This window comes from Pocillopora verrucosa, chromosome 4 (genome assembly GCF_036669915.1).
Source record: "Pocillopora verrucosa isolate sample1 chromosome 4, ASM3666991v2, whole genome shotgun sequence".
Classification (NCBI taxonomy): Eukaryota; Metazoa; Cnidaria; class Anthozoa; order Scleractinia; family Pocilloporidae; genus Pocillopora; species Pocillopora verrucosa.
In genome coordinates, this window is record NC_089315.1 from 13,580,490 (window position 1) to 13,645,210 (window position 64,721).

A 64,721-nucleotide genomic window follows, 5' to 3' on the forward strand; every position below is an offset into this window, starting at 1 on the left:
GCCGATCGATCGATCGAAGACTTCAGCCTCCACGATAAGATCGCGCCAAGTGATTTTAATGCCAGATTTCTTGTGTTTTCGTAATTGAAACTCGAGCATAGATGCAGTATTAATAATTAGGTGAAGCTTTAACTTATAATCAACAGGTTTAAGTAACCGCACAGACACCTAGCGACTGCAAACGTTGATGTAATTCTCTACACTGATGACAGAGATATAGCGCCCCCGTAGAATGCATGCTGCGAATTTTTTTGGGGGGGCCAAAGCTCCTTATGATGAAAGAAAAGAACATTGAATAATAAACAAATACCAACCGACTTGACGTTTTGACGACATTTTCAAAATTATATTGGGACTATTCTCTACCACATAGACAACACTTCCATCGACAGAGGATGCCACATCATGAGGATAGACTAAGGCCTGCATCAAAGAAAAAAAATAACCTCAATTGAATGCTTGTTGTCTCAAAAGGAAGGAAAGGTAATAAAGATGGGACTGGCCTCACCGCAGGCGGCCTAAGCTCACGTCTCGAGAAAAAGCCATAGATTAGTTCATGAAAGCGTCATGCGTTGTGTGACTCGGTGTTAAGTTATGAGAGGAGCCGTTGAAAATTTGAACACGTTATAAGGAATAGTATGAGGAACGAAATATGGTCGATTTACAACAATAAATATTTCGAAATATGAACATTTTACAGGTAAAATCAATAAAACTTAATTACACCCTGTGGTTAATGAACCTGGTCAGGAAGACCTCACCAACATAAAAACAAAAGCAATGCTTAGCCCACCAAAAAAGAACTAATGGATCAGAAAAATCGAAGGAAAAACAAAATGGCGAGACAAAAGACCGATATTACCTGGACCAGAGACGGATTTCCCCCCCTATGAACTCAACAGCTTTCCAGTTCCCTATTGCAATGAAAAAAAGAAAACAAACACTCAAATTATAAACCTAGTAAAAGAAGTAAAAATATTAAGAACTAAAAGTTTCATAAAATGTGCGTAAAAAGTGAGTTGGATGTTTTATTTTAAATTATTGTAACGCAATCTGTAGCTTGAAAGCGGGATTATATCAAGAAACCATTAGCAGACATGATTTTTCAAAAAGATTCTTAAGCTCATAGACCTTGTGTGTAGGTATGGTTTGCCGCGAGTATGAGGTTTTTCCCTTTTTTTTTCCGACCAGCATGCATCCATAAAGGTATTGTAACCAACAGCTTTAACTGCTGAAGTACCTTGCAATAGAAAAAATTTGCCTCCCTATTTACTGCAAATCTCTCTTTTTTAAGTTTGACGTTTAAGTTTAATTAAGTTTCGGATGAAACGTGGAAATTTGAACACAAATGTATCACTAAACCTAGCCTCAATAACAATAGTTAAACATTTTTCCGATAAGATGTTTTTTTCAGAATTATTTTAATATTGTTCAAACCCTACCCATATAATCCATATTCATCTTAAGCTTAATATATACTGAACCTATAGTAAAGTTGAGAAAGAGTAAAGTTTAGATCAGTTTACGTAGTAAAACAAGCGACGTTTTCTGTTGCCCCGCTACCTACCATTAGATCCAAAATAGGATGAAATCAGTAAAAAGTAAACATTATAAGCAGCATACAAATTCATTTCCTTTGACTTTCTCGTAACCAAGTTAATCTATTTCGTAAGTCACTCATGGAGCAAACTATGTCGTCTTCACTAAAACGATTCGCATTGAATGTGGAACTTGATGTGGGCATCATTTTGATCTACTGTAAGATTTACTTCCTCTGAGGCTGAACATTTGAAAATAGTCAGAGGCTGACCTTCAATGCATTTTTCTGAGAACTTGTTAAAATTTACTCATTTATGATTACGACCTCCCTTAATGTTTTTGCCCCACAGACGTGCAAAGCAGGATAAGACTGGTGCTGTCAACATGTCAACACGTTAGCAAATGATCAGAGTAAAAAAATACACAAAAACCTACACTCATCAAGGACAACTGGTTACTGTTTTTATGAGCTGAACTTTGTCAATTAAAATAGGGTTCTACAATGAGCTAATTACACCATGTGAAGTCGAAGTTCAGTCAAATCAAAACACGTACAGAAACACATCTGGCTATGTGTCTTGCTTTGAGCTCGATGGTAAAATTGTGAATCAATGCTTTTGAAGTCTGAGTTCGAGCCTTTTACAGAAATCCCTCCCATTCGTCTATAATATAACTCCCTAACAACACATTTTCACACTCAATTTATTAAGCATTTGAAAGATATATATATAGCATTCATAGAATAACATCTCTGATTGGCAAGTTTGACTTCACTAGATCGTGAGAAGGATCGATCGCGTTGAAGAGTAAAGGCTTCCATCTATGTAGGTAGCATTTCTTTTTGTAAGTTTACTCGTAACGCGCTCTAACAATCTAGCCATAGCTATGTGATCGTGAATTGTTTGGATCGATTTTGAATCTACTTATTTATCGTGCAAAAAGACGGCGGAAACAGAAGTGTACGCCTCTGAAAAGTAATAGACACATCCTCCAGTTCATAGTTATACCTAATGGTGTGTTTCCTTTGGAGAAGATTTTGGTTGTGTCACGATAAAAATTAACAAGTTAACAAATAAAAATTAACAAATAAACAATAAGCTTCATAACTTACCGTCGGTGTCGAATTCGTCTCCGCTGCACAGGAACGCGCTGTTCCAGCAAAAGCGGATGATAATATCATTACTAAGAAATGGCTATTTATTTTTTTAAGACTGGATACTTTCCAAAAGCGTCAGGTCTTTGTTTGAAAAAGTTTATTTTATTTAAAAATAATTTAAAAAATAAGACAGAAAATGGTAAAAAACAACGATAAAGAGAGATAGAGAGACGAGGGGGATTTCTAGAGCATTATTAAAACGCACCGAGAGGTCATAGACTATACTGACACTTGCAAAAAGGAGTCGGAGTCTTAATCCAAGCAATTATGGATAATTTGTAGGTAGTGACTTGATAAAATGGGCTATAAAAAGGTTCCAAACAGGTGTGCTGTTTTGGGGGATGGAATATTTTCAAACGATTGCCATACGGAACGGCTCCGAGTAAGTTTCTGCGAGATGCCTAACTGCTTTATTTTGACTTTGTGAGAATAGACTGAATGCCATTCGAGACAGTTTCAATTTTTGTTTCTTTACGCGGCAAAAAAAAAAAAAGAAAAGAAAAGAAAGCTACCGTACGACTTGGAAATAACTGCCTACAAATGATGGTTAGCCTGTGTGTAGTATCGTCCCGGTTGCGGCAATAAAAATCGATCCACTCGCTACGATATCTTACCAAATCATGTCTTACAATTATACAATGACTAGCGCAGTTTTAATCATTTTTACCAAACACATTTTAGAGGTCAATTGAGAAGCCTTTATTTTACAGTGGGTATAGTAATTTGTCACCTGTCCTCTGCCCCTTACAGTAATAAAAAGAGGAAAAAGCTTTGCTCCTTAACAATGATTTTAACTTCACTTTATCATTAAAAAAAGAAAAAAAAATGAAAAATTTAAGGGATCTTACTGTTGCATACTCAAGAACTTTCTTATTTCTTACAACAATGTGTTGGTTTCAGTGCGTAGGTGATCTCTCGATTCTTTTGGCAGATTGAAGTTCCATAAATCCTCTTTGAACGATAGTCCACCAACACTACCCCTAAAAGGTAGAAGATGGGGGATTTTTCAATGGAGTCTAACCCCACCCCCATAAGGACGTAAAAACTTTTGATGTATTTGTCAAACATGAACTATTTAAACAACACTCCTTTGAACACTCTTACGTTTTCTAATTTGCTTTGCCACTCTACAATAGGACACTGAGTGGAACTGAAAGATCTTTTTATGTTTCTCCTCTTCCTAGAGAAATTAATGGCACGTTCAAGAGTCATCTACTTTCTTCAAAATATATGTAGGGTTTGAGTGAGCACGAAGCTTCGATCTTGTTGGCGGATCGAGCTTCCACAGATCCTCTTTTAACGATAGCCCACCTTTGGTGCGTCCGTTAAAAGTGGAAGATAAATTTTACAAGATTGTTCCAACATCCAGTCCAACATCCGCTCAGACATTTTATATATCATGTGAAATTGAACTATTTACACAATTCTCCTTTGAATAATCGAACGTTTTCTAATTTGCTCTGCCACTCTTCACCGTTTGTTTCAATAGGACAGTGAGTGGAACTGCATGATCTTTTTATGTTTCCCCCCTTTATTTTTCCTCGCGAATCTGTTCCAACGACTGTAGTGCCTTCAGATAGCTGGTTGACGTTAGGTTTCTCATCAAGAATTAGTATGTCATCTTTGCTTAAATATTTGTATCGTTTTCCTTCAACGACTTCCCAGTAGACACGCGTGATAGACGCAAAACGCCCCTTACGATATGTTCCTCCCTCTTTGAAGAGGACTGCGGAGCCTGGCATGATACAACCTAAAAGACAAGGACGCAAAACGTGAGGGGAGACAACAATATGAATATTTACTGCATCAAAACTGAGGTGATTCTCAAGCTGAACTTCGAACAGTTTCTCATCTAAAGGATTTATTTAATACTTCATATAACCATCAATGCTGTTCACTGTGATTTTAGAAGAAAAGACGTTTAATTTTCTACATTTCAGTCATAACACCGTTCCATTTTAATTCCTAGATGCTTATCCAAAAAGGGCTTTGGAGAGAGAACTCAAAGATACAATTCATCGATGAACTAAGTGATCTAACCTCGATGTACTGCGTCACATCCATATAACGTCGGTGTTAAACAACTAGAGATTCTTCGTCTGGTGAAAAGCAGAACTTGCACAAACCGAGTAATAACCGGTTGAGGAAATTTCAATGCTTCCACTCCTTCATTGAAATGTGGCTGTAGGTATGAAAATCTGATGTTATAATCGTGTAAGCGAATATGACTATGCTATACTTGAATATCAAATTTTAATATTCTAATTTATCACTCTCCCACAGTCTAGAGCAGAAAAATACGGCGAAAAAGAGGAAAAGTTGTTTCTACCTTGAAAGGTTTGCCAAAGTTTACCCATTTGTTGGAAAGAAGTGCTTTTATTTGAATCTGTTGAACATTTCCTTTATCTTGTCCCAGCTGGATACTTGCCGCCGTAATAGTATTTTCCTTTGGGAGCATTATCTCTAAAGAAGTCATCCTTTTTCCGATTGAACAGTAGATATTTCTCCTGTTGATCCCGTGAAGTGGACTATCAGGGTAAGAGCAGGATGCTAAAAATGCAAAATACAAAAAAATGAAAATAATAGCGATCGTCTAAAATCATACTGTATGAGCGAGAGTGAAAACAGCTTACGAGCTAAATAGTTGCACTAAGAGAGTTTCTTCTCCCTGACCTGCTTGACCGAGCGCTTGAGTTTCATGGTCGTAGAGTGATCAGATATCATCAAGCTTATCGTTGTGAACTGACCTTTCGCGGTCGTAAAACATTACAAATTTGGCCGATGTTGATCCGCATTTCTTAGTACGTTCATGTGAGTAAGTACAAACACTAAGGTATTTTAAGTGAGGTCTTATATGCTTAAATTAAAAAGCGAGAGAACTTTTTTTTAAATTGTATCAAAATATAACAATCGATATCTCGATCGATAATAAATAGGGTGGGGGCTACAACACTCATTTTTTAGCCGAAGGCATCATGACCAAATGGACCGTGTTCCCGAAAAGTTGTACTTTTGCAATGGAAACTAATGAGAAATTATGGAAGTGTACGACCATCAAGTGCTAACTTGTTACGAAATGGGGAAATCTTTTCGAGCTTATTTATGTTTCTTTTCAACATTACGAAAGCGTGTGATATTGTTCTTAGGCCTTTGGATGCTCAAATATTTAATCACAAGAGAGAGATTTACCTAAACACTTTGGAACATCTCCATCCCACGTCTTGTTCCTTTGGCAAGAAAGGGATGATTTGCCATTCAAGGTGTAGCCTTTATCACACTGGAATTCTACTATTCCTCTGAAAGCAAAGTTTTTAACGACATTTGTTTGCCTTCCATGTGTTGGTGTTCCTGGATCTCCGCACGAAATTACTAGGAAAAATGGCCATATACATAACTTATCAAAGACCAAATAACAAAACCCGTAATCATATCTACAGGGTTATTCATTTACTAATCTAAGATATTGATGAGAAACGAAATGGTTTAATAAATAAAAATCTAAGATAAACTCTTGACCTCGTCGCTTGACGAAGATTAGCCGTGTAGAAGTCAAAACGACGCGGTAAATACGATTGATAGCCTGACTCCACTTTGCGAGGCGAACAATTACACGTTCATTTATCTATAGAACCGTAATGAACAACAGCATCTTCCATTCCTTCCACATCTAACCTTTGCACTGGGGTATCTTGTGACTCCACTTTCCATCCAAACATTGAATGGTTTTTTCCCCGACATGCTCAAAGTCACCATCACATTGAAATTTTATGAATTTCCCATGCGTAAAGTCATCTCCTATTCTTATTCCATTCCCTGGTTCACCAGGGTCTAAACATGGAGCTGAAAGATAAATTCCGTGTAAATGTAAGCATTTGGATCCATTTGTCGTGTAATTTATTTAATAAATGAGAAAATAAGCTCAGAGAGAATACTAGGGAAAATGGATCAAATGGCTGATGTCCATACAATCTGAAAACTATTCGACTGTACTGTCGAGTTAATCAATATATAAATATCACTTATTACGTATAAGTTTAGATGCCAAAGCTATTTTTACTTTTCAATTTCTATTTTTTCCCCTTGCGTTTGTTTTGATAATTACTTGTTGCTTGGTTTTTGTTGTTGTTGTTGTTGTTTTGTTTAATTTGATAGCATTTGATAATTTGTTCAGCTCCGAAGTTGGCACCAATAATAGCAACCCCCTCCCCTCCTTCCTTGCGCCATTATAACACAACGACGTTCAATAGGCCATCTTACAGTTGTTTACTTAGTTGACAAGCCTTTGATTTGGAGTGAGGCTGAAGGTGACCATGTTGCGATAGAGACCAATATCTAGTTAGCAAAACTAGATATAACAAAGCAATTTACATTTGAAAAACAGCAAGGTTTGTATCATAACAAGTTCAACCTTAGCCTCACTTCTATTCAAAGGCTTGGCAGGCAATCAGGCAACTGTAAAATGGACTATTACGATTCTTTAGTGACAATTTTACTCACCAAGGCAACTTGGGGCAGATGAACTCCACTCTTTTGTTTCCACACAGGTTATTATTTTGGATCCTTCCAAAGTGTAATTCGCCTCACAAGCGAATTCCACCGAGCTACCATAATTAAAACCATTTGTAATACTAACTTGTTTCACATTCGCTGGGGTATCTGGATTCCCACAGTTTATAACTGTAAAAAAAATTTCAAATGTGAAATTCCTTCAGGAATACAAGGGCGTATAAAATTTAGGATCACTTTATCACATATCTATTAAGACGATGTAATTTTCAATTTGTTTGCAACGCAAACGTTCACGTGATAATGAGATTAAATGGCCAATAACGAAATGGCACGGTCTGTGACATTTTGAATACCGCAGGCTTTCATAAAACACACTAAGTTTGAACAACAGCGAGACAAAAATGCGCGAAGGATGTAGGTTGGGCCTTTGCAAATTGAATCATTCTCTTTTGAAAATAGGTGTAATGTTAAAGTCAGTTTGTAAAAGAATAGTACTTACTTTGGCATGAAGGTTCCACTCCGCTCCACTGTTCATCGTTTTGACAAACTCGAGTCTCTGAGCCAATCAGCTCGTAGCTTTTCTCCTTACACCGATATTTCACGTAACCGCCAAATCGCGTGTGACCGGTTTCCGAAACTATTAAAACTTTATGTGGAGTTGACAACCTGCCGCAATCAATTGCTTTAAGGGACAAAAATAATATGGAGATAATTATAAAGCAACAGCAAATAAACTTAGCTCCAATTTGTTCGCTCCTCCATCGCTTTGAGGACTGACCATAATAAAACTTTTAAGTTGTTTAAGGGGAGGGGAGTGGGGACTTTGGATAACAGGTAACACGAATTTTCACGAGAGATTCGTCCCCAAAGAAATCTATGGCATGAATGTTACTTGTCGTTTGCAAGATACCTTTATTTCTGGGGAGCTCGCTGAGTCCCTAATTTGTATTTTCACGCTCTTTCCCCTTTCTCCGAGAGCTTTCCATTTGCTTAGTAAAACAGTATCTAATGAAACACTAAGTAGCATCATTTCTTACGTTTACAGGTTGGCGCACGTCCACTCCATGTTTGATTCGCCTGACATTGGCGATACTTGTCTCCAACCAACTTGAAGCCGGGGTTACATTCAAAATAAACCTTACTACGGAACGTAAAAACGTGTGATTTCATGTTGCCATGGAGAGGGATTTGTGGCCTGCCACAACTTTTAGCTGTGAATACAAAGGAAATAAAACTACCATTAATCGATCAAAAAAAACACAATATTTACCACTGAGAAAGATAAGATGAATAGCTCAGTTTTAGCCCTTTTCAGTAAAACTTATCCATCGACTTAATCTTTTGCCTGAAATATTGACGTAACAACGATGTCTTTACCATCACGACTAAAGTGAAGAGAGCCTTAGCAGCCTGTGTGTATGAGGCGTGGGCGAGGTTCATTGGCGTCGAAACATCCTCTGACGGATAATAGCCGGTTCCATTTTCTTTATCATTGCACAGGCCCTCTATCGGAGAGTCGAGCTAAAAACTAGGGCGCTTCGTATTCTGTTGCACATCGCGAGTGCGTGAATGCAAATTTTTCATAGGCAGGCTTTAAGGACTTGTTAAAACTACTAATCAAAATTTTTAACCATCAAGCTATTATGTTACGCAAGACATGTCTGGATAAAATTTCAGCAAGGTAAAATACTCTGGTCCGCCGCTAGTCCAGTTGGCACACGCGAAAGCAGAACTAAACAATTTTTTCCTGGTCCATCTGACCCGTTTTCTTTGGTGGGAGACGAAGAGCTCGAGCGCCGCTGTTATTCACATTGCTTCGACTCGTACCATGGTTGCCATCACTTGAGAAATGCTCCTTCCATCGAAGGTATCGAAGCTACCGCCAAAAGTTGAAAATTTTTTTTCGAATTTTGGATTCGCGAAAAATTGGAATGCATTTGAATTTGCTCCGCCAGCGCGTCCCCGCTCTTACTTAAATAAGAAGAGGATCACAATGGAAGACCACCAAAAGGATCTCGCTTTTTTCGGATCAGAACAATTTACAATTCATGGAAAACGTTGTCGTGAGTTTACATTCATTTTTATAAACCACTTTCTTGGAAAATGCAACAGAACCGCGCAAGAGTGTGGCTAGAAAACTTTTTCAGGACCAGCTCGCGTAAACCACACGTCAGTTTTATCATAGTTTCACACAGGATTGCGTGAGGGAGGTGAAACAGGTCACTTGATAATAGAAAAAAAACATACCGATGCACTTGAATTCTCTTTTCAGCCACGTCGTATAGTTACACTCCATAATCGGCGATCCCGTCAAAAGATGACCTTCATGACAGGCCAGATAAAGGGTTGTACCGTGTGTGTATCTCACTTGATCCGTTCTTGGATATATGATACGTGAATTACTTGGAATGGAGGGTTTTACACATGGCATAACTGGAAAAAAACAAAGAGCAATGTTCATAAACAACTATTAAGTTAAAACGTCGAACCTACCTTTGTGACTGAGTAATCTAGCCAGGTATTTTATTTGCCCCCTTTCATGTACGTTAGCCATGTGTTATATTGCTTCACTGATATAAAAGATATATTAGAGCCTATTTTGGGGTTATTTTTGTTTGATATTACAATCATTTAGAATGGTGTGATAAAATACGCATAGACAGAACCAATGTAATTGTGGCAACTAAAACTCATGCTTTGATCCTAATTATTTGTTTTGAAAGAAAATTGTTAAGATTCTTCCTGTAGCCATTTTCTCATGGTAAAAATTTATGGATGAAAGATTGACTTTAAGTTATGCAACTCTATATGTGTTCCGCACTTCTTGTTAAATGATAAAATTACAATTATAGTTAATCTACAATATCGTAAGGGTTTTCTGTATTGGTGTTAGAAAGAAAAGGAATGGAAATATTATATTAATTTAAGTCATTTAATGTAAATTATAAAAAGGGCAGGTTGATTACTTCGTACTCCTTCTTGGTGGTCTTATCTTAAAGGTCGAGTTTGATCACGTTCTTCTTGTGAGTTTGGCCACGTTCTCCTAGTGGGTTTAATCACGTTTTCTTCGTTGTGATCGTGAGGTTGACATGGAACTCGTGATAAGCCATGTTCTTGAATAAGTTAGAGTAAATCTCCCTGGTAATAGGTCGCATTCGACACCTTCGTGTTCCCAGAGGTAATTTAAAGGAAAACAGGTGATACCCCTCATGTTTCGCAACAAGAAGCAATTTGGGGGCGGTACTTGTGAGCGCCTTTCTCCTTTAACTCTTGTGACCAAGATGTTGTTATGTAACAATCTTTAAAGGTGATTTTCTCTTAAGATACACTTTCAGTATAAGTAATACTCTACACCAAGGTTATTTGTAATTTTTATATTGTCGATCTCGTTTCTGTTCTGGCCGATCTCAACCGTAAAGATATGAAAATTAGGGAAGAAATTGATTTTGTAACTGCGTAGACAACCCTAAGGTGCTTACTCAGTATGTGGGAACTATAATACGTAGTCAAGCGTGATTCGCTAGTTGAGATGGTACGATGACGACACAAGAAGATTGACGGCTTAGAAATGTCATCCACAGTGTCACCTTTATAAGCGGAGATTCTAGTTTTCCCTGATATATTGAAGCTAGTCCCCATTGTAACAACTTGAGAAGAAAAGTAAATAAAGAAGGATCAACCAAACCACAAAAGAGTGTTAGAAAAATTAATTCTAACATTCTTAAATAAGCACACAGGTGCTAATTTCAGATCTTGCCCTCGGTGAGGGGCGCTTATTGGAAAGAGGGCGCTTAATCGAGCGGAGCGTGTTAGTTAGCGTGACAATTGGGCAAAAGTTAAAAGACCAGATAACGTGAATAAAGGAACTCTGCGAACACATGGAGAAAGAAAAAACTCAAAGTGACCTAACTGAATGGAAAGTATTCTCCTGTACTGATTCCGACGTATTTCTCAGTCTTCGCAATACACATAGTGACAACAAATATAAAAGAGGAAATAGAACCAAAAAAAAGAAGGTGGAGTTCCTGCAATTTTTTGAAAAACCCACACATATTAAAAGAATATGCTACGCACAATCTATTAGCTAAGATATATTCGTAAAAATCTTCCCTGGGATGTCGAGGAATTACTAACCTTTACATTGCGGGACAGAAGAGTTCCACCTTCCATTAATACAACGAAGACTGCGATCTCCAACCAACTCATAGCCATATTTGCAGTTAAAAGAAACCACTTGTCCATGGGAGAAGCGTGTGCCAAACACGTGACCATTTGGGAGATTCATAATCTTCGTGCAGTTAGCTGAGAAATAAACATAGAACAATGCTTTAGGAAATGAAAATCTGCTCGGTCCTCAGATGCAAATGGCGCATCAGAAGGATAAAAGAAAGAAAGTTTAGTGCTGGAGATTTGGAATAGGCCCTTTATAAAGAGGTCAATTGGTCAGAGAAAATAAGACGGCTTACCTTTACAAGTTGGAACTTGTGAACTCCAAACGCCCTTGTTGCATGTTAATGCTGAAGCCCCAAATAGATCAAAGCCTGTAAAACAAGTGAAGTTTGCTTCTGCACCATGGCTGTTGTCATTGCCATGTAGTGTACCGTTAGCTGGACTTTGCAGACGAACACACGACGGCAACTCTGTAGGAGAAAAATATCATATTCAATTGATCTCTTAACATATTCGTGGTAAAAGATAAAAAAGGGCTAAAACGCTGCGTTGCAAGCAGTTTTAATCAGTTTTATGTCAAGTAGTTGTCAAAGTTTTGATACAAATTTTTAAAATTGCATCAAAACTTTGACAGCTCATTAACTTGCATTAAAATGCAAGTTTATTAGTTTTACGATCGTCTCGATAACTTAGTATAAGTTTTACGATCGTCTCGATAACTTGATATAAGTTTTACGATCGTTCAATGACTTACTTTGACAATAGGGTAACTTTCCATTCCATTGTCCATCTATGCACTCTAACCTTGTCTTACCGATCAGCTGGAAACTGTTATTAGCACAGCGAAATTCTATGGCAGCCTTGCCAACTTGTGGGGTCACATGAGATACTTTACCATTTAAAATGTTACCCACCTCCGGACAAAACCCTAGATGAAGCAATAACATTTTTAGGTGGAGAAAATTAAAAAATGATTAAACTGTCTTCAGTTTTTGTCATAAATTGACAACGAAAAGCTATCTTGTGTTGAGCATAAAGCATTATATCTTTTCACTATTACACAGGTGGTGAGAAGTGACAAAAAATGGGAACCGAACCTCTTTCATCTTCATTTTAGAACTCTCTTTGTCTCTGTAGTGATTATCTATGATATTTCTAGAGGCTTGGAATTGAAAAGTTTGACATGCAGCATTTTTGCACGAATCAGCGAATGTTGTTTTGAAATGCGGAACCACTAAACAATGCCGATCTAAAGTTATAGAAAATTTTTTTTTTATTCTAAAGATAATTTACATCATACCAAGACATCGGAATTGTGTCTGTGTCCATTTGTTCCCATTGCATGTTATAATTGGCATTCCATCCAGATAAAAACCCTGTTTACAGCCAAAGAGGATTACTTGGCCGTTTTGGTACTTTTCTCGCCGAGTGGGATGAGTGATGACTGAGCCATGAGGAGAGGTTGGTTGATCACACGTGGAGCCTTAAAAAAATAGACAGCTGACGTCAAGCTTCCGAGACGAACGGCGAGTCAATGTCACAATATCAATCCCTTTACAAGAAATGACCTGAGTTAAGAAACAAATAGTTTCCGCCTAATAATGGTAAATTATTTGCAAAGAAAGGCTAATTTAATGACCCTGAAGGGTATAACGTTAAGTCCTAACATTTCTTGAACAATCTTGGGGTTTCCTGATTTGTTGGGCATGCGCTTTTCCATATGTATTATAATTCGCTTTGAATTATCTTGTAAATATTGGATGCGTAGATATCAAATGGCTCAACCGGAACAGACAGAGCTGCCCTTGAGAATCTGGCTAATGATGCTTACCCTTATGCCTATCTCATGGTCACTTATCCCTAACTTGTCATGAATATGGATAGTCTTGTTTCACTTTTCGGAAAGTAGGCAGACTCTTAGAAATGGAGACAGCGATGCAGAAAAAAATAAGCATCTCTGTCTTTTGTATGACAAAATGCTGACGGATAACACATGACACCCTCTTCCGCTTAATTTGAGAGTAACGCGTTGCTTATTTTTCGGTCTCGGCGCCAAAGAAAGCTTATTGCCCTTTGCATAAGGCAAATATCTCTTTTCCTCAGTGAGATGCGAGACACGGATCCGAAACCATGTGTGCGACATCAAAATTTATAACCGATAGCTTTATCAACTTTTAAAGATATTTGAGTATTGTAGTTTTCGTCAGTCACCATATGTGAAGGTCACAAGCAAGGGAATATTCAAGAGTCTCAAGACAGAAACTAACAGTGTACAGTTCATTTCGTTAAGGAAAACCCTGAAAACCCCCTTTCCATTGGCCTACTCAAGAATAAGAATATGTAAAGGCACGTCAAACTTAAAACTAACGGCACTGCTATCAAACATCAGTTCACATTTGCCGAATGAGCGGCGTCTCCAGAAGAGTTCAGTGGCACGCGCCCTTGCTATTAAAAATTTTTACAACTTTTAGATGAAAACAAAGCTGAAAGCTGACGCATGACATCCCCTTTCGTTTTGAGAGAACAGGGTTGTTTATCTTCCAACTGGAGTGTTAAGGGAAGCTAATTGAGCATCACATGTATGAGAGGTTACTCACCATATGTGACGATCACAAACGAGAATATAAAGGATGCTGAAACCAACCCCGCACGTTTCATGAGGAAGCCCGTAAAATCTAACCTTCTTACTGAAATAGGTTGCTCAAATTGAGATAAGGATGTAGAAAGACAACCTTTTATATGCAATGTACTTCAACTTCCTTTAATACTGTAATCTAATGTAAGAATATTAATGTCAAAGGGGCAGCATCTCCAGCAGCGTTCAGTGTCACGAATCCCTACCATTTGGCTTGTATTGATTTTGACTGATTTACATTGAAAAGCAAATTAGTCTCCTACAGTGTGTAATTGGAAAACAAACAATCTATTCAGTTAAATAGCCACTTCCTGCATCTTCACCCGAAAATGATAAGATACAAAGACTTCTCATGACGGACAGCTAACAAGATACCAACAAGTTAATTTAGCTTCCCAGCTTGCTTTTTAATTTGTCGTCCGATTTCATTGTTTAATTTAAACGTGATGTAGTATCTTTTGAACTTTAAATAATTGAATTATTTAATGAGTTTACAGAACAATTAAATTTCCTGATTGTGACATACCCTAGGAAAATGTGTTCTTAAAATCATGCGAGGGCAATTGAGTGAGATTGGGTTAATCTTTTTCATTTCCTTATTTTGGTTGTCGCGTCATTGGAGAGCCTAAACATTGCGGAGGCTGATTTTTTTTGACAGTTTCTACATACTCGTATGCCAATTCCATGGTTGAAGCCCTGTCACTTTCTTTTCGTGATCAAATGTCGATATTCTTGTCTTTCTTTGCAGAAATCAGGCATATAATTCGAAGTGAGAGCGACGATGCGAAAAAAGACATTTTTTGTATCGTAATTTTAAGTTTTTCGTGAAATGCTTACGGATGAAACAGGCAAGATCTTTCGCTTTTAGAGTACAGTTTTGGTTATTTTCCGGACTCTGCGCAAAAGTTTGCTCCTATCAAGCGGAAAAGATTTCTTTTCCTCTCTGAGATTTTGAGAAAAGGATTCGAAGCTGTGGGTGTCTTTTTTTTCTTATGTATCACTGATAACTTTGTTAACGTTTAATGTGATATAGGTATGTTACTGTTCGTGCTCAACTGCATGTGTGACGACCACGAGCAAGATAACGTTCAACACAGACACTAACAATGCACGGTTCATTTCATTTAGGGATACCCTGAAACTACCTATTCCATTGGTTTGAACAAAAATAGGGATGTGTAAAGGAACATTACCTTTTTCTGTGTGACAAACTCATACTGATTACGCTGTAATTAACAGTACTTTCAATTTGTCGAAGGAGCAGTGTCTCCGGCAGAGTTCAGTGACACGTGCCTCTGCATGTTAAGGTAATAATTTAAGAAAAAAGAAAAGAAAGCTGAAAAATAAAGCTTGGCATATTGTTTCGTATGGGGTCTGAGTACTGCGCTGTATACCTTCCAGCTTCAGCGCTCAAGGAAGTTTATTGAGTATAACATGTACGAGAGGATACTTCTCTTTAGATATGAACTTTTAAAATCGATCATAACTTATTACTTGCACCTTTGTCAAAACTTATTATTTTTCGTGCTCATCGTACGTGATGATCACAAACGAGAATAGAAAGGAGGCTGAAACCAACCCTCACAGATAAGGATGATGAAAGACACGTTTTTCTTTCTGTTTAAATGCAATGCCGTTCAACTTCCTTCTGTGTTTTAATTAAATAAAAGAATATGAATGTCAAAGGGGTCAGCATCTCCATCAGCGTTATTTGTCACGAATCTCTACCGTTTGATTTGTCTTGCTTTGACTGATTTACATCGTAAGGCAACTTAGTCTTGTATAGTAGGTAGTCTCGTTTGGTATGTAATTCAGTGCAAACGCCATGTCGTTGACCTCAAGTGATCAAAAAAAAGGAAGCGAAACAGACAAGCGGTCCAGTCAGGCAACCGTTCCTTGCATTTTCCGCACGCAAATAACATGAAACCAACTGGTCGATATAGCGTCCCGGCTCGCACTGTAATTAGCTTCTGATTTCTTTGTTAAATGTGTGAGTTATGCCGGTAATCGCAATTTCAAAACGAAAATCTCAATGCCGGTCATCTTTTGTCTTACTCTCTTTGCTCTTTTTTTATCTACGGTGACAAGTGTCGCTAAACTTATTAAACTTGAAGCATAGATAATCAGTTTTACCACCCAATACACAATGACTTATTTTGCATATTGTCTTCGTCTCTTGCAAGCTGAAGTAGGACCGGAAGAGACCGAAAATAAAGTTTTGAAGGCAACTCATGGTTATCACCGTACGCTGTGTTTACGATAACGAAATGTAATTTGAAGGTATTACTTCTGCGTTTCAGACGCAAAGGAATTAAATAAGAATCACGCACGAACGTGTCAAAGGATTTTCCCTTTCAGCACACGCGTTCGGTCAAGCTGCAAACGGTAACGTTATCTTTGTTTTCTTACTTTTGAGCGTTGTTATTTCTCAGGGTATAGAGGGCAGGAAAGGAGACGTTATCTGTCAACGAAGGGTTATTTTTTAGTGCGGAATTTTTTTCTACTTGAGCCAAATCACTGAGGCTGAAACTGTGCTGTTATTTTCTTTCCATCGAAAGATCTGTGTCTTTGGAAGTCATTCAGCCCCGGCCGTTTAACTTTTTATCAGAATTGGGCAATATGGTGTTTCAATCAGACCTATTGAGCCGCAGCACCGTCATACTTAGTTTTACACTCAACTGTGTATATTTTCAACCTCTCCTTATTTCCTTTATCATAAATAGTTTACGGTCAAAACCAGCAGGAAATCATACCAGATGTAACAATTTTTATCAAAAACGACAGAGAAATGATGGCGCAACTAAGCGAAGAAAATGTCTTTTCTGCCACAGGAAGAAAATAACTTCCCTGACTTCTCATGCGACGTCCTAAAATCCGACCTCAACATCCGCTACAACTGGAGCAGCTCAAATTGATAGCACGTTCTGAGTGCGCGCATGTAGGCTACTTTCCTTAGCAACTAATTATTTATGTTTTTAAAGGCAGTGCTCAGACGTTAAAAATACACCAAAATATTAACTAGACAATCTTAACACGTTAGTACACTGAGCTCTGAAACTTAACTAGAATTAAACCTATAAACAAAGCAAGATGCAGTTTTTACGATATCAGGTAAGATTTCAATTTACTGTACACTGTAACGCAAGTGAAGCTGAAAGGACTAAATGGGAAAATTTACGCGCTAGATTGACCAATACAGCGATTGATCTTGACAGGGTGTTTCGATCATCGTATTAAGAGGATTTTTTTTTTCTTAAGAGGCCAGATACGTGAAAAGTATTTGAAAAGGCCTCGCAACTATCATCACATTTTAAAATTCAATGATAAGGAGCGACTAGTGCCACTGCACAGAATAACAAAGGGCGAAACGTTCTTATTTTAAAGATTCAAATCCGGCTAGTCCTTTTCAAGATGGGGAAGTTATGGGTCAACAAATAGCAAGCAATATCAAACAATGGAAATCGATGATAATTGATACTCTATGCCAACTTTTCGATCGAAACCAGCCAAATATCAAAGTTTTATTCTGTAGTTATAAGATCAGAAATGTTGCCTACAGATATCACGAAGAGTTTCTAACATTAGATAACCTTCAACCTTCTCTATACTAAAAGGGAAGATTCTTCTTTCGGCAGGGGGAGAAAAGCACGACAAAAATCACTCCTTGAAATACTCCTATTTCTGCGTGTTTACAGGCGTAGGCTTAAATTTATTACATTTCTGTACCCAGTAAGGACACTCAAAGGATGTTAGTTGTTATTAGTCATATAAAACTTCTTTAACATTGGCCAAGGACACTGCTCACAATGTAACAATTATAACCAAGTTCTGTCAATTAAGATTAGATCTCCCTTTCGTGTTGCGATACACTTCCTTTAAGTTAGGCGTGAAAATTTTGACTTTCATCAAAGAAAGACACTTTAGGGGCCGGGTAGGGCTAGACCTTTTTCAATTCTCATCACTTTTACACTGAATTATGCATTGATCTTGTAAGGAGAAGTCATCATTCAATAAAGGGTCGAAACCAAAACCCGCTAAAAGGATGACTTCCATACTCCATACAATTCACAATTTAGCTAGTTTGATAAAAGGAGCTTCGGCTCAGAAGACAATTCGAATCAATCAGAAATATGTTCGACGAATGTTGTTGACTCGATTAAAACAACTAATTTTGGTATTATCAACTGAGTTGGCTGCCGTAGAGAGTTTCTAAAGCTGATGTTTCGAGCGCCCGCACTTCTTCAAACTTGCCACAAAGTTGACCTAAAATTTGCTTTGATCGTCACTGGATATCTATTAATCTGCTAAGAGAAGAGAAAATTAACCAAATAGACCGTGCACTTGAGTTTCAAGCATATGATTAGCTAAGAAATATTCACTGGGAAAAGAACTGAACCTCTCTCTTTTTTCCTAGATTCTCTGGTATGTGTTTTTGACTGCACTGATGTTGGCCACTCAAAATGTAATGAGCCGAAAAAAAAGTAAGTTTTTGCAAAAATTCACGCGTTTACTCCTTGAATTCAGAATTAACTGACCATCAGTCAATGAAGTCGTTTTCTATTGTGCCATTCTATTTTGGGGATCTCCATAAAATAATACTGAGAAGGAGAAAGTTGAATAAAAGGAAGTTCCACCATCAGACTGATGGCGATCAGAAGGAGCAATAGAAGCTTACGAACAAAATTGCAATCAGTTCATTTAAAAAGGAAATGCTAGACAGACGCAAGGCGCGTGTCTTTTTTTACATCAGCTGACATCAAACGAGAGGCTTTAATTTGGTATTTCGCGAGAATTCACCCCTATAAAAAGAAGCGGGTTCTAATTTCGGTTCGTTCAAACTAATTGAAGAAGATGAATTGAATAAACTTGAAATCTCAACGAAGAGATTTAATATTAAGGGTAGTGACACCTATTATTAATTTACAAAAAATCGGTATGAAAAAATTTTCACCGGAGCGTTAAATTCCAGTCCAGTATATCTAACTGCATTCATAACAGATATTACCTTACTGGGCACACGTTACGTGTTTCTTCTTATCTTAGAATGTGACAAGAAATGCCTCGATATTCTCTGTGAAACTCAAAGAAATCCGCCACCCAATACTAGAGTGGAAATACACACCGGTTATTGTAAGGCAAGATATGTTTGCCGAAAAGGAACTGACATAAGAACTTGCAGGAAAGGGCAGTGGATTGAAGCAAAGCACTCAAGTGTCTAGGTAAAGTTTCGCGGGTTGACTCGCTTTGGTTTGGATAAACTGAAATTACAACCATTTGATCGAACAGAATGAATGATTACAAATCAAAATCCGTAAGCCACGTCGCCATTCGATGTTCATAAGTTGAATCATAAACTGGATTTTGTTTTACCGATACAAAAATATCCATTCCTAAGTTAGATCGAACGCATTCCATCATAATCCATGATTATTACTAGTTTATGATTGAAAACGTAAGAAACTGTTCTCATATTTTATTTCATAAATATTTTCTAACACTCTTTTTATCAGCATATTGCGGCAAACCCGCGAACATTCCACACGCCACATTCTCTGGTTCCCGTTTCAGCTTCAACAGTATATTAAAGTACAGATGTGATCAAGGCTATGTGCTCAAAGGACCAAAAAGAAGGAAATGCAGAAAAAACGGACAGTGGTCTCAGGCTCCTACATGTTCACCAAGTAAATTGAATATGATAATCTTTACACACCGGTAAAGACAACAACAATTGTCGGTTGAGTGTTGAAAGTAATCAGGGATTATATTGGTTTTGCGTTATATTTTTAGGTATAATGATAAGTCAGTCTTTCAGTCAGTCAGTATGTTAATCACTCAGCCTTTCTTCTTACATCCATCTTAAGTTAGTCAGTCAGTCTGTGAGTCAGTCTGTTAACATTTGAGTTAGTCAGTCATTCGGTAAGTTGGTCAGTCAGTTATGCGTATATGAGTCAGTCTGTCTATCAGTCAGCTTGTGAGTCAGTCAGTCAGTCGGTCAGTCGGTCAGTCGGTCAGTCGGTCAGTCGGTCAGTCGGTCAGTCGGTCAGTCGGTCAGTCGGTCAGTCGGTCAGTCGGTCAGTCGGTCGGTCGGTCGGTCGGTCGGTCGGTCGGTCGGTCGATTTCAGATACTCATTTTTCCGTTCGTTCAGCCACTAGAATAGTGGAGTGCTACTTGGCAGGTGGATCGACTGGCCTATTCCACAAAGTATCACCTTAAAATACAGAAAAGACACGAAAAGAACAGAACAAATGAAAGCGCATTGCAATAAAACGGTCTTCTTTGAAGTGATCATTACTTTTTTGTATGTTTCTTGTTCACAGATTATACACCCTGTGGTGTAAGTCCTGTTGACCTGAGGGCGAGAGTGGTCGGTGGTAAGAATTCGAAAAGAGGCTGGTGGCCCTGGCAGATTGGACTGCGCAGGGTCAACTCAAAAGGTAGTTTGAATGGAAAATTTTTCATTGTCTGGCTCATTCATTGAATGCTGTATATACGAGGAGAGCATGACTAACATTTTTGTTCCAAGATTCGGCAAATCCTTTTAAGTAGCATATGACTGTCTGTGGCCTTTCACAACAACAGAAAAAAATTTATCTTTCAAATCTCACTCTTAATTCTACACGCTATCAACGACTATTCTCATTCAACTGATTTGTTTGTTTGTTTGTTTATTTTTTCACGTTATTATGCTCCCAAAAATACAGAGTAGCTCCATTTTTCCGTATATGTTCGTTACACAACCCACAATTCCTCTGTTCGCTCTGACGAGGGGCCAAGCACGAAACGTTACTTAAAATGCACTGGTCAAAAGCTGTTTTTTTTTCCGCCATAATTTTTGAGTAGTTTTTTTTATTAAGAAATCATTGCTAGAGAATAATACTTACTGTTTTTCAATTTGTTTCCTATCTCTTCTTTAAGCGGAACTTGCGCTTATCTGTGGTGGTGCTTTGATTTCTCGTCGCTGGGTTCTGACGGCTGCACATTGTTTTTACCACCGAGATTTTCGAGGGGCTCGTGTTCTCGACAATTGGTCCAATAAGTAAGCACTGACTCCAATAATCCTCTTTACGTTTGAATTTTAAAGAAACATTTTATATCTACGGATATAATGTTTTTCATTGTTGTACTTGAAAGTTCACATTTAAAGGCAGAGGAAATTCTGCCAAAAAAGAAGGTTTCGAGTTTCTGAAATCATTCACAGGGCTTAACTCTTGAAAAACTCCCAAAACCAGTCTTTCCTTAGTAGGTGAAGCAAACCTGGCTTATTTTCTCTACGACTATTACTCTTTATCTCGCAGGTACCGCGTGACAGTGGGTGATCACCACTTGGGGAGGGATGAAAAATCTCAGATTGACGTGGAAGTGATGAAGATATTTGTTCATCAAGATTATAATGATGTGAAAATCACAAATGACATTGCTCTGGTCAAACTCGACAAGGAAGTGGAACTTGGCCCTTTAGTACGGACATTGTGTATTCCGGACAAGGATAAAGGAGATTTGGCAATCGTTAAAAAGTACGGCATAGCAACAGGATGGGGTGTAACGCAAGCCCTGAAACCCTTACAAGTCCCCAAAGAACACAAATGCTACTCAGACCGTCTTTAATACTCAGCCTTCACAATTCAAAGCGACCAACTGTACGCTAACAAATCAGCGGAATACTTTTTTAACTCCACAGTGACGTTTTGTGTCGGGGATGGAAAGGGAGGAAATGATACTTGCGAAGGTGATGGTGGAGGAGCTTTCGTCCGTGATACCAGGGTGTACTCATTTATTGACTGGATAAAGAAAACTATGGAAGACAACTCATAGGAAAATGACTGAGCTTGTTGAATACAGTTTTACTGATTCATAATATAAAGAGTGTCTGTTCTTGGTCATCAGGAACAACACATCAGGCATTTAATTTTTGTTGTTTATGCTGCTTGCTTTAAAAGTTGCCTTCTGCAACTAGGAGTGATAGTGCTAGTCAAAAGTTTTTTCTTGTAAGCTGAGTGAGGCTTACAACCGATTAGCTGATGGGAAAAACTCCTGCGAAAATCGTTGCTTTACAATTTCTCACCGTTACTTTGATGTCTGATTGAGGTTTTTGCCTAGAAAGTCTGTGCTTTTGTAGATTAATGCGCAGATTGATGGTTTGGCTTTTTCTTTCTTTTTTTTTTTTTTCGTTTTGTAGTCAAATAAAATCGCCGATGAACATAAGATGGTTTCTTTCATCCTCTCCTAAAGTAGATGTAATCATGACAGAAGCAAGTAGACAACATCTTTAAAGGAGGAACTTAAAGTCATATTTCCTTTGGGGTCATCACTGCCTGAGTTGGTATTAGCACATCGCGATGGCTCAACTCCTTTGCCAGAAATTTTCGACAGGCGATTAGGTAATTTCGTATGGAAACTTGTCTCCTTCGGTTTCGTCAGCAAGAGAGTTTGTTTCAAGATTGGCTATTAGAAAGGATCTTTCCGCGCGCTTTTTATGAAGCATGAGAGTAACATGCTGCTGGTACGTTTCGCGCACTCTCGGTAGTGCATTTCAAATACCGGCATTATCATTCCAGCAAGTTAACATTTTTCAGCCGTTCCCTTTGTTAATAACACGCTGTTTTGCAGCCTGACTATGGGTATCAGATACCGCGGGAATTTCGATTTTTCTATTTTTGTCTACGTGGTTTTAATGAAGTTTTGTGTAAATATCTCCTAATAACCTAAGCGTGTTACGATAAGGGCTGGGGATTACGATTAGTAACTTAGCTTGGTTTCAAACAAGAAGAACATGTCTTTATTCAGAAGGTGATCCTGAAACCACTGGTTGCTGAGATGTTGGCAAAATCGTTTCCCCTTTCATATTGTTTAAGTTCGCACATCACTGTCACATTTCCTCCAAGTTATACTTTGCTGCGTTCGCATGGAACACTATAGAAGAAACTATCTAGTTTGCTTCGTTCAATGAGGTTATTCAGGGCCGCGCTTCTGTGAGCCGGGCGTTTTTTTCCTTTTTTGATCACTAATTTAGGAAGCTCTTGATTGTCAAACAAATTCTCCTTATCAAAACCTTAGAGAATGTGAAGAGAGCAGTATAGAGAATATGCATATTGATGTTAGGGTGTAAAGGGTTAGTCCAACCTTAACACACCATTTGCGACCACAAATAGATACCGAAAAAGAAATCTTGATGCTTCGGAAACACGTCTTAAATGATTTTTATTACGCACGTAAAATATAGTAGATACATCGACTTGTTCTGATGGCTAAAAAACGTGTTCGGTTTAAATTTGATTGCAATTTTGTTAGAAGAAATTTCCGTTCATATAAGTCAACTGATTATAAATTCCGTGCGGAAGATGAAAAGTACACATTGTGCACATCTTAATCTCCATATTGAAAGAGGTATTCTACGTGCTAAATCAATAATTAAGACTTACTTTCTTGATCGAGAATTTGACATGAAATTGGCCTAAAAACGAGCCTGAAAAGAACCAAATGTATAAGAAGAAGCAATTTCCAGGAATTCCGGTTCGAAATAAACTTTTTCCAGATCAAATTACTCTCTTATTCGTCAAGCAGTTTATTAAAATTAAAGTATTTCTTACCACAAGATAATTGAAATACCTACGCCGAGTTTTTAATCACCGTAGAATTGTTCATCCGTTTTCATGTCGAACTCGCGATTGGCTAATATGCCACAATCACCAACAGCTTAGTACAAACTTTTGTGTATTTTAGTGGACTAGTTTCTCGTAGAAAGAAAAGATAACAATTACTCTACTCACAAAGTAAGACCGTCATTGAAAAAGGAAATTATCAACTGCTTACAATATATATTTTTTAACTGAATGGTTTTTGCAATTTGTTATTTCCATTCATATTCCCAACACTAAAGTAATGAAGCTCTTATAATGCTCCTAAATAAGATGTGCAGTATTGAAGATCTTATAATGCTTCTAAATAAGATGTGCTTTGATTTTATCTTTTAACAATTTATCGTCCTGTGTTAATTGACTGGTAGTCCCAGTAGAATTGGATCAGTCATGATGATCTTTGTATCGATGGATCGAACAACTCTGATAATATGAATAAACATAAAAAAGTTGAAAGTTGAGAATGGAGGTTGGACATGTCCTTTCGCTATGATTACGATAATTGCACTGGTTGTAAATTTAAAAATGAACCACCCCCATTACCTTAGCATGTCCCAAGTTTATCTCCTTTCTGAGTCTACTAGACTTAACGATATGTAATTTGACATGGTTTGATGTTACTCTGGTTTACAGATTTAATTATTGTAACCGAAGAAGTTACAATTCGTAGACCCAACGTTTCGACACTCCTGTCCAGTGCCTTCATCAGGGGTGACCTAAACGCTACAACAAGAGGTCTTTTATATGATCACTAATTAGCTGGGAACCAGTCTCCGGTTCCCTTTCATCAGAAGTGCTACTAGTTGTAACTGGTTTATCTGGAGAGTTTTGGTTGAGTCATGATTAAATTTACCTTCTTTCTTTCTATACACAACTAAGAAACGACAAATGTGAGGGTATCGGCTGAAGTGTGAGCTAGAACAAAAATGTCAGTTAGCGCCATATTAGCACGCGTGTGTTCATGCAAACAGGAAACTATTTACATCCTCTGTCATTGCCGCTTACGGCTTAGTTCCACCGAATGTAAATACCTACTAATCTACTTGTAAGGCACGCTCAGTAATATCATTAAAATTGCCCCTCATAGGCAATTAATTGGCAATCATATTTCGGATAATATCAGTATCTGGGCAACTGCCCACCTACCCCTCCCCTAACTCAACAACAGTCAGTTGACAACAAGTTAAGGTTAATGTTGGGTTAGGGGAGGGGTAGGTGGGCAGTTGCCCAGATATTGATATTGATCCCATATTTCTATAGTCCCCCCATTATATTATATTGGTGACGACTGATCTCCCTTCCGTCCCCCCCTGAAAACCATGTGTTCCCCAAAACAATCCTTCACCCCCAGGCGATAACAAATAACTGGTCGTATTTTAGGTCATAATGTGATTTTCACACAAATTTTTCTAAAGGCTCGCACGTTCTCTAACTTGCTCTGCCATTCTTCACCGTCGGTTTCAATAGTACACTGAATTGAACTACATACTCGTTTTATTTTTCCCTCTTTTAAGTTTCCTCTATGATCTTCTCCAACTACCGCAGTTCCTTCGAGTATTTCGTCCAAGTTTGGCTTCTCATCAAGAAGTACTTTATCTTTACTTTTATTTAAATATTTGTCTCCATAAAGAACTTCCCACAACGAATGGCGTGCGATAGAAACAAAACGCCCTTTCAAATAACTCTTTCCTGAAGAGGACTGCGGAGCCTGACATGTTGCAACCTGAGAGTGATGAAGACATAGTACATGATTCGAGATAACGACTGATGCAATTACCTTCTGTATGCAATGAGGGATACTGGAACTGAGCCAGTAGTTTCTAGTACCCTGAGAGTTTTCCTATCAGAGGATATCAGACATCACACGGCAATCGATGCTGTTCCATTTCGAAGAAAGGGCGCATGGTTTCTATATCAATTCAAATACGCTCTATTTTAAAAGAGTACCGATGCTGATCTAAATAGAGAGAAGAGTATCAAGCCATCTAAGATATAAATTCTTACCTCGAAATACTGCAGGCTTACAACCAAACACTCTTGGATATCTTGGCAGAGGAATGTCATTACTAGGTCGAAAAAAAAACAGGACTTGCAAAAACTGAGTGATGAGTGGTTGAGAAAGTTTCAATTTTTCCTCTTCCTCACCGACACGTGGCTGAAAAAAAAATCAAATTTTATTTGTGTAAGAAAATTGTGATTATGCTTTTTCAAAATCAATTTTTCATATGTCACTGAATGAATCTTTATTCCTATTCTCAAAACTAATGCGACATTGTGTCTAAGATTCAGAAATTAGGCAGCAACTTCGTCTCTTTCCATGGTCAGCGGCTGAGTCAATCTTTATATTTCGATGCCTTATTAAAGAAGCCAATGTGACCCATAAAGAAGGGAAAACAACGATGATAATGTGGATGAAATCGTTAAAATTAACGTTTGCAAGCAATTTGTTACCTTAAAATGACTAATTTGAACCCATTTGTTGGAAATACGCGCCTTCACTTGAATCTGTAGAACCATATGCCCGAAATCTTCCAGGCGGACACCTGCCCCTGTAACAACGTTTTCCTCTCTGAGGTATACCTCAATTGGGAGAATCCTCATTCTACTGTGTGCGAGCTCCTCAAACCCAATGGCGTGCCTGTGGATATCAAGGGCCTTGTTGCATACTAAACATGGAAAAAAAATCAATGGTATCACAACACCTATAAATTTGACCGCATGAGTTTCCAGCGCGTGTGTGAACGAATAAAAAAGAAATAAAAGAATAGTCAAATTCTTCAATGGTCAAAGATAGAGCAAAGAGACAAAGAACGAGCTAAGAATGGGATTCCGAGCGTGAGCTAAGCAAGTTTCTCTTCTCGTTGCTCTGACATGTATATATCAAGAATGTCTTAACAAAGAATTGTTTCTGTACTCCAACGCCATTGTAGTCGATCGCTCTAATGCTGTACGTTTACTGAGACTTAAACTATCAGCATCGATACTTACTGATACTTCAACTATTAGCATCGTTCGATACAAAAAAACGAAAAAAGCTCTTACTTAGAAAACACTTGAAATTCACTGGTGTCCAGTGCTCCCACTGCATTTTATTACTGGCGGCCCAGTGAGGTAGAAGCTATGTTTACAACTAAAGACAACCACGCCGCCATTTTTGTAATTTCCTTGCTGTGCAGGATAAATGATGTTTGAGCCATAAGGAGAAATTGGAGGCTGACATGAAGATCCTTCAAATTAAGGTCAACACAGATGAAGCAATAGTAGATAAAGCCAGGTGATTCATCGCATGATGGCGCGCCATGAGCAAAAAAAAATTGATGTGCGCCATATACCATAGTGACGAGTGTCTGTAATAAACCTAAAGCACCCACTAACATTTGTCGCTTTGTGTGACTCAGTGTTAAGTTACGAGAGGAACCGTTGAGAATTTGTACACGTTATAAGGAATAGTATGGGGAACGATATATGGTCGATTTTCAACGATAAATTTTTAGAAATATGAACATTTTACGCGTAAAATCAATGGAACTTACTCTTATGACGTGTTCAAATTCTCAATAGTTCCTCTCGTAACTTAACACCGAGTCACACAAGGCGTGACGCTTTTATGAATTAATCGTTTGCTTTTTTTCGAGAAGTGAGCTTCCCGGGCCGCCTGTGGTTGTAGTCAAAGTTAATCTATTTCGCAAGCAAAATATGTCGTCTTCACTAAAACGATTCGCATTGAATGAGAAACTTGGATGTGGGTATTATTTTGATTTACTGTAACATTTACTTCCTCTGAAGCTGAACATTTAAAAATAGTCAGAGGCTAACCTTCAGTGCGTTTGTCTCAAAACTTGCCAAAATTTACTCATTTATGATTAGGACTTCCCTTAATGCTTTTGCTCGACAGACGTGCAAAGCTGGATTAGACTGGTGTTGTCAACACGTCAACACGTTAGCAAATGATCAGAGTAAAAAAAAATACACAAAAACTTTCACTCATCAAGGAAAGCTGGTTATTGTTTTTATGGACTGAATTTTTTCTCAATTAAATTGGGGTTAAATAGAGAGCTAATTAAACCATGCGAAGTCGAGGTCAGGCAAATCAAACACGTACAGAAACACATCTGGCTGTGTCTTGCTTTAAGCTCGATGGCAAAATTGTGAATCAATGCTTTTGAAGTCCGAGTTCGAGCCTTTTCCAGAAAATCCCTCCCATTCGTTTATAATATAACTCCCTAGTAACACATTAAGTTATTAAGCATCTAAAAGATATATATGATACAGCATTCGTAGAATGCGCTGTTCCAGCTAAAGCGGATTATAATATCATTACTAAGAAATGGCTATTTATTATTCAGAACTGGATACTTTCCAAAAGCGTCACGGCATACTCTTTGTTTCAACAGGTTAATTTTATTCTAAAATAATTTAAAAAAAGATAGAAAATAGTAAAAAACAACAATAGAGAGAGATAGAGAGGCGAGGGTGATTTCTTGCGCATTGTTATAACGCACCGGAAGGTCATAGACTATCCTAACACGCGCAAAAAAGGAGAAGGAGTCGCAATCCAAGCAATTATGCATAAGGAGTTGAAGGTAGCGACTTAATAGCATGGGCTCTTAAAAGGTACCAAACTGGTATGCTGTTTCTGGGGGGAGGATGGAATATTTTCAAACGATTGCCATACGGAATGGCTCCAAGTAAGTTTAGGCGAGATGCCTGACTGCTTTAGTTTGACTTTGTGAGAATCGGCTGAAGGCCATCACTATTCGAGACAGTTTCAATTTTTGTTTCTTTACACTGCAAAATAAAAAAAAGAAAGCTGCCATAAGACTTGGGAATAACCGCCTACAAATGATGGTTACCCTGTGTGTAGTATAGTCTCGGCTGCGGCAACAAAAATCGATCTATTCGCTACGACATCCTGTCAAATCTTGTCTTATGATGATACAATAACTAGCGCAGTTTTAACCCTTTTTACCAAACCCAGTTTAAAGGTCAACTGAGAAGCCTTTACCACACAGTGGGTGTAGTAATTTGTCACCAGAGGTCCTCTGCTCCATACAGAAATAAAAAGAGTAAAAACTTGCGCTCCCTTACAATGATTTCTACTTCACTTTCTCATTAAAAAAAAGATAAAAAAATAAATGAAAAATTTAAGGGATCTTACTGTTGCGTACTCAAGAACTATCTAATTTCTTACAACAATGTGTTGGTTTTAGTGCTAAGGCGATCTCTCGATTTTGTAAGCAGATTGAAGTTCTACAAACCCTCTTTGAGCGATAGTCCACCGACACTACCCCTCAAAGGTCGAAGATGGGGGATTTTTCAATGTAGTCCAACCCAACCCCCATTAGGACGTAAAAAATGTTGATACATTAGTCAAACATGAACTATTTACATAACACTCCTTTGAATTCTCTTACGTTTCTCATTTGCTTTGTCACTCTACAATAGGAGTGGAACTGAAAAATCGTTTTATGTTTCCCCTATTACTAGAGAAATTAGTGGCACGTTCAGGAGCTGTCTACTTTCTTGAAAATATATGTAGGGTTTGAGTGAGCACGAAGCTCCGATCTTGTTGGCGGATCGAGCTTCCACAAGTCCTCTTTTAACGATAGCCCACCTTCGCTGCGCCCGTTAAAAGTGAAAGATAAATTTAACAAGATTGTTCAGTACAGTCCAACATCCGCTCAGACGTTTTATATATTATGTGAAATTGAACTATTTACACAATTCTCCTTTGAATAATCGAACGTTTTCTAATTTGCTCTGCCACTCTACACCGTTTGTTTCTATAGGAAAGTGAGTGGTACTGCACGATCTTTTTATGTTTCCCCTCTTTATTTTCCCTCACGAATCTGTTCAAACGACTGCAGTGCCCTCAGGTAGCTGGTTGTCGTTAGGTTTCTCATCAAAAATTAGTATGTCATCTCCACTTAAATATTTGTATCGTTCTCCTTCAACGACTTCCCAGTCGACACCCAAGACAAACGAAAAACGCCCTTTACGATATTTTCCTCCCTCCTTGAAGAGGACTGCAGAGCCTGGCATGATACAACCTAAAAAGACAAGGACGCAAAACGTGAGGCTAGACAACAATACGAATAGTTATTGCATAAAAATGAGGTGATTCTCAAGCTGAACTCGGAACAGTTTCTCGTCTAAAGGATTTATTTTATACATTACACAACCATGAATGCTGATGACTGTGATTTTAGAAAAAAAGACGTTTTAATTTTCTACTTTTCAGTCATGAAACCGTTCCATTTTAATTTGTGGATGCTTATCTAAAGAGAGTGTTGGAGAGAGAACTTAAAGATACAATTCATCTATGAACTAAGTAGCCTAACCTCGACGTACTGCGTCACATCCATATAATGTCGGTGTTAAACAACTAGAGAGTCCTTGTCTGGTGAAAAGCAGAACTTGCAAAGACTGAGCGTCACGTTAGCATTCTTGAAGCATAACTTTCCATGAAACATCCAGAAGAGATTAATGCTGCTTTAGTAAAAGCGAAAACTCTTCGTTTTCAATTGTTTTTACCGGGAGGACTTGTCATAAGGGTTCCCTTTAAGTGCTTTTAATTAGCTTATATCGATAAAACCAACATAACGCCACCGAAAAAAGTAGTCAAACTTTCGTAAACTATGAGCTTAATTGTTTCCGGCTCTGTTCAATTTTCATTTATTAACCAGTTTTCGGCGGAACAACATGTGCACTTCCCTTGTTCCTCTTACTGCTTAGACATCAATGCCTAAAGCTGAATCGTACGTTGAAATCAACGGTATTAAAATTAATAACAATAGTAAATCAAAACTAAGTAATGCATTCGAAACAAAATTATTGAAATTTACTTGTTTAAATAACATTAAACATAAGTTAAATTTACCCAGAAAGCCAACATCAATTTGACGAAACAATTATGCTTAGGGAGTTGAAAGTGCGAACAGCACACAAAAAAAACAGTAAAAAGGTACCAAAACAAGTTTTATTTTTCATGAAGGGGGGGGGGGGGGTGTCAGCGAGCCGTCATCGAGCTTTGAGTTAAGTTTGTGGGAACCATTTATAGGACATCATCACTCGATGCCTTTTCAATTTTTGTCTCTTTTAATCGGGAGAACATACTATCATGTGACTTGCCATAACTGCCTCTGGTTGCCCTAGGCGTAATATCGTCTCGGCTTCGGCAAATTGTATATCTGCTCGCCACAATATTTTGCTCAACCTTGTATTTTAAAAATTGTCAAATATTTGTTGCAGTTTTTATTTATAAATGCAGAGATGCATTTCTGGAGGTCATTTGAATAGCCCCTACAACACATTAAGTATAGGAATTTTACACTAGAGGTCCTATGCTCCACAGAGAAATTAAAAACGGAAAAATCTAAGAACACGTAAAGTAGCACACTCAGGAGCTGTCTACTTTCTTTAAATTATAAGTAGGGTTTGAGTGAGCACGAGCCCACCTTTTCTGCGCCCGTCAAAAGTGAAAGATAGATTGTTCAAGATTGTTCAATACAGTCCAACATGCGCTCAGACATTTTATGTAACATATGAACGTGAACTATTTACACAATTCTCCTTTGAATAATCGAACGTTTTCTAATTTGCTCTGCCACTCTACACCGTTTGTTTCTATAGGACAGGAAGTGGAACTACACGATCTTTTCATGTTTCCCCTCTTTATTTTCCCTTGCGAATCTGTTCCAACGACTATAGTGCCTTCAGTTAGCTGGTTGACGTTAGGTTTCTCATCAAGAATTAGTATGTCATCTTTGCTTAAATATTTGTGTCGTTTTCCTTCAATGACTTCCAACTTGACACCCACGACAATTGCAAAACGCCCTTTACGATATTTTCCTCCCTCTTTAAAGAGGACTGCGGAGCCTGGCATGATACAACCTAAAAAGACAAGGACGCAAAACGTGAGGCTAGACAACAATACGAATAGTTGTTGCATAAAAAATGAGGTGATTCTCAAGCTGAACTCGGAACAGTTTCTCGTCTAAAGGATTTATTTAATACATTATGCAGCCATCAATGCTAATCACTGTGATTTTAAAAGAAAATACGTTTTAATTTTCTACATTTTAGTCATGAAATCGTTCCATTTTAATTTGTGGATGCTTATCTAAAGAGAGTGTTTGAGAGAGAACTTAAAGATACAATTCATCTATGAACTAAGTAGCCTAACCTCGATGTACTGCATCACATCCATATAATGTCGGTGTTAAACAACTAGAGAGTCCCTGTCTGGTGATGAGCAGAACTTGCAAAGACTGAGCAATAACCGGTTGAGGAAGTTTAATTGTTCTCACTCTTTCACTGAAAGATGGCTGTTGGTGTAAAAATATAATCTTATACTTGTGCTAGCGAATATGACTATGCTACTTGATTGTCAAATTTTCATATTTCACTTTATCACTCTTCTACAGTCCAGAGCAGAAAAATACGGGAAATAAGAGGAAATATTGTAATCACGTTTTTACCTTGAAAGGTTTGACAATGTGTACCCATCTGCTGGAAAGAAGCGCTGTTATTTGAATCTGTAGAACATTTCCTTTATCTTTTCCCAGCTGGATACTTGCCGCCGTAATAATATTTTCCTTTTGAAGGTTTATCTCAGTATAACTCGTCTGTCCTTCGATTGAACACTTTATATTTCCTCTGGAGGTTTTCAGGGGTCCGTCGCAATCTTAAACGCAAAAATAAAGTGGACAATGAGCTATAAGCTACAAATTCAAAAATGCAAGTTGCCGCCAGTTTCTGTGGTTTCAATTCCATTTTAAAGGCTTCCAATTGGAAAGACTTTAACATGACAACGAAATATTGTTGCTGTCACCCCACTGGGTCAAGAAGTCTACCATAACATGAATTGGATGACTTCTACATTTTTTTTTGCTTCTTCACAACTAGCGTCTTCTTACTATATTGCACCAAACATATCATAGCCATATTGCTCTTTAAAATTTATAGTTCTCTAGCAAATCAACGATATTCAATTAGTTAAGAAAACTTTCAAACCTCTACATGTTGGGCGATGTGCGTCCCATTGCCCGTTGGTACATTTTATCTTCGAGGCGCCATCTAAAACACGATTGGATAAACATTGGAAGGTTACGACTGAATCGTGTTCAAAAGCACTTCCAATGGTTTTCCCTTGACTTGGAGTACCAGGGTCAGAGCAGGATGCTAAAAATGAAAAATAGAAAAAAATGAAAATAACAGCATTTGTCTAAAATCATACCCTATGAGCGTGAGTGAAAGCAGCTCGCGAGCTAGAAAGCAGCTCGCGGGCTAAATAGCAGCACTAACCATCCTTAAAGCGAATTATATGGAATATCAGTACAATCATGTAGGCCAGATGTTTGGAGAACGTTCAGTCACAGTCGCTTTCCACTAAATACAAAAGGGGTTATCATACCACCCCAAAAGAGTTCTTTCTTCCTGACCTGCTTGACCGAGCACTTGAATTTTTTGCTTAAACTACAAAGCGTGAGACCTTTTTTTTTCAATTGTATCACAATATAAAAATCGATATCTCGATCGCTAATAAATAGAGCGGGGGCTACAAAACTCATTTTTAGCAGAAGGCACCATGACTTAATGAAGCGTGTTCCCGAAAAGTTGTACTTTTGCAATGGAAACTAACGAGAAATTATGGAAGTGAACGACTCCACTTTGCGAGGCGAACAATTACACGTTCATTTATCTATAGAACTGTAATGAACAACAACATCTTCCATTCCTTCCACATCTTCCTACTGGTTTGCCTTTGTGGCTTAGTAGTTAATCATAACGATCAACCACTGTCGTTCCTATTTAATACGTCTTTTACCTTTGCACTGGGGTATCTTGTGACTCCACTTTCCATCCAAACATTGAATGGTTTTTTCACCGACATGCTGAAAGTCACCATCACATTGAAATTTTATGAATTTCCCATGCGTAAAGTCATCTCCTATTCTTATTCCATTCCCTGGTTCACCAGGGTCTAAACATGGAGCTGAAAGATAAATTCCGTGTAAATGTAAGCATTTGGATCCGTTTGTCGTGTAATTTATTTAATAAATGAGAAAATAAGCTCAGAGAGAATACTAGGGAAAATGGATCAAATGGCTTATGTCCATACAATCTGAAAACTATTCGATTGTACTGTCGAGTTAATCAATATATAAATATCACTTATTACGTAAAATTTTAGATGCCAAAGCTATTTTTACTTTTCAATTTCTATTTTTTCCCCTTGCGTTTGTTTTGATAATTATTTGTTGCTTGGTTTTTGTTGTTGTTGTTGTTTTGTTTAATTTAGTAGCATTTGATAATTTGTTTAGCTCCGAAGTTGGCACTAATAATAGCAACCCCTCCCCTCCTTCCTTGCGCCATTATAACACAACGACGTTCAATAGCCCATCTTACAGTTGCTTACTTAGTTGACAAGCCTTTGATTTGGAGTGAGGCTGAAGGTGACCATGTTGCGATAGAGACCAATATCTAGTTAGCAAAACTAGATATAAGAAAGCAATTTACATTTGAAAAACAGCAAGGTTTGTATCATAACAAGTTCAACCTTAGCCTCACGTCTATTCAAAGGCTTGGCAGGCAATCAGGCAACTGTAAAATGGACTTTTAAAATTCTTTAGTGACAATTTTACTCACCAAGGCAACTTGGGGCAGATGAACTCCACTCTTTTGTTTCCCCACAGGCTATTATTTTGGATCCTTCCAAAGTGTAATTCGCCTCACAAGCGAATTCCACCGAGCTACCATAATTAAAACCATTTGTAATACTAACTTGTTTCACATTATCTGGGGTATCTGGATTCCCACAGTTTATAACTGTAAAAAAAATTTCAAATGTGAAATTCCTTTAGGAATACAAGGGCGTGTAAAATTTAGGATCACTTACTTTATCACATATCTAGTAAGACGATGTAATTTTCAATTTGTTTGCCACGCAAATGTTCACGTGATAATGAGATTAAATGGCCAATAACGAAATGGCACGGTCTGTGACATTTTGAATACCGCAGGCTTTCATAAAACACACATATTCATAACCAAACTAAGTTTGAACAACAGCGAGACAGGAATGCGCGAAGGATGTAGGTTGGCCTTTGCATATTGAATCATTCTCTTTTGAATATAAGTGTAATGTTAAAGTTAGTTTGTAAAAGAATAGTACTTACTTTGGCAAGAAGGTTCAACTCCGCTCCACTGTTCATCGTTTTGACAAACTCGAGTCTCCGAGCCAATCAGCTCGTAGCCTTTCTCCTTACACCGATATTTCACATAACCGCCAAGTCGCGTGTGACCGGTTTCCGAAACTATTAAAACTTTATGTGGAGTCGACAACCTACCGCAATCGATTGCTTTAAAGGACAAAAGAAAAATATGGAGATAATTATAAAGCAACAGCAAATAAACTTAGTTCCGATTTGTTCCCTTCTCCATCGCTTTGAGGACTGACCATAATAAAACTTTTAAGTTGTTTAAGGAGAGGGGAGAGGGGACTGTGGTGGAGGATAACAGGTAATATGAATTTTCACAAAAGATTCGTCCCGGAAGAAATCTATGGCATGAATGTTACTTGTCGTTTGCAAGATACCTTTCTTTCGGAGGAGCTTGCTGAGTCCCTAATTTGTATTTTCACGCTCTTTCTCCTTTCTCCGAGAGCTTTCCATTTGCTTAGTAAAACAGTATCTAATGAAACACTAAGTAGCATCATTTCTTACGTTTACAGGTTGGCAAACGTCCACTCCATGTTTGATTCGCCTGAATGATGTAGCAGCTGTTTGTACATCCTTGTCCCAGGAGAGTTTTTTATCAATTGTTACCCGAAGGCAAATAAGAAAAGATGTGTATTGAATAATTTTGTCTCCCAACATAAAGGGCTTCAAGGTGTCATCATAAGGGTGTGTTCTCAAAATCAGTGCTTTGAATTTCCCCTCATGTGCAATCAACCCACTTCTCAGCTCGAACGCTCGGATTGATAAACTGAAGGAACACGCATTGAATTTTATGCATCATACTTACTGCATCTCGTTCTCTTTCCATCCCATTTTCCTGTAGCTCTACAAGTTCGTGTTTCTGAGCCGCGGAGTTTATACGGTTTCTTACACTTATATGTCACCACGCTGCGAAAGTAGCTGGCGTTGCTGAAGCGGGAACGCCCGTTTTCTACCTTAGGTAAGTTTTCACATCTGAGGTCTACAAAAAAAGATGTGAAATTAGAAATTTGGGCATTCTTCTTACTTTTCATTTGTTGATACGACACATGGAACGAAATAACTATATGATTAGGAGCCTATATCTTTTTTTAGACGTGCATTTTTCCATTTGAAGATTTGATGGCGTAGCTCAAATGTTATTGGTGTATTCGCAGCTTCATTTTTCACTAATCATTTTGTACAGTTAAGCCCTGGGCTAACAAAGCTCTCATACGAGCGGGCAGGCCCGATTCAGTAAGGCTTGCAAGTAGGCCAATGTACTGAGCGGAGTAATCTCACTGCGAATGAAGCGTTGAGAGCATATTCATTGATTCTTCCTTTAACATATCCACAAAATAAACTGAAGGACTAAGTATAAGTAACTGTACTCAGAAGGCAAAAAATGGGGCATTTATCTGTTTATCAAGATATTATGCCTCGCCCAAAACGTAATAGGAATTTCTATGCCACTTTCGTCGCGTCACGACGGTAGCCTACTCATCACGAATAGGCTATCGGCAAATGTAATCATATACACTTACTGTTTTTAACGCAAATCATTCCACAGTCTCCATCACATAAACATTTTCTATTTCCTCGGCAATCTCTGTCAGTCGAGCAAGTCTTGCCACAGAATCGCACGTTATTTGTTCTGGGGCAGCCGTTAGAGCCTATGAAAACGAGGAAGTGAAAATGTGCTATTTCACTGAGTGAACGCGCATTTCGCGAAAAGATTAACCAATCGACTTTTATCTTAGGAACGATAAAGACTGAACTAAACAACGAACAGACCAAAGATAAGCGAATGCATAAGATGTGAATAAATAGAAGCACGGACGTCCCGCCATTGCCCATTGCCATTTTCTGGGAATCCTGGGTCATTGCATGGAGCTATAAGAATGTGAAAAGTATGTTGATTATGTGATGTAAGTTTCGTAAAGTTTCTTTTCAGTCATTCTCTGAATATTGTACCTTCCTTTGAGTGATTATTGAGTGAGTTTTTAGGTGTGTTATAAAAAATAAGAAAAAGAGTTATCCCAGTGTTCCACAGCCATTTGAATAATAATAATTCAGTAGCGAAGAGGTGTTAAAGTTAATTTCTGAATGCCATCTATTTATGATTGGAATGCGGTTCGAACTGAGCATCATGGCACTAAGGAAACTAAGATCTTTGAACAACATGCGGGATCTTGCGATTATCATGATTTGGCTGAAAAATTCGCCCAGACAAATTGGCATCTTAGCACTCCACTGGCCGTTTAAACATGTAACCGTTCGCGCTCCCTCCAAGTAATTTTAAAAGACACTGATTTTTGTGATGGAAGTAGACGCCAATCTTTCTCCCATTCAAAGGATTTCCAGGATCTTTGCATGAAGCTGTAAGAACTAAAAGAGAAACTACTTGTCAGGGAACCGAATCTTTTATGATACAAGGAAGACTACATATACAATTGGCAAGATATGAGGTGAAGGCCAAATGGGGGCCGTGAAAATTTGCTTTCTCTTTTTTTTTACTTCTAGACTGGTGGGAATTACTTGTATGAGACATACCTTTACACGAAGGAATACTGCTGCTCCATTCTCCATTTATGCAGTTCAATCTTGAGGATCCGAATAACGTGTAATTAGCATGGCACTTTATTTCAACTTCACCACCACCCTTCCGTGTTATATGTGTGATGACTCCATTCTTTATTGGTCCAAGGATGGGACAGGAAGCTATCAAAGCGACGGTGTAACAAAGGTTTACTTATTTTTCATTCAATATATATTTATGATATAAACGCCATGTTTTCAAGGAATGTTTATACTTACTTACCATGACGAGCCTGATGTGAGCCAAATATTTTCCCATTCGGACCGACTTAACTTAGCCATTAAGTGTTTTATTGTATGACCGCCAAGCCCTTAGATTGTTTCCTAAATAAGACTCAATTACATAGATAAAAAGGAGTGTGCACTACACTAGTGCTAAAGCCTTTTTTGGTGAGGTAAGTGAAAAGTAGCCGATATCCGGCCGCGGAGGCCTCCAAATTTTGATAAAACTAATGATTAGATTTTTAACCATAAAGCTGTTATGTTACGCAAGGCATGTTTGGACAAAATTTCAGCAAGGTAATATACTTTAATTTGGTGCGCCGCTACTCCAGTTGGCGCACGCGAAAGTAGGACCTAACAATATGTTTCATGGTCCATCTGACCCTTTCGCTATAGTTGGCGACAAAAAGCTTAAACAGCGCTGTTATTCACATTTCTTTGACCCGCACCATGGTTGCAATAACTTGAAAATACCCCGTCCATCGCAGCTATCAAAGCCAGCGCAAGAAGCTCAAGGGGCGACCAAAACGCAAAAATCAGGTGGTGAAAAGATCCATTCTTGCGTAATAATTTACGTGAGGTGTTTTTTGTTGTTGTTGTTTTTTTCCAAAAGAGAGATGGGTTTATGATTGATATATGTGGTAATAAGTGGTGGTGGTCAAACGATGTGACTTTGATGCGACCGTCGCCAAAATTTGAAAAATGCGAAGTTTTGTCAATTTTTGATTTGCAAAAAATTGGAAAATATCTTAATTCGCTCCGCTAAAGCGTCTTGGCCCCTACTTAAATAATAAAAAAAGCGCAATGGAAGACCACAATAGAATCTTTGAAAAAAAAATTCTCGTTTCTTTTCGGATAAGAAAAATGAAGTCACAATTCACGGGGAACATTTATTGAAAGTTTATGTCCATTTTTATAAACCACTTTCTCGGATAATGCAACAGAGCCGCGGAAGTGCGGGGCCAGAAAGCTTTTTTCCGGACTAGTTCACGTAAACCACACGTCAGATTTTGTCATGGTTTCCCACAGGATTGCGTGAGCGAGGTGAAACGGGTCACATAATAATAAACTATTTTGAATTGGAGTAAAACATACCGATGCACTTGAATTCTCTTTTCAGCCACGTCGTATAGTTACACACCATAATCGGCGATCCCGTTAAAAGATGACCTTGTTGACAGGCCAGATAAAGAGTTGTACCGTGTGTGTATCTCACTTGATCTGTTCGTGGATATATGATACGCGAATTACGTGGAATGGAGGGTTTTACACATTGCATAACTAAAAAAAACAAAGAGCGATTTTCATAAACAACCGTTAATTTAAAAGTTAGAACCTGAGTAATCTAGCCTGGTATTTTATTTGCTTCATTGATATAAAAGATTTATTAAAGCCTGATTTGGGGTTGTTTTTTTTGAGATTGCAATCATTTAGAATGAAATGATAAAATACGCCGAGACAGAAGCATTGTAAGTGTAGCAACTAAAATTCATCCTTTTATCCTAATTATCTATTTTAAAAGAAAATGGTTAAGTTTCTTCCAATAGCCATTTTCTCTAGGTAAAAATTTATTAATGAAAGATTCGCTTTAAACTATGCAACTCTATATGTGTTCCGTACTTCTTAAATAAGCGCACGGGCGCTAACTATTTAAAATCTTGCCTACGGGGAGGAGCGCTTATTGGAAAGAGGGCGCATAATCGAGGGGAGCGTGTTAGTTAGCGTGACAATTGGACAAAAGTTAAAAGAGCAGATAACACGAATAAAGGAATACTGCGAGCACACGGAGAAATAAATAACTCATAGTGACCTAAATGAATGGAAAGTATTCTTCTGTACTGATTCCGCTGTAGTTCTCGGTCTTCACAGTACACACAGTAGCAACAAATAAAAAATATAACCAATATAAGAGTAGGCGAAGTTCCTGCAGTTTTGTGACAAACCCATTCATACCATAAGAATATACTTCGCACAATTTATTAGCTACGATATATTCGTAAAACTCTTTCCTGGGATGTCGAGGGATTACTAACCTTTACATTGCGGGACCGAAGAATTCCATCTTCCATTAATACAACGGAGGCTACGATCTCCATCCAACTCATAACCATGTTTGCATTTGAAAGAAACCACTTGGCCATGGGAGAAGCGTGTGCCAAACACGTGTCCATTTGGCAGATCCCTGATCTTCGTGCAGTAAGCTGAGAAATGAACATAGAACAATGATTTGCGACGTGAACATCAAACCTGTTCGGCCGTCAGATACAAACGGCGCCACAGAGGTTAAAAGAACTGGAACTGAGTTTAGTGCTGAAGATTTTAAAGAAGCCATTTATAAAAAGGTCAATTGGTCAGGGAAAATAACTCCGAGACAGCTTACCTTTACAAGTTGGAACACGTGAACTCCAAACGCCCTTGTTGCATGTTAATGTTGGAGCCCCAAATAGATCAAAGCCTGTGAAACAAGTGAATTTTGCTTCTGCACTATGGCTGTTGTCACTACCAAGTAGTGTACCGTTAGCTGGACTTTGCAGGCGAACACACGACGGCAACTCTGTAGAAGAAAAATTGATTTATTCTTGGTAAATTTTGCACGTATTTAATTCATCTTTGAACATCCTGGTAAATGATAAAAAAGAGTCAAAATGTTGCGTAGCAAGCCGTTTTAATCAGTTTTATGTCAATTACTCGTCAAATTTTTGATACAATAACGCGTTAATTAGTTTTACGGTCTTTTCGATAACTTACTATGACAGTAGGGTAACTTTCCATTCCATCGTCCATCTATGCACTCCAGCCTTGTGTTACCGATCAACCGGAAACTGTTATTGGCACAGCGAAATTCTATGGCGGCCTCACCAACTTTTGGGTTCACATAAGATACTTTACCATTTAAAATGTTACGCAACTCAGGACAAAACCCTAAATGAAGCAATAGAATTTTTAGGAGGAGGAAATATAATAATACTTCTGATTATCTTGTATTGCGTATAAAGTGTTATATCTTTTCACTTGTACACAGGTGGTGACAGATGACCACTGATAGGAACCAAACCTCTTTCATCGTCATTTTAGAACCCTCTTGGTCTCTGTAGTGATTATCAATGACATTTCTTGAAATTGAAACTGAGTTTGACATGCAAACATATTTTTGCATGAATCACCGAATGTTACTGTGAAATGCAGAACCACTAAACAATGCCGATCTTTAGTTGTAGAACGTTTTGTTTTATTCTAAAGAGAATTTAATTGCGTCATACCCAGACATCGGAATTGTGTCTGTGTCCATTTGTTCCCATTGCATGTTATAATTGGCATTCCATCCAGATAAAAACCCTGTTTACAGCCAAAGAGAATTACTTGGCCGTTTTGGTACTTTTCTCGCTGAGTGGGATGAATGATAACTGAGCCATGAGGAGAGGTTGGTTGATCACACGTGGAGCCTAAAAAGAAAAAAAAATGACAGCTGACGACAAGCTTTCGAGACGAACGGCGAATTAATGTCACAATGTACAATCCCTTTATAACAAATGACTTGGGTTAAGAAACAAACAGTTTCCGCCTTATAATGGTAAATTATTTGCAAAGAAAGGCTAATTTAACGACCCTGTGATGTACAACGTTGAGTCCTAATGTTTCTTGAAACAATCTTGGGGTTTCCTGATTTTTTGGACATGCACTTTTCCATACGAGTTATAATTATCTTTGAATTATCTTGTAAATTTTGAAACAGACAAAGCTGCCTTTAAGAAACTGGCTAATGAGCCTTGGAACCAACCGTTATGTTAGCGAACCCTCTTTCGGCAATTTGTGCTAACCCTTATGCCCATCTCATTGCCACAGTCCTATCCTCAACTTATCATGATTATGGATAGTCTTGTTTCATTCTTTGGAAATTCAGCAGACTCTTAGAAATGGAGGCAGCGATGCAGAATAAAATATGCATCTTTGTCTAATAAATGACGAAGTGCTGACGAATAACACATGAAAACTTCTTCCGCTTAATTTGAGAGTAACGCATTGCTTATTTTCCGGCTTCAGCGCCAAAGGAAGCTTATTGCTCTTTGCATGAGGTAAAGTTCTCTTTTCCTCAATGAGATTCCATCAAGATTTATAACTAATAGCTTTGTCAACTTTTAGAGTGATTTGAGTATTGTAGGTTTCGTCAGTCATCAGATGTGACGATCACATGCGAGAGAATGTTCAAGACAAAAGCTAACAGTGTACAATTCATTTCGTGACGGAAAACCATGAAAACCTTCTTTACATTGGGTTGCTCAAGAATAAGGATATGTAGAAGGACGTTTCCTTTTTCAGTGTCACAGACTTAAAACTAACTGCGCTGTTATCAAACGTCAGTTCACATTTGTCCAAGGAACGACGTCTCCAGCAGAGTTTAGTGGCATGCTCTTTGCATAATAAAATTTTACATTTTTTAAGATGGAAACAATGCTGAAAGCTGGCGTATGGCATCCTCCTTCGTTTTGAGAGAATCGGATTGTTTATCTTCCAGCTTGAGTGTTAAGGGAAGCTAGTTGAGCATAACATGTATGAGAGGTTACTTTTGTTCAGATATGTGCTTTATAGAGAATTTGTCGCCGCGAGTCATACCCGCTTTGTCAAAAGCTGGTATGATGCAGTCGATATTATTTTTTGTACTTACCATATGTGACGATCACAAACGAGACTATAAAGGACGCTGGAACCAACCCCACACGTTTCATGAGGAAGCCCGTAAAAAATCTGACCTTCTTATTGAAATAAGTTGCTCAAAGTAAGATAAGGATGCGGAAAGACAACCTTTTAGATGGAACGTACTCCAACTTCCTTTAACGTTGTAATTTAGCATAAGAATAATAGTGTCAAAGGGGCAGCATCTCAAGCAGCGTTCGGTGTCACGAATCCTTACTATTGGGCTTGTATAAATTTGACTGATTTACATTGAAAAGCAAGTTAGTCTCCTACAGTGTGTAATTGAATACACCGTATTGTTTACCTTTATCAGGAGAAGGAAAACAAACAAGCGATTTAGTGAAACAGCCACTTCCTGCATTTCCACCCGTAAATGATAAGTTACAACAACTTCTCTTTACGGAGAAATAACAAGATACCAACTAGTTAATTTAGCTTCCTAGTTTGCTTTGCAATTTCTCATCCGGTTTCATTGTTAATTCAAACATGATGTTTTGAACTTTATATGATTGAATTATTTAATACAATGAGCTTACTGAAGAATTAAATTTCCTGATTGTGACGTACTCGAGAAAAATGTGTTCTTTAAATCATGCTAGGGTAATTGAGTCAGATTGGTTTCATCTTTTTCATTTCTTTAGTTTGGATATCGTGTCATTCAAGAACCTGGCGAATGAGCCTAAACATTGTGGAGGTTAATTGTTTTTAACAGTTTCTGATTACCCTTGTGCCAATTCCATGTTTGAAGCCCTGTCACTTTCTTTTCGTGATCAAATGTCGATATTCTTGTTTTTCTTTGCAGAAATCAGGCAGATTATTCGAAGTGGAAGCGAAAATACGACAAAAGCATTTTTTCTGTCATAATTTTACGTTTTTCATGAAATGCTTACAGATGTAACAATTAAGGCAAGCTCTTTCGCTTTGAAAGTACCTTGTTCTTTATTGTCCGGACTCTGCGCAAAATATTGCTCTTAGCATGCAGTAAAGATTACTTTTCCCCACTGAGATTTAGGGAAAGGATTCGAAGCTGTGGGTTTTTTATTTAATGTATAACTAATCACTCTGTTAACGTTTAATGTGATATAAGTATGTTACAGTTCTTACTCAACACATGTGACGACCACGAGCGAGATAAAGTTTAAACAGAAACTAACAATGCACGGTTCATTTCGTTGAGGAATACCCTGAAACCACCTATTCCACTGGTTTGATCAAGAATAGAGCAAGGGATGGGTAAAGGCACATTACCTTTCACTGTGTGACAAACTTATAGTAACTACTCTGTAATTAACAGAAGGAGGAAGTCTCTGGCAGAGTTCAGTGGCACGTGCCTTTGCATATTAAACCAATAAATGAAAAAAAAAAAGGACGCTGAAAGATGACGCATGACGTATTCTTTCATTTAGGGAGTACCGCGTTATTTATCTTCCAGCTTCAGCGCTGAGGGAAGTTTATTGAGCATGACATGTATGAGAGGTTACTTTACTTCAGAGATGTGCTTTTGAAATCGAGAATTTACTACTTGCACCTTTGTCAAAACTTGGTATATGTTGATATTATTTTTCGTACTCACCATATGTGACGCTCAAAAAAGGAAAATATAAAGGACGCTGAAATCAATCTTACAGATAAGGATGATAAAAGACACATTTTTTTCAGTTTATGCGCAGAGCCATTTAACTTCTTTTCAGCATATCTGTTGTTGTAATCATGTGGACTTACTTTCAACTGAGATTGCTTTCGAATGTTACTCAGTAAGATTCTAATTTACTAATAGTCTCCACTTTCTTCGTTAGGCGCTCGCGTCATCAAGGAAACGTTGGCAGGCGATCGTGTGCAGCTGCAGTGATGAAATAAGTGACTTGCCTCGCCTCCGTTTCACCATCGGAGGAGGGAACCGCTACACATAGGCTACTTGCCCATGTAAAATAGCCGCCTTTGTTCTATTTAACATTCATTGAGATCATTTTAAGAGCTAATGTCAGCATGCATCAAACAAACAGCGGCAAGTCACCCAAATTTGTTTCCACCCCTTATTTCATATTTTGTAGCCCAATATGTTCTAACAATTGTGGTGTAGTTTTTTTGTAAAAACTTATTTTAGTTTTCGAGAAATAATTTTTTTCGTTCGACTGCTCAAATATGCAAATTTTCACCGTGAATATTGCCCGAGTTGTGTGACCTCATGTGACGAATGTACTAGACCTTATTACGTTATTTCTGTGAACATAATCCTTTGTTTTATCATCTAAACTTAATCCCCTGTCGTTATTGAAGCTGGAAAAGAAATATTTATTTTTTGGTGAATATTTTTGTCCGACATACTTTTCCTACGTCTAAAAGTAGCATCTAAACAAAGACAGTTTTAACAATGATCGATATGACAAAATCTATTGAGCTTCAAGCTTTTTTAAAACAAAAGGATGGTTATACAGTTACTGTAAAAATTTCCTTGTGTATTTGTGTTGTTCTATCTTAAGACGAACTCGAAGTCCGGCAAAATTTACTTGATAGCGACTATGAAATATACATGGTGCGACTATGAAATATACATGGTGCGACTATGAAATATACATGGTGCGACTATGAAATATACATGGTGCGACTATGAAATATACATGGTGCGACTATGAAATATACATGGTGCGACTATGAAATATACATGGTGCGACTATGAAATATACATGGTGCGACTATGAAATATACATGGTGCGCCTACTTGTCGCCACCGTTAACTGGCATAAATCACTACCATTTACAAAAAAATCTAACATAACACTCTTACCTTGTTTATTTATGTTTTATTAGCTGTTTCGATGATCACGTTAATTATGCTCTACCACATTCTAGCCAGATTTGAGTTCCAGTTTATATATCTTCCATCTTATTATATCAGTTGCGTGACCAGCGTGACACAGAAATTCAAAGATGAGTCAACCTCCGAAATACCAAGAGATGGGTTTTTTTTTCCTCTTTGCATGACATCTAGAAAAACCTTTCAGGAATTACTACATTCAGAAAACTAAAATGTCCAGATCCATCAATGATTCCTTTGCCGGCTGAAGTCTAAGTCTGGTTATAATAGTCAATTTGATTGACAAGCTACATACTGGGTTAGCTAACTGATCTGTTTTCTAAGCGTCTCATCTTGCATGCTAAACTGGAGATTTGCTGTTTGCTTAAATCGTTCGCTGGTGGGTTTAGTTATCGAGAAGATCAAGTCGTTCCCTCGTGTGATTGTTAAAAAGACATTTCAAGTCACTTGCGGAGTTGCAAGTTTTCAGATCCAGAACATGAAGTTGATCTTTTTGTCGCGTGCCGGCATCTTCGAGACGCCAAAAGATATCGATGATTTTACAAATTTCCCCACTCACAGATAAAATCTCGGTGTTGGGTGGAATCGTGGTTCTAATAGAAGATGTAGGGTGCCAAAAGGAATGTCCGGCCATGGTAAAGGTAGTGTTAAGTCGATTCCAAAAGCTGATAGGGGAATTGGCAAGCGTGTATCACAGATATTACTCAAGATGTCTGGAAAATTCGTACAATCTGGCTTCGGTAAATAGGCTACTTACCACCGTGAGCAAAATTACGCGTGACGTCAGACTTAAGTTTCGATTGGGAATTGGTCAATAGGCTACCAAAAATTCAGACAGAGGCGGAGTTTTCTGAACTAATGTCTGAACACTTTTCGCCGTCTGGGGGGACGCTCAGTTATGCACACGGTGGTAAAGGGCCCTTCCGCACAAGCAACTAGACGCTGACAAAACTTGTTTCTCTTCGCCAAAAATCACATCAGAATTTGTCCTTGTTAAATGTCAAGTGTGCTGCACGTATCAGCACCCCTGGGGGACCTCTTTACATAAGAGGGCGGGGGTGCGCGCCTGGAATTTCGAAAAACGACCGCTATAAAATTATAAATGGTATTTAAGTCTATTCCGTGTGGGAGTGGCAACAATTAGCCTGTAAAAACAAGTGTTTATGTCCTTTTCTGTCTTTTTCAATGCTTCCCTCGCTCCTACAGAGGATTCATAAAAATATGAGAGCCGTGCCGCTTTTACATTGTACAGGTAGAAAAGGTCGTCCAGAATGAGTGTTTCGTTCTAATAAAAACCCCAATAAACTCACTCAGTAATGACTCGTTTCGAATAAATTTTACGCTGGTTATTATGCACCAACTGGTATGAACTCGTTCTTGTACAAAACTCATTCGGATATCACGTGAAAGGCCCCTAAAAGTTTTTATTCCCAGAGCATCACGCTTTGCTCGCCTGTCTAAATACTAAAAATTTCAGTAGCGTTGAAGCAACAACCCGCTTTTAACTGCTTCGCTGCCGCTGAAACAACAATTTCTGAAGAAAGCACAGATTTTAATATTTTCAATTCCACGTAAACAAAAATCTTTATACATGGTAAATATTCACTTGTGTCGGTATCAATTAATGCGTGACTAGCTTATGATATAAACGAGGGAGGGGAAAGCACAACGCAAAACCTGGGCTGCTGTCAAAAAGTAATACTCAGGCATAATATAATAAATGAAACGGCTAATAAAATCATAAATAAACAGGGTAAAAGTGATACTTTAGACTTTTTGCCAATTAACGCCAATTAACGGTAGCGACAAGTAGGCGCACCTTGTATATTTCATTGTCGCTATCAAGTAAATTTTGCCGGACTTTGAGTTCGTCTTGAGATAGAACAACACAAATACACAAGGAAATTTTTAAAGTAACTTAATAACCATTTTTTGGTCTTTTAAAAGCTAGAAGCTCAGTAGTCAGTCATATCGGTCATTGTTAAAACTGTCTTTGTTTAGATGCTACTTTTCGACATAGGAAAAGTATGTCGGACAAAAATATTCACCAAAAAATAAATATTTCTTTTCCAGCTTCAATAACGACAGGGGATTAAGTTTAGATGATAAAACAAAGGATTATGTTCACAGAAATACCGTAGGTCTAGTACATTCGTTACATGAAGTCACATAACTCGGGTAATATTCACAGTGAAAATTTGCGTATTTGAGCGGTCGAACGAAAAAAGTCATTTCTCGAAAACTAAAATATATTTTCACAAAAAAACTATACCACAATTATAAGAACATATTGGGCTACAAAATAGGAAAGTAGGAGAGAAAACCAATTTTGGGTGACTTGCCACAATATTTCAAATTTGTTCGATGGATGCTGTCATCCTCTCTTAAGTACGTCGTATTGAACTTAGGTGCATATTATTATCTACAGTGCCTAAGACACGAACGTTTTTTGCGTTTTTATTTAGATTTTTCTAGGTATAGACCAATTCCGTTAAAAGGAAAATTTAAAAAAAATAAAACTCTGGATTTTTTGGGCCCGAAAGTGCTGTAATTTAGTGTTAAACTCGTAAAATGGTAACCAGGTGGTGGGAGATAAAGTTGAGAACTGTGAAAACTCTTAGTTGACACTTACAAATCTCTTACATTTTTTGTTATACTTATCGTTGAAATAACATAAAAATTATGTCCTATAGCAATATATACCATCCTTAAGCTAGCTTTTCCGAGAATTGTGATGCATCGTACTCAAGTAGTAAAGAAGAAATAGAAGTTGCGAGTACGGTTCAGCCCTAAGAAGGAGAACCTTCCTCATCAAGAGAAGACTTCGACGAAGATTGACTTATATAGTTTCTCTCTTGCGGTGTTCAGGTAGAGATTGGAAAAACAAATCCCTCTTTGGCCGCCAAATCGTTCATTCTATGCGCAAAAAAATGGTCACAGAGAACACGCTACACGCTAAGGTCGATCACTATAAATTTTAAATACAAATATTAACCAGAAAACGCAATAAAAAATTTCGTGTCATTTGTGGTTGTGAACGAGAACGAGCGCGATAGAGAAAGGGAAACGACTATACCTGAAAAAGATCCAGATTTCTTTCATTCGGTTGCTAACTATTGATGTCTTCAATTCTAACGTATCATACTGGCAAGATAGACGAGGTCATGATCTTAACCACTACACGTTAAGCGTGCTGTTATTCTACTCCCCTAGGCAGCCCCGCGACCACGGTTTTTGTCTTGTTCCTAAAATGAACAGTTCTTGTACAACGGAAAATTCACGTGGAAGTCACCTGTCAACTTTTTTTCTCACTACACATGTAACGAAAACTAAAAGCATACAGGCATGAAGGCGAGTAATTTCTATCCATCAGCCTCTGCACGATCCATTAGAGATATTTTAAAGTATTTTGAACCACCTCTGGTCACGATATTTTTCAATTTTTTAATTTAGAAAGCTGTTTTTAAACCCATATATAATGGTATTTCCAAACAAATTTTTCTTTGCAAAGAACTCCGCTGTGCTCATGCCGTTACAGTATCGATCCTTCAGGTCGGCGGTTTCATGATATACACAAATTTTCTTTGGCGCCATTTTGAAAAGTTGTATATAACATTTCTGTCAAGTGCTGGACATTCGTTCGTTTCATTTCCTCGTGGAAACAGCCACAGTAGCATAAATATTCTCCTCTTACTTTTAATCGTTGAATGGACCAGAAGTGCGAGTTTAATTTTACCTGTTGCAAGAAATATTCTGCAAATAACAAAAATGTTATCTGCACATACTTAATAGTTGAACAAACTTGCCTTTAACCTTCCTGGTCATTTCAGTTTGAGAGGAGAGCACATTCTCGAACATATGGGTCATGTTAATGTGAGAAAAAGGTGATCTGTATGTTAGTGCTTAGAGTTGAAAATAGACTCGAGAAATCATTAGTTTAACACTATCATAACAGTGTCACAATACTGCATAATTTTAAATTTGGACTAATGTGTGTGCCTATTTTAGCTAGTTGACACTTAAAAATCATAAGTAAAGAAATGTTCCTTACAGGGGAAGGGAAGGTGCAGAAACTGCAGAAAAAAAATGACTTGGGAAAAATTCAGGCTACAATGAGATTCCTACCTGAGCCTCTCGGATAGGATTCGCTGATAATTGTTGGGCACCCTGCCGGCTTTTCTTCCTTCTTCGATTCTTTTTTTTTAACCCAAAATAAGGAGGGGGGAGGTACCTCCCTTATTGGGCCCCCTGTCTTTAATTAGGGCTCTATAAATTTGAAGAAGGGTGACCACTGGGCCCTCATGGCCAACTTCTGGGAAAAAAAAGCCAGCAAATGTGCAAAAAGTTAGACGATGTATGACAATCTAATATTAAAAAATCGTGGCAATTTAATTTCTCTCCGTTTATTCACGTCATTCAAGCGATTTTGCTATGGTTGATTCTTTTACCATATCCTTTCACTTGCTTTATTTTCGACAACAATACTCTGAATTTTCTCAGGCGTAGAGATCTCAGGAAATATATCTTTTTTTACCTAGACACAATCCGGGGCTGGGGTCCAGCAACAAAAAAACCAAAAGCTATACTTGATTTCTACCTTATCTTAAGGGGTGACGTTACCCAATTTCACTCCTAAGACTAATTTGCTTCACTCTTAATTTTACAGGAAGTTTCAGAAAAAAAAAAGGGTAAGTAACTTGTCTCAATACACACTAACAACAACCGACATGGAGGCTGGTTATTTTTTTTCCTAAGCAGGAAACAGTGTCTGAATTATTCTAAAATTTAAGCAGTCCATTATTTTCTATAACAGGTAATTTAGCGTTAACAACCGAGTTGAAGACGTAAATTGGCCACCGTAAAGAGTTTATATTCTGACTTTTTACGATTGCCAATTTACGTCTTCAACTCGGTTGTTAACACTAACGTACCTACTATACTTTCCCACTGACGCAGCAAAGCAGTTTCTTTAGAAACTTACCCCCTTTATTCATTATTTTCTATTTTTTACTCAACATCAGAACAAAGGCGAGGGTAAGAGAGTAAACGTACACGTTCAAGCGGAATCCATTTTTTTTCACCATCATCAAACTGCACGAGCACCAAAGAGTCACCTGAAGTACCAGTAACGTTTCCAGTTCGATACCACCCAGGCCGGTCGACACGCTGATTGGCTATAACAGGCAGGTTAGGTAATAAGTCCTCTATGGATGGTACTTTATCGATGATGAGCTTTTGATCAGTCCTTCGGTAACTACGTGTCAGTTTGTTATTGCTTACCAATGCAAAGTCGAAATGTGTTGCATTTATCTTTGTGATGGAAGCTTTCCAGTAATTGTCTGCTTCTTTATTATTTCGCCAAAATCCCCAAAACACAGCTCCAACCCGGACACATTCTAAAGGAACATGAGTAGACTATCATTAATTCAAACTGCATTAAAGAATAATGGAATAAACATTTGTACATGTGGATAGTATGCAACACGTCAGATTACACTCTCAACCTTTGTTAAGGAACCTTAGAGACCCTAAGGGCGGATTATGGCGGCTAAACACTGAAAAATCCGTGTCCCTATCAGACAATGACGTTCAAACATTTCTTGAAGGGGAAGAAAACCAAAATGCGAAAGGAAAAAACCGAAAGCCACGTATTCAGTGGCTTTGGTAATGGCATTTCTTGCGGCTGAGAACGAAAATAGACAACTAGAAGATTTGCCACAAGCAGATTTTGGCCGTGTACCTGAAAGATTTCTTCTGACGGTAAGGTCCAATTCAATAACTGAAAATTTTGCATATTGAAAATTAGGCCCATTGTTTGTTTTTGAAGTGATTCAACGCATGTTTTCATCCTGAGTGCGCCAACGCGCGATCTTTATTTGGGGATTGTCGATCCTTCTATTTTTATTTATTAATAAAGTCGACTTTTATTGTCGGTGAAGGGCTATTGTGTTTATATGAAAAACGTGTTCAACTCCAAGAAAAATTCCATATCTACGCGCGCCCATCTATTATTCTCTATGTGTTCATACTTTGAAATATTGATAGCATCATTGTTATTTACATAACACATAAACTTGCCTTCACACTCTGGAAATTGACCTTCCCATACACCCGCATTGCACTTTAATTTGGCTGAGCCTCTTAACTTGTAGCCTTTATTGCATTCAAACTTGATCACAGAACCGTAGCTGTAACTGCTTCCAACAACTTTTCCATTAATGAGTTTTCTCGGCTCATTACATACACCTAAAAGAAGACAAGGGAGGGTTTAAATAGATACAGAAACAAACAGGCATAAAACCAAGGAAGAATGGCTTGTATGCAAACAAAACACGATAAATGAAAATCGTTGAAACGAAAATAAACACGAGGCTTATGGTTCAAGTTCCATCTTATTCTTTTCGTTAAAACTGCCATATTCAACGACACAATGCGACACACGAGCTAATGATCGTTTATCCGACCGACTATGTTTGATTTAACCCAAAGACGGCGGCCATTATTTTCGTAAAGAAAAAACTAGGCACTCGCTCGCCAAAATTACGCCTGATCTGCAGGCTGGCATGCCTTTAGATTGATTGTAGTGTTTCATCCATATGCCGAGATATGGTTTCCCTTGTCGAATAAGGGAAAAGAAAGACGACACTTAATTATTATTCAAAGGTGACAAGTATAGTTTGAATTAAAAGGAAATGATAGATAATGATAATGATATAGTGATACTGATATAAGAGATATTATGATAATGCAATGGATTGAACAGAGTAACTGGACCTATGCAACTTGGTGAACTTTCATTGCATATCCCATCGAGGCATTTGATCTGCAGGGACCCTAGGGGCTTGAATCCTGAATTACAGGAGAAAGAGACCACGGTCTCGTGACTGACACCATTGTTATGGATTTTGCCATTAGATAACGGTGGGAGTGGATTACAGGACTCTGAAAGATATAACAGATAATGCCATGATAAAGTATGCCTATCACTATACTTGGGAACTGAGACTACCTTCGTACCCCGACAACCAGATTAATGTCCATTTCAGATCACAATATCCCACAAGTCTTGAGTTTAGAGAAGGAGGAGTTGGGCAATTGAGTATGACCCAATTACTTCATGAAATATTGCAAGAACTTTATTGCATTTAAACGTGTGGCCCAAACGGGTCTGTGTGACATGTTTTGCGAACATATGTTTGATCATGGTGTTTTTGGCTTTCTAGCTGAGGAAATTTACCAAATTTACGCGGTTATAATTGTAAACTATGTACTTCGTCTTTTAAAATAATAAGAAACACCAAAATATGTATATTTTCGGATACTCACTTTTGCAAATTGGAGCAGCTGAATCCCAGACTCCATCGTTACATGTCAAACGAGGATTTCCTACCAAACTGTAGTTTTTAGTAGAACATTCATACGTGACCACCTGTCCGTGAGAAAAATCTGTACCATTTCGTTCTCCTCTGTCTATTAACCCAGGGTCAGTACATGTGGCTACAAAAGAGAACAGCCATGCTCAATTAAAATGCATTAATAGACCACTAACTTCTTCAAGGTGATAATAGTAATTTAGAGGCCAACTTCGTGTTAGCACAGAATGGGTACATACCCTTGCATGAGGGAATGCTAGCGTTCCAAAAGCCATCGTTGCAGTGCAGAATGTTGGTGCCATCCATAGTGCACGGTGCATGACAAGCGTACTCGATGTTGCTACCATGTGAAAAGAGTTTTCCTTAAACTCAACAGGTAGTTGGTTATCTTATTATAGAGGTGATTATTCATAATTTCAAATTTGAATATTTTTTTTAACTGGTATGATTTCAGATGCATATTACTTTCCCACAAATTAAATAGCGTAATTGTGTGCTAAACGAACTGTAAACTACCAAATAATGGATCAAAAGGGTCACCTAATTTATCTCTCGAAACCTCTAATATAACTGTAACGATAGGATTTTTAGTGATTTTTAGTATCGAGTTCTTTCATGCTTACGCTTCAAAATACAATATTCCACGTAGAAAACTTAGTTCAGCAAAGCGTAAACACTACCAGTTCTCCTTTAGTCACCCGTAAGCAGTTGTTATTAGTGTTAAACTGTAACAGCCACCTGTCATGTCCTTTTGTGTAACTGTTATCCACCGGAACTCTTAAAAGTAATTAATATTGTCAAAGACGAAATTCCTACTTAGCCAATAGTGTAGTAGATTACATGATCCTGTAGATTATTCATGGCATTACGTTATCCATGTACGTTAGGCTTAAATAGGACTGTTCGGTAAAGCTTAGGAGTTGGGTGAGAAAGTTAGGAAGAGAACGGGGTCGGACCAGCCCTGGCCAGGTCCGTTCTGGTCAAAGTTGTAGTAGAGCTTGAAGAATAAATCTACGTTGGAGCCAACCCTGTTGTCGTTAGTCATTCTCTCAAGGATAGTCAGCAACCGTAATAGATTCCGGTTACCTTCCCGCAGCCAGCGAGTGCCCCCAAGGAAAGCCTTTACCCAGAAGAGTTTTTAAGAGTTGTCCCCGTCCGTCCGTTCATTTGTGTAGGCAAAACCCTGTTTTCACATAACACCATACCTTTACAGAGAGGGACGCTACCGCTCCAAACGCCGTCCTCGCACCGTATGGTGTTGTCTCCCATTAACTTGTGGTCTGTGTTGCACGTAAAAGTTATTATGCTACCATTCTTAAAATTGTTACCATGGTGCTTGCCTTTCAATGGTTTACCAGGATCTGGACACACGGCTGTATTAGTAAAATAGGTAGAGGACAAAACGAAAAGTTTCAAAGATCAGAAAAGACAAGAGAAGAACTTTAAAAACAAGAACGGTGTAGCATGGGGTTGTCACAATATATCTACATTGTTTAACGCCACAACCATACTTTGGAGGAGACCGACAGATAAAAGAGATATACAATTTCTCTATAAAAACAAAACAACTGATATTGCTCGGAAATTTTTTCAGAGGAACATCTTATTCTAATTTTCTTACCGACACATATAGGACGGTTATCACTCCAAATGCCATCTTTACATTGTATTTGTCTACTTCCCTCAAGGTGATATTTTTTATTGCAAGAAAATATTATCCACGAGTTGTGTTTAAGGTCCCGCCATTGCCCATTGCCATTTGCTGGGAATCCTGGGTCATTGCATTTAGCTAGAAGAATTTGAAAAGTATGTTGATGTTGTGGTGTAAGTTTCGCAAATGTATTATGTCATCACGTAAAGTTTCTTTTAGTCATTTACTGAATATTGTATCTTCATGATACATATTGATAACTTATGATGAAAAATCCTGGAAGAAACACCCTAGAAAGTATCTTCTATGATCAAAGGAATTATTTACTTCTCATCTTAATTAAGAGAGGTTCCGCAGGAGTTGCTTTTCGAGGGGCCGTGACTCAAATGTCGTCTGTATGTGATCGCGGAAGCACATTGATACTGGTATATTAGATGCTGTTAATATCACGTTTCCCAGCAGAACAGTTTGAGTCAGTCTCGATTTTTGCATAAAGATCAACTTCTCTACAACCTCTATAACGATTTTTTCTTTCTTGAGGATACGTTGATCGGCTTGTGTTTCATAATCAGAACTGTTCTTAAAAGGGAGAAGGGAAGGGGGCGGGAGAGGAAAACTAAAAAGCTATTAATTCAAGCGGTCACCAGTCATTGAAGCAAAAATATTTCTCAAGGGATACCTTTTATTCAAAAGAGCTGGAACATTCTCACCTTTACATTCAGGCTCTCCAAAATCCCATACTTTTCCAACACAGCGAAGTTTTTTTTTACCAACAAAGTCTTACCCGCGGTTGCAGGAGAATGTTGCTTCATCTCCGTCAAGGAAACGTTTGTCAAAGGATACCTTCTGACCCAATTTTCCGTTTCGTGGATCGCTCGGCGTTGGGCAGATGCCTTTAATTTATCGTAAAGCAAACGTTACTTAACTCATTATGAATGCATGTAGTTGCGAAAAATAACACATTTCTCACCTTTGCAGACTGGAAACGGCTTATCCCATTTGCCGTCATCGCATTTAATCGAACCGCCGCCAATTCTTGAATAGCCAAACGAACAGTAAAACAATACAGATTTTCCATGACTGAAGATATTTTCCATGACTGAAGATATTTCCCACTATTCTGCCATTCGCAGGTAAGCTGGGCCTACCACATGATGCTACGGAGTCAAACAGGAAAGAATTACTAAAATTTAGCTCAAAGGTAAACATTAAATTGCTCTTTGCCTTTCAGACGTACATTTTCAAGTAGAATATTGTTATTTTACTAGTTACCATTCGGCAGTGAGCAATTAAGATACTATCTAAGAACTAGAAAAGAACTGTGATATTTATAGGTCAGCGCCGGTGTATTCATTAGGAAAACTGTGTTCTCTAAATAACTAATTTCTTTCTCAGTTTACTCTCGCGGGTTAAAACGTTTAAGCTTTTCATGCCTACATAACAACAACAACAACAACAACCTTTATTTATGTGTCAAATCTAAAATAGCAGTTATACAACCACTAACTGGGGACACTTAACATTAGGTTGTATGGTATTTCTCTATTTTTTCTAGTGGTTTTTTAGGTGTGTTAAGAAAAAATGAGCAAAAACATTATCCCGGCTTTCCACGTCCACTTAAATAATTCAGTAACGACAAGCTGTTAAAGTTAGTTTCTGAATGCAATCTATTTACGATTGGCACCATATAAAATGATCCTTTTGAGCACGTTTACGACTAGTATTTTGAATTCTTATCACCATAAGAAAAAATAGGGAAGGGATTCCATCCAATTTTTCTTCGAAATCAGTGGGAGTTTCTTGGTTTGTGTATTTTAATGATCACATTTAGAAGAAAGGTCGTTCCCCTGAATTGTTTTTCCAGAGTTCAGTTTTCATGGTTCATACTTTTCTTGAGCAATGCTTTTCCAGTTGAGTGTGTACAAAAGGGCAGAAAATAGTAACAATTCGTTCGACAGAAGAACCGAACGGAGCGACTCAACTCTAAACCCACGACCAAGGATCGAAATTAACCCATAACCACCAACTCACACAACTTGATTCTTTAAGTCAACACGCCTCGTGAAAATTGGCCAATCGGGAACCAGGCAGGAGACAGTGCATCACGTGACTCTGATGATAACATCCGTTAAGATTTTCGAAACGTCAGTCACAATAACCAACAACAGTCCCCTGTTTTTCTGTTGCCGTGAGTGATTATGTGATGTAAGTTTCGTAAAGTTTCTTTTCAGTCATTCTCTGAATATTGTACCTTCCTTTGAGTGATTTTTGAGTAAGTTTTTAGGTGTGTTATTAAAAAATATGAAAAAGAGTTATCCCAGTGTTGCACAGCCATTCGAATAATAATAGTTCAGTAGGGAAGGGGTGTTAAAGTTAATTTCTGAATGCCATCTATTTATGATTGGAATGCGGTTCGAACTGAGCATCATGGCACTAAGGAAACTAAGATCTTTGAACAACATGCAGAATCTTGCGATTATCATTATTTGGCTGAAAAATTCGCCCGGGCAAATTGGCATCTTAGCACTCTACTGGCCGTTTAAAAATGTAACCTTTCGCGCTCCCTCCAAGTAATTTTAAAAGACACTGATCTTTGCGATGGAAGTAAACGTCAATCTTTCTCCCATTCAAAGGATTGCCAGAATCTTTGCATGAAGCTGTAAGAGCCAAAAGAGAAACTACTTGTCAGAGAACCGAATCTTTTATGATGCAAGGAAGACTACATATGCAATTGGCAAGATACGAGGTGACGGCCATTTGGAGGCCGTGAAAATTTGCTTTTTCTTTTTTTTTTACTTCTAGACTGGTGGGAATTACTTTTATGAAACATACCTTTACACGAAGGAATACTGCTGCTCCATTCTCCATTTATACCGCTCAATCTCTCTATTTAAAATCTTGCCTACGGGGAGGGGCGCTTATTGGAAAGAGGGCGCATAATCAAGGGGAGCGTGTTAGTTAGCGTGACAATTGGACAAAAGTTAAAAGAGCAGATATCGCGAATAAAGGAATACTGCGAGCACATGGAGAAATAAATAACTCATAGTGACCTAACTGAATGGAAAGTATTCTCCTGTACTGATTCCACTGTAGTTCTCGGTCTTCGCAGTACACACAGTAGCAACAAATATAAAATATAACCAATATAAGTGTAGGCGAAGTTCCTGCAGTTTTGTGACAAACCCATTCATACCATAAGAATATACTACGCACAATTTATTAGCTACGATATATTCGTAAAACTCTTTCCTGGGATGTCGAGGAATTACTAACCTTTACATTGCGGGACCGAAGAATTCCATCTTCCATTAATACAACGGAGGCTACGATCTCCATCCAACTCATAACCATGTTTGCATTTGAAAGAAACCACTTGGCCATGTGAGAAGCGTGTGCCAAACACGTGTCCATTTGGCAGATCCCTGATCTTCGTGCAGTAAGCTGAGAAATGAACATTGAACAATGATTTGCGACATAAACATCAAACCTGTTCGGCCGTCAGATACAAACGGCGCAACAGAGGTTAAAAAGAACTGGAACTGAGTTTAGTGCTGTAGATTTTAAAGAAGCCATTTATAAAAAGGTCAATTGGTCAGGGAAAATAACTCCGAGACAGCTTACCTTTACAAGTTGGAACACGTGAACTCCAAACGCCCTTGTTGCATGTTAATGTTGGAGCCCCAAATAGATCAAAGCCTGTGAAACAAGTGAATTTTGCTTCTGCACTATGGCTGTTATCACCACCATGTAGTGTACCGTTAGCTGGACTTTGCGGGCGAACACACGACGGCAACTCTGTAGAAGAAAAATTGATTTATTCTTGGTGAATTTTGCACGTATTTAATTCATCTCTGAACATCGTGGTAAATGATAAAAAAGAGTCAAAATGTTGCGTAGCAAGCCGTTTTAATCAGTTTTATGTCAATTAATCGTCAAATTTTTGACACAATAACGCGTTAATTAGTTTTACGGTCTTTTCGATAACTTACAGTAGGGTAACTTTCCATTCCATCGTCCATCTATGCACTCCAGCCTTGTGTTACCGATTAACCGGAAACTGTTATTAGCACAGCGAAATTCTATGGCAGCCTCACCAACTTGTGGGTTCACGTAAGATACTTTACCATTTAAAATGTTACGCAACTCAGGACAAAACCCTAAATGAAGCAATAGAATTTTTAGGAGGAGGAAATATAATAATACTTCTGATTATCTTGTATTGCATATAAAGCGTTATATCTTTTCAGTTGTACACAGGTGGTGACAGATGACCACTGATAGGAACCAAACCTCTTTCATCGTCATTTTAGAACCCTCTTGGTCTCTGTAGTGATTATCAATGACATTTCTTGAAAGCCGCATCTTGGAATTGAAACTGAGTTTGACATGCAAACATATTTTTGCATGAATCACCGAATGTTACTGTGAAATGCAGAACCACTAAACAATGCCGATCTTTAGTTATAGAACTTTTTGTTTTATTCTAAAGAGAATTTAATTGCGTCATACCCAGACATCGGAATTGTGTCTGTGTCCATTTCTTCCCATTGTATGTTATAATTGGCATTCCATCCAGATAAAAACCCTGTTTACAGCCAAAGAGAATTACTTGGCCGTTTTGGTACTTTTCTCGCTGAGTGGGATGAATGATAACTGAGCCATGAGGAGAGGTTGGTTGATCACACGTGGAGCCTAAAAAGAAAAAAAAATGACAGCTGACGACAAGCTTTCGAGACGAACGGCGAATAAATGTCACAATGTACAATCCCTTTATAACAAATGACCTGGGTTAAGAAACAAATAGTTTCCGCCTTATAATGGCAAATTATTTGCCAAGAAAGGCTAATTTAATGACCCTGTCGTGTACAACGTTAAGTCCTAATGTTTCTTGAAACAATCTTGGGGTTTCCTGATTTGTTGGGCATGCGCTTTTCCATACATGTTATAATTATCTTTTAATTATCTTGTAAATTTTGAAACAGACAGAGCTGCTGGCATTAAGAAACTGGCTAATGAGCCTTGGGACCAAGAGTTATGGTAGCGAACCCTTTTTTGGCAATTTGTGCTGACCTTTATGCCCATCTCATAACCACAGTTCTATCCTTAACTTATCATGATTATGGATAGTTTTGTTTCATTTTTTGGAAATTCAGCAGACTCTTAGAAATGGAGGCAGCGATGCAGAATAAAATATGCATCTTTCTCTAATAAATGACGAAGTGCTGACGGATAACACATGAAAACTTCTTCCGCTTAATTTGAGAGTAACGCATTGCTTATTTTCCGGCTTCAGCGCCAAAGGAAGCTTATTGCTCTTTGCATGAGGTAAAAATCTCTTTTCCTTAATGAGATGTCATCAAAATTTATAACTAATAGCTTTGTCAACTTTTGCAGTGATTTAAGTATTGTAGTTTTCGTCAGTCATCAGATTTGACGATCACAAGCGAGAGAATGTTCAAGACAGAGGCTAACAGTGTACAATTCATTTCGTGACGGAAAATCATGAAAACCTTCTTTACATTGGATTGCTCAAGAATAAGGATATGTAGAAGGAAGTTTCCTTTTCCAGTGTCACAAACTTAAAACTAACTGCGCTGTTATCAAACGTCAGTTCACATTTGTCAAAGGAACGACGTCTCCAGCAGAGTTTAGAGGCACGTGCTTTGTATAATAAAATTTTATATTTTTTAAGATGAAAACAATGCTGAAAGCTGACGTATGGCATCCTCCTTCGTTTTGAGAGAACCGGGTTGTTTATCTTCCAGCTTGAGTGTTACGGGAAGCTAGTTGAACATAACATGTATGAGAGGTTACTTTTGTTCAGATATGTGCGTTACGGATAATTTGTCGCCGCGAGTCATACCCGCTTTGTCAAAAGCTGGTATGATGCAGTCGATATTATTTTTTGTACTCACCATATGTGACGATCACAAACGAGACTATAAAGGACGCTGGAACCAACCCCACACGTTTCACGAGGAAGCCCATAAAATTTGACCTTCTTATTGAAATAAGTTGCTCAAAGTAAGATAAGGATGCGGAAAGACAGCCTTTTAGATGCAACGTACTCCAACTTCCTTTAACATTGTAATTTAGCATAAGAATAATAGTGTCAAAGGGGCAGCATCTCAAGCAGCGTTCAGTATCACGAATCCTTACTATTGGGCTTGTATAAATTTGACTGATTTACATTGAAAAGCAAGTTAGTCTCCTACAGTGTGTAATTGAATACGCCGTATTGTTTACCTTTATCAGGAGAAGGAAAACAAACTGTTAATTGTGTTTGACAGTTTCTGCTGACCTTATGCCAATTCCATGTTTGAAGCCCTGTCACTTTCTTTTCGTGATCAAATGTCGATATTATTGTTTTTCTTTGCAGAAATCAGGCAAATTATTCGAAGTAAAATCGAAAATACGACAAAAGCATTTTTTCTGTCATAATTTTACATTTTGCTCAGGCAGAGTTCAGTGGCACGTGCCTTTGCATATTAAACCAATAATTTACGGGAAAAAAAAGGATGCTGAAAGATGACGCATGACATCTTCTTTCGTTTGGGGAGTACCGCGTTATTTATCTTCCAGCTTCAGCGCTAAGGGAAGTTTATTGAGCATTACATGTATGAGAGGTTACTTTTCTTCAGACATGTGCTTTTGAAATCGAGAACTTACTACTTGCACCTTTGTCAAAACTTGGTGTATGTTGAAATTATTTTTCGTACTCACCATATGCTGCGCTCAAAAAAGGAAAATATAAAGGACGCTGAAACCAATCTTACAGATAAGAATGATAAAAGAGACATTTTTTTCAGTTTATGCGCAAAGCCATTTAACTTCCTTTCAGCATATCTGTTGTTGTAATCACGAGGACTTACTTTCAACTGAGATTGCTTTAGAATGTCACTTAGTAAGAATATAATTTACTAATAGTCTCCACTTTCTTAGTTTGGAGCTCGCGTCATCAAGGAAACGTTGGCAGGCTATCGTGTGCGGCTGCAGTGATGAAGTAAGTGACTTGTAAAATAGCCGCTTTTGTTCTCTTTGGCACTCATTGAGATCATTTTAAGTACACCGTATTAAACTTAAGAAGCACATCATTATCCACAATGCCTATGACACGAAAGTTTTTTGCGTTCTTCTTTAAATTTTTCCAGGCACAAACCAATTCCGAGAAAAGGAATATTTCCAAAAAATAAAACTCGGCTTTCAGTTCGGGCCCAAAAGTGCTTTAATTTTGTCTTAATTCGTAGAGTGGTAACGAGGTAGTGGGAGATAACTTTGAAAACTGTGAAAACCCTCAGTTGTCACTTAAAAATCTCTTACATGTCCTGTAATTTTGTAATACTTATCGTTGAAATACCATAAAAATTACTTCTTATAGCGATATATACCATCCTTAAGCTAGCTTTTCCGAGAATTGTGATGCATCGTACTCAAGTAGTAAAGAAGAAATGGATGTTGTGAGCACGGTTCAGCCCTAAGAAGGAGAACCTTCCTCATCAAGAGAAGACTTCCATGAAGATTGACTGATACAGTTTCTCTCCGTTATGCGTGCATAACTGAGCTTATTATATTATACATTTTCGTCGATTGCTGGATATTCGTTTGTTTCATTTCCTCAAGAACACAGCAACAGAAGCATAAATAGTCTCCTCTTATTTTTGAGCGTTGAATGGACCAGAAGTGCGGGTTTTTTGTACCTATTACGGGAAATATTCTGCGGATAACAAAAATGCTAACTGTGCATACCTATCGTTGAACAAACCTGGCTTTTAGTTACCTGGCCATTTCAGCCCGAGAGGAGAGCACATTTTCGAACATTTGGGTCAAGCTAATGTGATACAAGGTAGGTTTGGAGTTTCCTTTTAAGGAGACATTCAACAACGTTATCCTGTCTTTGTATTAATTTGATAATGACTCAAAGGTGAATTGTACTGCTCAGATTGAAAATGGACTCGAGAAATCGTTAGTTTAACAGTAAAATACGCGGAGAATGAGTATTTAGTGGAACAGTAGGTAAATTTACGTATCTTCGTGAGAGATTCTCGATACCTATCACACTGAACACCTGTACAAGTGTACAGGTGAAACCACACAATATCCAGTATCATATGATCAGTGTTAACATACAGTCAAACCTTTATTTTGTATCAGAATCACTATGTAAACGTCCCTTTAAAGACTCCACTGGCGGGTGGCTTTATACAGTGTAGTTAAGAAGTGGTGCCCAACAATTATCAGGGAAAATTACCCGGGAGGCTCGGGTATGAATGCCATTGAAGCCTGAATATTTCTCAAGTTTTTTTTTTTTTTTTTCTGTAGTTTCTGTACCTTCCCTTCCCCTGTGAGGAACATTTCTTTACTTATGATTTTAAGTGTCGAGTAACTAAAATAGGCTCACACATTCATCCAAATTTAATATTATGCAGTATTGTGACACTGTGTAGAAGAAACAAACATTAATGACTTGTTACACCTAGAAAGGAATTACCCCAGTAGTACAATTTAATTGTCGTCTTTTAATAGCTTATATAAGAAGTGATCTGTAACTAGAGTCCTCTGTAAAACTTTTGCTAGTCATTGTTTTAAAGAGACGAATGATATTTTAAAGGTTTGTTGTATGAGTAATGTGGCAAGTAACCTTTTAATTTGCCAGTGATTAGGTAGATTTAAACACAGTTTATTGAAGCAGCCATTGCTGCAGGATTTTCTTTTATGTATTTTACTTACCTTCAGTTTAAATAAAGCATCAATGGTTTTTCACTGTAGACAACAAAGAAATTGCATTACATGCATCTCATCACCTGATTGTCCGTGTTCTAATATGACACATTTTGAATCTTTATTTTGAGTAAACTGTTGCTAAATTTGTTCTAGATAATTTATATTTTTCTTTCCACATTAAAATTTTTAAGGCAGTAAATGATGTTGCAGCTGTTTGTACATCCTTGTCCCACGAAAAAAATTTTTTTTTATCAATTGTTACCTGCAGGCAAACAAGAAAAGATGTGTATTGAACAATTTCGTCTCCCGACATAAAGGGCTTCAAGGTGCCATCGTAAGGGTGTGTTCTCAAAATCAGTGCTTTGAATTTCCCCTCATGTGCAATCAATCCACCTCTCAGACACTAGAACATTATTTTGTCTATGGCAACCACATCAACTGTGCCATCAATACAGTAGATGATATTATCATCTGCATCATCAATTAAACTGGCCTTTCAGTGCGAATGGTTTGAACCCATGGGTACCATTTGATCGTGTTGTCTTATCATCCGTATGAGAGAAGTCCTTTGTAGGAGTGTTGTTTGTAGTTAGCTGTAGTAACACACGTTTTTGTAATCTCAGCTGGATCATCATGATAGTTGAAAATGGGCCTTTTTGCTAATTTACCATGCGTTCGCGACAAAAACTGGAGCTTGCATTTCAAAAGCCGCGACGAATGGATTATTTTTATTATGATATATTAGGAATGGCTCCGCGTAAGTTTCGGTGAGATGCCTGACTGTTCAGTTATTTTGAATTTGTGAGAATCGACTGAAGGTCATCACTTTTTGAGGCAATTTCAATTTTTGTCTCTTTACTCTGAAAAAAAAAAACAAAGAAACAAAAAGACTAGTACACGACTTGCAAATAACTACTAAAAATGATGGTAACCTTGTGTGTAGTATCGCCTCGGCCGCGGCAACAAAAATCATTCTACTCGCCACGATATCTTGCCAAGTCTTGTCTCATAATTTTTCAATGACCAGCTCGGTTTTAATAATGTTTACCAAACACATTTTAGAGGTCAACTGAGAAGCCTTTACCACTCAACGAGTATAGTATTTTTTCACCTGACATCAAATTTAACATTCTTCACGTGATTGAAACCTTCAGTCAATTGATTCAATGATCACACTCATAGGAAAATAGTTGTCTGAGTTTTCTAGATTACTGAATTCAATCAGAATTTATGTAAGGACTGAGTTTGAAAGATAGAGATTGATTGATTACTAAGGGTTTGACTGTCTACACAAAGCAGGCAACTGATGACATAATGACAAGGCTTGACCTGCTTGCTAAACTTTACCCTTTGCTAGTTTTTCAATTCAGTCTTAAGGCTGAATGTCAATAATTTTACTTTGTTTGTTTATCTCTTGTTGTTGAATTACATGTAAATGTTTTTAGGGGATAATCAGGGGTTTATTTACAGGCATGTACAGTACATGGATTCTTCTGCAGAACCAAAATAAAACTTGTGACACCTTTTTGTATCCAGGACGACTACTGTACATGTGGTTTACACAGATAAAGGAGTATTTCTTGAAACATTAGGTTTTATCTTATATGATAACACATTTGTGGTTAATTCACTTTTATCAGATGTATATTTGATTGAAGTGCAGTACAATGCTAATTGTGGTATGTTTGTTATCTAGAAACTGAACGCTCCCACCTACATGTTGAAACTGAAGAGGAGAGAAACTTCATCCAGCCGTTAAACTCCTGAAGACAAGACTCAGGCTATCAACATGGAAGAAAGCTGAAC

General features: G+C 37.9%; 4 protein-coding genes, 2 long non-coding RNA genes and 1 pseudogene across 8 annotated transcripts; 1 reads left to right on the top strand and 6 right to left on the bottom strand.

Moving 5' to 3' along the window:
* Nucleotides 1–3,181: 3,181 nt before the first annotated feature.
* LOC131772914 (CUB and sushi domain-containing protein 1-like) lies at nt 3,182–15,273 on the bottom strand. 3 transcript variants are annotated; one of them, XM_066166116.1, is made up of 14 exons: nt 15,203–15,273; nt 12,675–12,857; nt 12,129–12,302; nt 11,671–11,844; nt 11,339–11,506; nt 9,452–9,637; nt 8,242–8,415; nt 7,704–7,886; nt 7,193–7,372; nt 6,368–6,535; nt 5,885–6,064; nt 5,025–5,245; nt 4,736–4,877; nt 3,182–4,445 (listed from the first exon to the last, which is right to left on the bottom strand). In XM_066166116.1, exons 2-14 carry the CDS (start codon nt 12,730–12,732, stop codon nt 4,108–4,110), a joined length of 2,346 nt encoding a protein of 781 aa, XP_066022213.1. In that variant the 5' UTR covers nt 12,733–12,857; nt 15,203–15,273; the 3' UTR covers nt 3,182–4,107. The 3 variants fall into 3 exon arrangements, with proteins under 3 accessions (XP_066022213.1, XP_066022211.1, XP_066022212.1); XM_066166114.1 differs by lacking the exon at nt 15,203–15,273 and adding an exon at nt 13,972–14,122; XM_066166115.1 differs by lacking the exons at nt 6,368–6,535; nt 15,203–15,273 and adding an exon at nt 13,972–14,122.
* A 4,679-nt stretch (nt 15,274–19,952) lies between these two features.
* Nucleotides 19,953–21,755, top strand: LOC136280301 (chymotrypsin-C-like). Its single transcript, XM_066165313.1, has 4 exons — nt 19,953–19,980; nt 20,328–20,444; nt 20,926–21,046; nt 21,306–21,755. Exons 1-4 carry the CDS (start codon nt 19,953–19,955, stop codon nt 21,613–21,615), a joined length of 576 nt encoding a protein of 191 aa, XP_066021410.1. The 3' UTR covers nt 21,616–21,755.
* A 3,271-nt stretch (nt 21,756–25,026) lies between these two features.
* LOC136280302 (uncharacterized) lies at nt 25,027–27,502 on the bottom strand (annotated as a pseudogene).
* A 3,382-nt stretch (nt 27,503–30,884) lies between these two features.
* Nucleotides 30,885–42,481, bottom strand: LOC131793099 (CUB and sushi domain-containing protein 3-like). Its single transcript, XM_066166113.1, has 16 exons — nt 42,327–42,481; nt 40,924–41,106; nt 40,412–40,585; nt 40,044–40,217; nt 39,697–39,864; nt 38,759–38,944; nt 37,397–37,564; nt 36,388–36,516; nt 35,673–35,846; nt 34,826–35,008; nt 34,296–34,475; nt 33,475–33,642; nt 32,661–32,828; nt 32,126–32,331; nt 31,831–31,972; nt 30,885–31,538 (listed from the first exon to the last, which is right to left on the bottom strand). The coding sequence occupies exons 1-16, from the start codon at nt 42,385–42,387 to the stop codon at nt 31,201–31,203; spliced, it is 2,802 nt and encodes a 933-aa protein (XP_066022210.1). The 5' UTR covers nt 42,388–42,481; the 3' UTR covers nt 30,885–31,200.
* A 7,096-nt stretch (nt 42,482–49,577) lies between these two features.
* On the bottom strand, nt 49,578–52,900 carry LOC136280591 (C4b-binding protein beta chain-like). The gene is made up of 5 exons (XM_066166120.1): nt 52,783–52,900; nt 52,497–52,667; nt 51,945–52,112; nt 51,249–51,416; nt 49,578–50,566 (listed from the first exon to the last, which is right to left on the bottom strand). The coding sequence occupies exons 1-5, from the start codon at nt 52,847–52,849 to the stop codon at nt 50,178–50,180; spliced, it is 963 nt and encodes a 320-aa protein (XP_066022217.1). The 5' UTR covers nt 52,850–52,900; the 3' UTR covers nt 49,578–50,177.
* An 853-nt stretch (nt 52,901–53,753) lies between these two features.
* Nucleotides 53,754–55,264, bottom strand: LOC136280593 (uncharacterized). The gene is made up of 4 exons (XR_010717381.1): nt 55,165–55,264; nt 54,905–55,087; nt 54,165–54,332; nt 53,754–53,916 (listed from the first exon to the last, which is right to left on the bottom strand). It is a non-coding gene; the product is annotated as an uncharacterized lncRNA (long non-coding RNA).
* A 2,219-nt stretch (nt 55,265–57,483) lies between these two features.
* On the bottom strand, nt 57,484–60,303 carry LOC136280595 (uncharacterized). The gene is made up of 5 exons (XR_010717385.1): nt 60,110–60,303; nt 58,704–58,886; nt 58,184–58,351; nt 57,816–57,989; nt 57,484–57,635 (listed from the first exon to the last, which is right to left on the bottom strand). It is a non-coding gene; the product is annotated as an uncharacterized lncRNA (long non-coding RNA).
* Between the last annotated feature and the right edge of the window lie 4,418 nt (nt 60,304–64,721).

Excerpts from the sequence above, each read along its gene's own strand:
- LOC131772914 (XM_066166114.1), bottom strand. The coding sequence starts at position 14,032 with ATGAAACGTGCGGGGTTGGTTTCAGCATCCTTTATATTCTCGTTTGTG. Across the intron at positions 6,536-7,192 it reads ATCTGCCCCAAGTTGCCTTG|CTCCATGTTTAGACCCTGGT; the intron begins GTGAGTAAAATT and ends TTTATCTTTCAG. Across the intron at positions 4,878-5,024 it reads ACTTTGGCAAACCTTTCAAG|CCACATTTCAATGAAGGAGT; the intron begins GTAGAAACAACT and ends TCATACCTACAG.
- LOC136280301 (XM_066165313.1), top strand. The coding sequence starts at position 19,953 with ATGAGTCAGTCTGTCTATCAGTCAGCTT. Across the intron at positions 19,981-20,327 it reads GTCTGTCTATCAGTCAGCTT|ATTATACACCCTGTGGTGTA; the intron begins GTGAGTCAGTCA and ends TCTTGTTCACAG. Across the intron at positions 20,445-20,925 it reads GCGCAGGGTCAACTCAAAAG|CGGAACTTGCGCTTATCTGT; the intron begins GTAGTTTGAATG and ends CTCTTCTTTAAG.
- LOC131793099 (XM_066166113.1), bottom strand. The coding sequence starts at position 42,387 with ATGAAACGTGTGGGGTTGGTTCCAGCGTCCTTTATAGTCTCGTTTGTG. Across the intron at positions 40,586-40,923 it reads GACACAATTCCGATGTCTGG|GGTTTTGTCCTGAGTTGCGT; the intron begins GTATGACGCAAT and ends TGCTTCATTTAG. Across the intron at positions 32,332-32,660 it reads ACATCGCCCAACATGTAGAG|ATTGCGACGGACCCCTGAAA; the intron begins GTTTGAAAGTTT and ends TTTGCGTTTAAG.
- LOC136280591 (XM_066166120.1), bottom strand. The coding sequence starts at position 52,849 with ATGGATGGCACCAACATTCTGCACTGCAACGATGGCTTTTGGAACGCT. Across the intron at positions 52,668-52,782 it reads TAGCATTCCCTCATGCAAGG|CCACATGTACTGACCCTGGG; the intron begins GTATGTACCCAT and ends TCTCTTTTGTAG. Across the intron at positions 52,113-52,496 it reads AGCTGCTCCAATTTGCAAAA|AGTCCTGTAATCCACTCCCA; the intron begins GTGAGTATCCGA and ends TATATCTTTCAG.